At 39.8% G+C, this 72,089-nt stretch overlaps 1 long non-coding RNA gene and 2 pseudogenes across 1 annotated transcript; all 3 read left to right on the top strand.

Annotated features, from left to right (window-relative positions):
- Positions 1-30,507: 30,507 nt before the first annotated feature.
- LOC119002110 (uncharacterized) lies at positions 30,508-43,357 on the top strand. Its single transcript, XR_005069682.1, has 3 exons — positions 30,508-30,518; positions 38,664-38,668; positions 43,207-43,357. It is a non-coding gene; the product is annotated as an uncharacterized LOC119002110 (long non-coding RNA).
- A 2,678-nt stretch (positions 43,358-46,035) lies between these two features.
- On the top strand, positions 46,036-46,604 carry LOC119002106 (39S ribosomal protein L40, mitochondrial-like; annotated as a pseudogene).
- A 14,152-nt stretch (positions 46,605-60,756) lies between these two features.
- Positions 60,757-65,091, top strand: LOC119002105 (polypeptide N-acetylgalactosaminyltransferase 12-like; annotated as a pseudogene).
- Positions 65,092-72,089: the final 6,998 nt, after the last annotated feature.

Below are 72,089 nucleotides of genomic sequence, written 5' to 3'. Positions count from 1 at the left end.
ATGTCGCCAGAACCAACTGCTCCTAACCCCAGATCCAGCTATTTCCACTAGCACCCCTCTGCCTGCAACCTCTCCATTACAATCTGCTCCCTGAGATCCCTGATTCAAGCTACTGCCACCAATGGCTCTGCCCTCGATGTCACCCTTAGAAACTGCCTGTAACACCCGATTCCACTTATTCCCACGTGCACAAATCCCCTCAATGTCACAATAACACGTTTGTCCCCGGAATCCTAAATTCTAACTACTCCCACAGGTGCCCCTGCTTGCTACAGATGCCCCTGCTTGCTATGTAACCACTAAAATTCCTCCCTTAAACACCGGATTCCAGCTACGCTGACCAGGAACCCTGCTTTCTCAGTAACAACTAAAAACCGCTCCCTTATACCCAGATTCCAGCTACTTCTATCAGCGACCAAGCTTGGTATCTAACCACTAAACTCCTCCCTTAAGTCTCTGGTTCTACATACTACCACCAGCGCCCCTGCATGCTATGTAACCACTAAAAAAATTCTCCCTTAAATCCCAGACTCCAGCTATTCCTATCAGTACCCATACACGCTACCTAACCAATAAAGACTCTTCCCTTAAATCCAAGAGTCCACCTACTCTTATCAGCGCACCCGCGTGCTATGTAGCCACTAAAAACTGCTCCCTTATATCCAGATTCCAGCTAATCCCTCCTGTGACGCTGCGTGCTACATAGCCACTAAATACTGCTCCCTATATCCAGGTTCAGCTACTTCTATCAGCGCCCATGCATGCCAAATAACCACTCAAAACTGCTTCCTTCAATCCCAGAGTCCAACTATCCCACCAGCATGTCTGCCCCCCCCACTTTTAGAATGTATGGATAACCCCACATTCAAGTGCTTCCAGGAGCCCTTTTGCATTCAATGTCACTATTACAAAACGGTCCCTTACATTCCAGATTCCAGCTACTACCACCAGGGCCCCTGCGTGTATCCTCACCATATAAACCACTCCGTGGAATCCCTGATTCAAGCGACTCCCACCAGCGCATCAGATGCTGATGTCGCCAGAACCAACTGCTCCTAACCCCAGATCCGGCTATTCCCACTAGCACCCCTCTGCCTGCAACCTCTCCATTACAATCTGCTCCCTGAGATCCCTGATTCAAGCTACTCCCACCAATGGCTCTGCCTGAGATGTCACCCTTAGAAACTTCCTGTAACACCAGATTCCAGTTATTCCCATGTGCACAAATCCCCTCAATGTTACAATAACAAGCTTCTCCCCTAAATTCCGGNCCCACCACTGGCTCTCCCAGCTATGTCACCATCACAAATGCACCCCATAAATCCCATTTCCAGCTACTCACACCAGCCCTGCTGCCTGTAAAGTCACCATCACAAACTGACCTCTTCTATCCCTGATTCCAGCTCTTCCCTCCTGTGCCCCTGCCTGCAACATCACCATTAAAACCTGTTCCCTGCAGTCCTTGATTCCCGCAACTCCCAACAGTGCCTCTACCTGCGCTATCACCAATACAAACTGCTCGTAATCCTGGACTCCAGCTACTCCCTCCAGCAGCCCTGCATGAAATATCATGATTGCAAACCACTCCCTGTAGTCCCAGATTTTAGCTACTCCAACTAAGGCACCTGCACGCAAACTGACCATTAAACACCACCCTGTTAAATCCCAGATTCCAGCTACTCCCACCGTGGCCCCTGTGTGCAAAGTCAGCATTAGAATTTCTTTCTTCAACCCCCCATTCCAGCTATTTCTAATAGTGCCCCTGCCCCAAGGTCACCATGAGAAACTGCTTCCCTTAATTTCCCGTTTCTTGCTACTCGCATCAGCTGTCATGCTTACAAGATGACCACTATAAACTCTCCCTTAAATCCCCAAGTCCAGCTACTCCCACTAGAATCTCAGCCCCCCATGTCTGCAGTACAACCTGCTCCTAATCTTTGAACCAGCTATGTCTAGTGCACCTGCGTGAACGCAACCACCGCAAACTTATCCCTAAAACCCAGAGCACAGATACACCCACCACCATTAGAAACTATCCATAATACCAAATACAAAAGGTCCCAAAGGCCCATCTGCATGCAATGTCACCACTAAAAACTGCTTCCTTAAATCCAAGAGTCCAGCTACTCCCACTAGCGCCCTTGAAGGCCCATTAAAAATGAAAGCTCCTCCCTTGCAGCCTAGATTCCAAGGACACCCACAAGTGTCCCTGCGTGCTACGTACCCACTAAAAACTGCTCCCTTTTCTCCAGATTCCAGCTACTCCTATCAGCGACCAAGCTTGCTACCTAACCACTAAACTCCTCCCTTAAGTTCCGGATTCTAGCTACTACCACCAGCGCCCCTGCCCGCTATGTAACCACTAAGAAATGCTCCCTTAAATTGGTGATTCCAGCTTGTCTTATGAGCACCGAAGCCTGCTCCCTAAATAATAGAAACTCCTCCCTTTATTCCAAGAGTCCAGCGACTCCCACCAGTGCTCCTGCATGCTACGTAGCCACTAAAAACTGCTCCATTATAACCAGGTTTCAGCTACTCCTATCAGCGCTTAAGTGTGCTACCTAACCAATAAAAATTCCTCCCTTAATCCAAGAGTCCAACTACTCCCACCAGCGCACCTGCGTGCTACATACCCACTAAAAACTGCTCCCTCATATCCAGATTCCAGCTACTCCAACCAGCGACACTGCGTGCTACGTAGCCACTAAAAACTGCTCTCTTATATCCAGATTCCAGCTACTCCTATCAGTGACCAAGCTTGCCACCTAACCACTACACTCCTCCTTTAAGTCCTGGATTCTAGCTACTACCACCAGCGCCCCTGCCCGTTATGTAACCACTAAGAAATGCTCCCTTAAAACCCAGACTCCAGCTACTCCTATCAGAGCCCCTGCGTCCCACCTAACCAATAAAAACTCCTCCCTTAATCCAAGAATCCAGCACCTCCCACCAGCGCTCCTGCGTGCTACATAGCCACTAAAACTGCTCCTTCATATCCGGATTCCAACTACTCCCACCAGCGCACCTGCGTGCTACATACCCACGAAAAACTGCTTCCTCATATCCAGATTCCAGCTACTCCAATCAGCCACACTGCGTCCTACGTAGCCACTAAAAACTGCTCTCTTATATCCAGATTCCAGCTACTCCTATCAGCGACCAAGCTTGCTACCTAACCGCTAAACTTCTCCCTTAGGTTCTAGCTACTAGGACCAGCGCCCCTGCCCGCCATGTAACCACTAAGAAATGCTCCCTTAAATTGGTGATTCCAGCTTGCCTCATGAGCACCGAAGGCTGCTACATAACCAATAGAAACTCCTCCCTTTATTCCAAGAGTCCAGCGACTCCCACCAGTGCTCCTGCATGCTACGTAGCCACTAAAAACTGCTCCATTATAACCAGGTTTCAGCTACTCCTATCAGCGCTTAAGTGTGCTACCTAACCAATAAAAACTCCTCCCTTAATCCAAGAGACCACCTACTCCCACTAGCGCTCCTGCATGCGAGGTAACCACTAAAAACTGCTCCCATATATCCCAGGGTCCAGCAAATCCCACCAGCGACCCTGCGTACTCTGTATGTACTAAAAAACTGCTGTGTTGTATCCAGATTCCAGCTACTCCTGCCAGCTCCCATGTGTGCTACCTAACCACTAAAAACTGCTCCCTTATATCGCAGAGTACAGCTCATCCCACCAGTGACCCTGCGTGCTATGTAGCCACTAAAAACTGCTCGCTTATATACAGATTCAGCTACTCCTGAATCTGTGCAGGAGATTGCATGTATGCCAAGTAACCACTCAAAACTGCTTCCTTCAATCCCAGAGTCCAGCTATCCCACCAGCATGTCTGCCCCCGCCCCCCCACTTTTAGAATGTATGGATAACCCCACATTCAAGTGCTTCCAGGAGCCCTTTTGCATTCAGTGTCACTATTACAAAACGGTCCCTTACATTCCAGATTCCAGCTACTACCCTCAGGGCCCCTGCGTGTATCCTCACCATATAAACCACTCCGTGGAATCCCTGATTCAAGCTACTCCCACCAATGGCTCTGCCTGGGATGTCACCCTTAGAAACTTCCTGTAACACCAGATTCCAGTTATTCCCATGTGCACAAATCCCCTCAATGTTACAATAACAAGCTTCTCCCCTAAATTCCGGATCCAAAACTACTCCCGCAGGTGCCCCTACATGCTACCTAACCACTAAAACCCCTCCCTTAAATCCCGGATTCCAGCTACTCCCACCTGGGCCCCTGCATGCTAAGTAGGCACTAAAAAGTGCTCCCTTATATCCAGATTCCAGCTATTCCTATCAGCGACCAAGCTTGCTACCTAACCGCTAAACTTCTCCCTTAGGTTCTAGCTACTAGCACCAGGGCCCCTGCCCACCATGTAACCACTAAGAAATGCTCCCTTAAATCGCTGACTCCAACTTGCCTATGAGCACAGAAGCCTGCTACATAACCAATAGAAACTCCTCCCTTAAATCCAAGAATCCAGCAACTCCCACCAGCGCTCCTCTGTGCTACATAGCCTCTAAAACTGCTCCTTCATATCCGGATTCCAGCTACTCCTATCAGAGCCCTTGCCTGCTACTTAGCCACTAAAAACTGCTCCTTCATATCCGGATTCCATCTACTCCTATCAGAGATCTTGCCTGCTACTTAGCCAGTAAAAACTGCTGCTTCATATCCCGATTCCAGCTACTCCTATCAGAGCCCCTGCATCCCACCTAGCCAATAAAAACTCCTCCCTTAATCCAAGAGTACAACCACTCTCACCAGCGCACCTGCGTGCTACCTAGCCACTAAAAACCGCTCCTTCATATCCTGATTACCGGTAGTCCTATCAGCGGCCTTGCGTGCTACGTAGCCACTAAAAACTGCTCTCTTATATCCCAGAGTCCAGCTCCTCCCAACAGGGACCCTGCGTGCTACATAGCCCCTAAAAAGTGCTTTTTTATATCCAGATTTTAGCTACTCCTATCAGCGCCAAAGTGTGCTACCTAACCAATAAAAACTCCTCCCTTAATCCAAGAGACCACCTACTCCCACTAGCGCACCTGCATGGGAGTTAACCACTAAAAACTGCTCCCATATATCCCAGGTTCCAGCAAATCACACCAGCGACCCTGCGTACTCTGTATGTACTAAAAAACTGCTGTGTTGTATCCAGATTCCAGCTACTCCTGCCAGCTCCCATGTGTGCTACCTAACCACTAAAAACTGCTCCCATATATCCCAGGGTCCTGCAAATCCCACCAGTGACCCTGCGTACTCTGTATGTAGTAAAAAACTGCTGTGTTGTATCCAGATTCCAGCTACTCCTGCCAGCTCCCATGTGTGCTACCTAACCACCAAAAACTGCTCCCTTATATCGCAGAGTACAGCTAATTCCACCAGTGACCCTGCGTGCTATGTAGCCACTAAAAACTGCTCGCTTATATACAGATTCAGCTACTCCTGAATCTGTGCAGGAGATTGCAGGTATGCCAAGTAACCACTCAAAACTGCTTCCTTCAATCCCAGAGTCCAGCTATCCCACCAGCATGTGTGCCACCCCCCCTTTTAGGATGTATGGATAACCCCACATTCAAGTGCTTCCAGGAGCCCTTTTGCATTCAGTGTCACTGTTACAAAACGGTCCCTTACATTCCAGATTCCAGCTACTACCCTCAGGGCCCCTGCGTGTATCCTCACCATATAAACCACTCCGTGGAATCCCTGATTCAAGCGACTCCCACCAGCGCATCAGATGCTGATGTCGCCAGAACCAACTGCTCCTAACCCCAGATCCAGCTATTCCCACTAGCACCCCTCTGCCTGCAACCTTTCCATTCCAATCTGCTCCCTGAGATCCCTGATTCAAGCTACTCCCACCAATGGCTCTGCCTGAGATGTCACCCTTAGAAACTTCCTGTAACACCAGATTCCAGTTATTCCCATGTGCACAAATCCCCTCAATGTTACAATAAGAAGCTTCTCCCCTAAATTCCGGATCCAAATCTACTCCCGCAGGTGCCCCTACATGCTACCTAACCACTAGAACCCTTCCCTTAAATCCCGGATTCCAGCTACTCCCACCTGGGCCCCTGCATGCTAAGTAGGCACTAAAAAGTGCTCCCTTATATCCAGATTCCAGCTATTCCTATCAGTGACCAAGCTTGCCACCTAACCACTACACTCCTCCTTTAAGTCCTGGATTCTAGCTACTACCACCAGCGCCCCTGCCCGCTATGTAACCACTAAGAAATGCTCCCTTAAAACCCAGACTCCAGCTACTCCTATCAGAGCCCCTGCGTCCCACCTAACCAATAAAAACTCCTCCCTTAATCCAAGAGTCCAACTACTCCCACCAGCGCACCTGCGTGCTACATACCCACTAAAAACTGCTCCCTCATATCCAGATTCCAGCTACTCCAATCGGCGACACTGCGTGCTACGTAGCCACTAAAAACTGCTCTCTTATATCCAGATTCCAGCTACTCCTATCAGCGACCAAGCTTGCTACCTAACCGCTAAACTTCTCCCTTAGGTTCTAGCTACTAGGACCAGCGCCCCTGCCCGCCATGTAACCACTAAGAAATGCTCCCTTAAATCGCTGACTCCAACTTGCCTTATGAGCACCGAAGCCTGCTACATAACCAATAGAAACTCCTCCCTTAAATCCAAGAATCCAGCAACTCCCACCAGCGCTCCTCTGTGCTACATAGCCACTAAAAACTGCTCCTTCATATCCGGATTCCATCTACTCCTATCAGAGATCTTGCCTGCTACTTAGCCAGTAAAAACTGCTGCTTCATATCTGGATTCCAGCTACTCCTATCAGAGCCCCTGCATCCCACCTAACCAATAAAAACTCCTCCCTTAATCCAAGAGTACAACCACTCTCACCAGCGCACCTGCGTGCTACCTAGCCACTAAAAACCGCCCCTTCATATCCTGATTACTGGTAGTCCTATCAGCGGCCTTGCGTGCTACGTAGCCACTAAAAACTGCTCTCTTATATCCCAGAGTCCAGCTCCTCCCACCAGGGACCCTGCGTGCTACATAGCCCCTAAAAAGTGCTTTTTTATATCCAGATTTCAGTTACTCCTATCAGCGCCAAAGTGTGCTACCTAACCAATAAAAACTCCTCCCTTAATCCAAGAGACCACCTACTCCCACTAGCGCTCCTGCATGCGAGGTAACCACTAAAAACTGCTCCCATATATCCCAGGGTCCAGCAAATCCCACCAGCGACCCTGCGTACTCTGTATGTACTAAAAAACTGCTGTGTTGTATCCAGATTCCAGCTACTCCTGCCAGCTCCCATGTGTGCTACCTAGTCACTAAAAACTGCTCCCTTATATCGCAGAGTACAGCTAATCCCACCAGTGACCCTGCGTGCTATGTAGCCACTAAAAACTGCTCGCTTATATACAGATTCAGCTACTCCTGAATCTGTGCAGGAGATTGCATGTATGCCTAGTAACCACTCAAAACTGCTTCCTTCAATCCCAGAGTCCAGCTATCCCACCAGCATGTCTGCCCCCGCCCCCCCACTTTTAGGATGTATGGATAACCCCACATTCAAGTGCTTCCAGGAGCCCTTTTGCATTCAATGTCACTATTACAAAACGGTCCCTTACATTCCAGATTCCAGCTACTACCACCAGGGCCCCTGCGTGTATCCTCACCATATAAAGCACTCTGTGGAATCCCTGATTCAAGCTACTCCCACCAGCGCATCAGATGGTGATGTCGCCAGAACCAACTGCTCCTAAGCCCAGATCCAGCTATTCCCACTAGCACCCCTCTGCCTGCAACCTCTCCATTACAATCTGCTCCCTGAGATCCCTGATTCAAGCTACTTCCACCAATGGTTCTGCCCGAGATGTCACCCTAAGAAACTGCCTATAACACCAGATTCCACTTATTCTCACGTGCAACCCTCCCTTCAATTTCACAATAACAAGCTTCTCCCATAAATCCTGTATTGTAATTACTCCCACAGGTGCCTCTACATGCTACATAACCACTAAAACTACTCCCTTAAATTCCGGATTCCAACTACTCCCACCAGGGCCCCTGCCTTTCTAGCCACTAGAAACTGCTCCCTTATATCCAGATTCCAGCTACTCCTATCAGCGACCAAGCTTGCCACCTAACCACTACACTCCTCCTTTAAGTCCCGGATTGTAGCTACTACCACCAGCGCCCCTGCCCGCTATGTAACCACTAAGAAATGCTCCCTTAAATCCCAGACTCCAGCTACTCCTATGAGTGTCTAAGCATGCTACCTAATCAATAAAAACTCCTCCCTTAAATCTGAGTCCAGCTACTCCCAGCAGCGCTCCTGCATGCTATGTAGCCACTAAAAACTGCTCCCTTATATCCTAGATTCTAGCTACTCCCCACAGCGCCCCTTTGTGCTACTTAGCCACTAAAAACTGCTCCTTATATCCCAGAGTCCAGCTAATCCTGCCAGCGACCCTGAGTGCTATGTAGCCACTAAAAAGTGCTCCTTTATATCCAGATTCCAGGTAATCCCACCAGTGACCTTGCGTGCTATGTAGCCACTAAAAACTGCTTCGTAATATCCAGGTTCCAGCTACTCCTATCAGCGCCCAAGCTTGCTACCTGACCACTAAAACTGCTTCATTAAATCCCAGTGTCCAGCTATCCCACCAGCATCTCTGGCCCTTCCCTCACCATTAGAAAGTATGGGCAATCCCACATTCAATGCTCCCAGGAACGGTAGTGTTGTTTATTCTTTTAGTATTTAGAACTAATGTATGTATACATATTTTTTCATCTGAGATGTTGTTTTTGCCTTTTCAGGTTAGTTTTGGGGCTTTTTATATGTTCTACATCTCTAACCAGTTTAATCTGTCCTTTTATTTTTTTAAAAAATAAAATACTTTTATACCAGTGTGTATACACATTCTATCATGAAAGTACCACATGATCTCACCTTTAACAGGAACCTAAACAACAAAACAAATAAGCAAGCAAAATATGACCAAAGATACTGAAATTTAGAACAGGCCGACAGGGACCAGAGGGGAGAGGGGAGAGAATTTCAGAGGAAAAGTGGAAGGATTCACATAAACTAGTATAAAGGACACATGGAGAACAACTAAGGAGGGTGGAAATGGGAGGGAGGTGGGGAGCATGGGAGGGTTGGCTGGGATAGGAGTGGGGGACGGAAAACTATACTTGAACAATAATTAAATTAAAACTTTTTTAAAAAGAAAAAATACTGGTTTTTTTTTAGCTGTGCAGAAGGTTTTTATTTTGGTAAGATACCATTTGTTTCTTTTTTCCTTTATGTCCCTTGCTGTAGGGGACATATCAGTAAAAATGTTGCTTTGTGAAATATCTGAGGTTTTCCTGCCACTGTTCTCCTCTAGGACTTCCATGGTGTCACAGCTTATATTTAAGTCTTATCCACCTTGAATTTATTTTGATGTATGATGTAAGTTGGTACTCGAGTTTTATTTTTTTTTGCACATAACTGTCCAGTTCTCCCAACACCGTTTGTTGAAGAGGCTATTTTTACTCCATTTTATGTTACTGCCCCCTTTGTCGAATATTAATTGACTGTAGAGAGTTGAGTTTATTTCTGGGCTCTCTGTTCTGTTCCATTGGTCTATGTGCCTGTTTTTATGCCAGTACCAGGCTGTTTTGATTACAGTGGCTTTGTAATACAGTTTGATATCAGGTATTGTGATCCCTCCTACTTTGTTCTTCTTTCTCAAAATTGCAGCTGCTATTCAGGGTCATTTATGGTTGCATATAAATTTTTGAAGTGTTTGTTCTATGTCTGTGAAATATGCCATTGGTACTTTAATAGGTATTGCATTGAATCTGTAAATTGCTTTGGGGAATATGGACATTTTGATGATGTTAATTCTTCCAATCCATGAACATGGTATATGTCTCCATTTGTTTGTGTCTTCCTTCATTTCTCTCTTCAGTGTTGTGTAGTTTTCTGCATATAGGTCTTTTATCTCCTTGGATAGGTTTATTCCCAGATATTTTATTTTTGTTTTTGCTGTATCGAATGGGATGTTTTTCTTGATTTCTGCTTCTGCTGTTTCATTGTTGATGTACACAAATGCCTTTGATTTTGGGGTATTGACTTTGTATTTTCTGCGGTTTTGCCAAATTCATTTATTAGTTCAAGCAGTTTTCGGTAGAGGCTATAGGGTTTTCCATGTACACTATCATGTCATCTGCAAACAGTGCCAGTTTTGTTTCCTCCTTTTCGATTTGGATGCCTTTTATTTCCTTTTCTTGTCTGATTGCTGTAGCTAAAACTTCCAATACTACATTGAATAGAAGTGATGAAAGTGGACAACCTTGTCTTGTTCCTGATCTTAGTGGAAAAGCTCTTAGTTTTTGCTCATTGAGTTTGATGTTGGCTGTAGGTCTCTCATATAAGGCCTTTATTATATTGAGGAATGCTCCCTCTATTCCCATTTTTCTGAGTACCTTTATCATAAATGGGTGTTGTACCTTATCAAAAGCTTTTTCCACATCTATTGATATGACCATATGGTTTTTGTCTTTCTTTTGTTTATGGGGTGTATTACATTTATTGATTTGCGTATATTGAACCATCCTTGCATCCCTGGGATGAATCTCACTTGGTCATGGTGTATGATCTCTTTAATGGATTTTTTTCTTTAATGGATTTTTGGATGTGATTTGCCAATATTTTCTTGAGGACTTTAGTCAAGACTTCTATGTTCATCAGTGATATTGGCCTGTACTTTTCTTTCTTTGTTCTGTCTTTATCTGCTTTTGGAATTAGGATGATCCTGCCTACATAAAAAAGAGTTTGGGAGTCTTCCATCATTTTGGATTTGTTGGAATAGTCTGTGAAGAACAGGGGCTACATATTCCTTAAATACTTTGTAGAATTCTCCTGTGAAACCATCTGGTCCAGGGCTTTTGTGTGATGGGAGTTTTTTGATTACTGCTTCAATTACATCTGCTGTTATTGGCCTGTTCAGGTTTTCTGCTTCCTCTTCATTGAGTTTTGGAAGATTATATTTTTCTAGAAATTTGTCCATTTCACCTAGGTTTTCAAATTTCTTGGCATATAGTTCTTCATAGTAATTTCTTACAACCCCTTCTATTTCTGTGGTGTCAGTTGTAATCTCTCCTCTTTCATTTCTGATTGTGTTTATTTGTGTCCTCTCTCTTCTTTTCTTAATGAGCCTACTTAAAGGCTTGTCTATTTTATCTTTTCAAACAGCCAGCTCCTGGATTTATTGATCCTTAGAACTGTGCATTTAGTCTCTATGTTATTTAATTCTGCTCTGATCTTGGTTATTTCCTTCCTTCTACTTATTCTGCACTCTCTTTGTTGTTGTTCCTGGAGTTCTTGTAGTCGAAGGTTTGATTGTTCATTTGAAATGTTTCTATCTTCCTTAGGTAAGCCTGTATTGCTATGAACTTCCCTCTCAGGACTGCCTTCACTGTGTCCCATAAGTTTTGGGTTGTTCTGAGTTCATTTTCATTTGTTTCCAGAAACTTTTTGGTTTCTTCCTTAATTTCATTCTTGACCCATTCTTTGTTTAATAGCATGCTCTTCTATTTCCATGATTTGAGTGCTTGGGTTTTTTTCCTTTGGGGTTGGTTTCCAGTTTCAGTCCCTTTTGGTCAGAGAAAATGATTGGTATGATTTCAATTTTTTTGAATTTGTTGAGGGTTGTTATGTGTCCTATCATGTGGTCTATCTTTGAAACTGTTCCATGCACACTTGAAAAGAATGTGTATTTAGCTTCTTTGGGATGAAGAGCTCTATATATATCAATTAAGTCCATTTCATCTAGGGCATTGCTCAATTCCACAATATCTTTGTTGATATTTTGTTTGGAAGATCTGTCCATTTTTGACAGTGGGATGTTAAAATCCCCAGCTATAATTGTGTTGCTGTCAATATCTTTCTTGAAGTCCGCTAACATTTTCTTTATATATTTGGGTGCTACTATGTTGGGTGAATATATATTTACTAAGTTTATGTCTTCTTGGTGGATTCTTCCCTTGAGTATTATGAAGTGACCTTCTGGGTCTCTTTTTATGGGCCTTGATTTGTACTCTATTTTGTCTGATATGAGTATTGCTACCCCAGCTTCTTTTTCCTGGCTGTTTGCTTGGAAACTTTGTTTCCAGACCCTCACTTTTAGTCTGTGTAGTTCTTTTTTCCTGAGGTGAGTCTATTGTAGGCAGCAAATGTGTGGGTCATGCTTTTGTATCCATTCAGCTATCCTATGTCTTTTGATTGGAGCATTTAATCCATTTGCGTTTAAGGTTATTATTGATAGGTACTTATTCATTGTCATTTTTATACCTGTGCTCCTCATTGTCTCACTCTTTTCCTTCCTTTCCGTAAAGCAGACCTTTTAGTATTTCTTGCAGAGCTAGTTTGGTGGAGGCGTATTCTTCTAGACTTCTTTTGTCTTGGAAGCTCTTTATTTGGCCTTCTATCTTGATTGAGAGCCTTGCTGGATAAAGTAACCTTGGTTGAAAGCCTCTGGTTCTCACAAATTGGAAGATTTCTTGCCATTCTCTTCTTGCTTGGAGTGTTTCCATTGAGAAGTCAGCAGCTAACCTTATTGGGGCTCCCTTGTATGTTACTTCCATTTACTCCTTTGCTGCCTTTAAGATTCTCTCTTCATCTTGAAATTTTGCCATTTTAATGATGATGTGTTTTGAAGTAGGCCTCTTTGGGTTCCTCTTGATTGGGACTCTCTGTGTTTCCTAGATTTCTGTGACTTTTTCTTTCATCATATTAGGGAAGTTTCCCATCATTACTTTTTCAAGTAGGTTTTGTATCTGTTGCTCTTCTTCTCCTTCTGGTATTTCTTTTTTTTGGATATTATTATGTTACATATTGTCTTGTATTTCTTTTTTTAAAAAATATTTTATTTATTTATCTTTAGAGGGGAAGGGAAGGAGAGAGGGAGAGAAACATCAATGTTCGGTTGCCTCTGCCGAGGACACACAATGTATCATGTGTCCCCTGCCGGGAACCGGCCCGCAACCCAGGCATGTGCCCTGACTGGGAATTGAACCTCGATCCCCTGGTTCGCAGGCCCGTGCTCAATCCACTGAGCTACACCAGCCAGGGCTGTCTTGTATTTCTCTTAATCCCTCTTCATTCTTTCTGAACCTCTTTTCCTTTTCTTGCTCTTTCTGGGAGTTTTTTCCTACTTTGTCCTCCAACTCGCTGATCCGATCTTCTGCTTCATCAATCCTGCATATGATTCCTTCCACTGTGTTCTTCACTTCAGAAATTGTTTTCTTCATTTCGTCTTGGCCCTTGTTTATAGTTTCTATTTCCTTTTTTATGTTGATATACTTTGCAGTGAGTTCATTGTACCTCCCCTGTAGTTTCTGGTAGCTCATTGTGAGCTCTTTGAACTTGCTGATAACCAGTGCTTTAAATTCAATATCTGATAGTTGACTTGCCTCTATTTTATCTAGCATTCTTCTTGAGGTTTCTCCCTTTTCTTTCATCTGGGGATTGTTTCTTTGTCTTCCCATTGTTTGGGAGACTCTTCCTGTTAGCTTCAGCTTCTTAATTGATTTTTTCTTGCCCCCTGGGTTTATGGTGTGAACTTCTGTGGTAGAATACCTGTGAGATTTAGTGGTGTGGTCTCCTTGGTCTCCCAAGCTCACTGGTCTTTGGCTGTCTTTTAAGTTGTCTCTGTGTTTTGATTGTTTTGGGGTGTTTCTCTTGTTGGTCCTTCCCACCAGTTGGTTAACTGATGGTTACTCCATCCACCACCTCTTGTAGTTTGCTCTGCTGGTGAGGGCAGGCTCTTTTGAATGTAGTTCTTCTGTGTGTGCAAGGTTTTAAGGATTCCCTTATACTCCTGTTCAGTTGTTTGTACTGGGTAGTTTCTCCACTATTTACTTGTGTTTCCAGTTAGGTCTTGGATTGAGATTTGTATGGTTTCCACTCTCTCCTTCACCTTCTTCTGTTGTTATCTGTTGGTGGCTCCTTTTTTGCTGGCTTTCCTCTCCCAGTGGGTATCATGGTGTTCACCGCTTCCACGTACTTTTTGTTTGTGATCATTTGGAGGGGAAGGCAAAATGGTTTATGACAACAGGAGAATATTCTATGATATTTACTATGGCAGCCAGTAGAGAAGAGACAGGGGATCCTTTGGCTATGTATAGTGTTAACCATGGTCTTTAATCCAACTAGCCACTTTTAAGAAAGGATGGAAAGAAGATAAGACTCTTGCTGGGGAGGGAAGGATTGTCAGTTGGATCTAGAAATCATTGAGGTTGTGGGAGGTCAGATTCTGAGGTAAGGTGAGGGTAGAGGATAGTAAATAGGTGTAGTGTGTGAGAAAATATAACCACTGCGGTAATAGAGTGAGGAAAATTGTGATGTGGGCTAAGGTACAGGAGGGGTTTTGTGAAGTATTTACAATTGTATGGACAGCTATTATTTATAATAATATTAGAGCAACAATCATATGACAGACTCTATGTGATCTGGATAACAGGAATAGGGGGTATAGAACTTTGATTGGTGTGCTAAAGGAACCCAAGTGACGTGAAGGACAGTAAATTAGCAATACACTGTGGAAGTGAGAACAGGGGAAACCTATCAAATGGTACAATATAACCAGCCAAGCAATGAAGACTATACAGAAAGAAGAGGAATACAAAGATACTATTAAAATAATAGATGTGAGAATAATGAAAAATAATAATAATACAAATATGCAGTAAAGTAAGTTGTAATTTCTCTGCAATAGCAAAGTGAAATTTGTCTCACTGTCTCAACTGTTGGGATGCCCCCTCTGTGAGTCCAGCTCTGGTCCTTTCACAATTTCAAGTTTTTTGTCTCACTTGTGTGTGTAAAAAAAAAAAGGCAGGAGAAGGGGAGAAGAAGAGGTAAAATTGGAAAGAAAGGAAGGAGAAAAGAAGATAAAGAAGGAAAGAAGGAAAGAGAGGAAAAAGATATTGAAAAATAAAACAATAATAATTTTTTTAAAAAGTTACACACACACACACAAAGCCTCTTGTTTGTTTCAAACTGGCCAAGCAGGTTTTTCTGGTCTTGCTGGCTGTAGCAGGCTGAGGGGCAATTGGTGTGGCCTTTCTTGTGTACTCAGCCAGTCTTGCAAGCACTCCCCTAAGAGCTAGTCTGGCACCTCTCCTGGGTACCTCATGTGGGAGATCCAGGTCTTCTTCAGAGCACTGTTTCCCAGGGGGTTATCACTGTGGGCTGGGGTACGGGTGGGGATGGGTGCCAGCCAGGCTGCCTGGGTCCTGTGGGCTTGGGCAGGAACCCTCACCAGTACTGTGGGGAAATACAGAGACTTGTGCACATCCCTAGGATGCTGCCCAACTGGGTGGGGAGTAAGCCCAGTGGCTATCGCAGGAGAATCCCTCAAACAGTTTTATTTTTTGAGAAATTCCTCCTACTCAAGCCTGCCACTCAGTACATCCCAATTCTCCAGGCAGACCAGTGACTATCCGGGTTAGTGCTCATCACACTGCAGGACTCTCAACTCTCCCCAGCAGGCAACCACAGACTCCATGGGTGATCATGGCCCTTGTGTTTGGCTCTTTGTCCAGGTACCATTTTTTTTCACCAGATATTGGCGTTGCCACTCATTGTTAAAATTAAATCTTGCAAATATAACAGTGTCCCTCTCATTTGCAGAGAATGCATTCCAACCCCCTAGTGGATGCCTGAAACCACAGATAATACCAAACTCTATATATACACTACATATTTTCCTATACATACATAACTATGATAAAGTTTAATTTATAAAGTAGGCACAATAAGAGATTAACAATAATAACTAATAATAAAATAGAATCATAACAATATACTGTAACAAAAGTTACGTGAACATGATTTTTCAAAACATCTTATCATACTGTACTCTCCCTGCTTGTGATGATGTGAGATAACACAGTGCCCACATGGGATGATGAAGGGAGGTGAATGAGGTAGGTCTTCTGACAACACATTAGAAGGAGGATCATCTGCTTTGGATGATCCTGGGTCACGGAGCCATGAAGATGCCAATGGTTGGATGTCAGGAGCAGACCATGTTTGATGACTGGGGAAATTTAATATTTTCAGACCAGAGTTGACCACAGGTGACTGAAACTGCAGAAAGTTAAACAGCAAATAAGGGAGGACTATTGCTTCACCAATGATTATGGTCCATGATCAGCATTAATGTCAGCAACAATCCAGTATGTAACAAAGCTCATATCTGGGAGTTTGTTTGTAGAAAGGGAGCATCCCAACTCAGTAAAGTAAGACAGAGTAATTTGTTGTGCATGTCAAAATTCACATCAAAGACTGATGCAATACAATAAGAAATGAATGAAACCTGGAGGAAAAATTAATCAGGAGTTATCAGTTGCCTCCCCAAATCCTCATTGTGAGCTTTGCCAGAAAAATATGCTTGTGGGAGAGGAAATACTGATGAAAGTTTTACATGATCCTTATTCCAATATGTCTAGGATGTATCATGAACCCAGATATGTGAAAGTTAATCCAAAAATCGTTGCAGAAAAAAGACTCCATTGAGAAGAAGTGGAATGGCAAAATGATCTATTTGACAATGAAATGGAAAGAGTTGACCATATGAGGGAAGACTGATGACAGGATTACTTTGAGCTATCTCTATCTCTTTTATATGATTTTTTAAAAAATATTTTATTCATTATTTTTAGAGAGGGGTAAGGGGAGGAGAAAGAGAGGGAGAGAAACATTAATGTGTGGTTGCCTCTTGCACACTCCCAGCTGGGGACCCAGCCCACAACCCAGGCATGTGTCCTGACTGGGAATCGAACTGGTGACCATTTAGTTCTCAGGCTAGCACTCAATCCATTGAACCACACCAGCCAGGACTCTTTAATACAAAATTATATGTAGAGCCTCATCAAGTGTTTTACTTGTCTTAAATATATACATAGCAAAATTATACTTTTCTTTCTTGTTTTTCTGACCTGTTATCATAACATTTGTCCCATACCAATCCCATGCTCCACTGACTCTATACAATGAATATGGAACATTTCTGCAAAGGAGTTCTCATTAAACAGAAATTTAAAGTATAAGATTCTGAAATTAAGTAATGCAAAATAAAGTTCTCTTTTTCTGTGACTGAGTGACTTAGTTTATTAACTTCCCTGAAATCTTGAAATGTGATTTTGAAGTGCTTAGTTAAAAATAAATAAAATTGAAGAATAGAAAAAATGTGGAGAACTGAAGATCAGAAAATCTATGGTAAATTTATAAATATATTGGCAAATAAAAAATTGGGACAATTTTTTTTAAGCATCATGGTTCAAGATTTTGCAACTAGATTCATGTAAGGTAATTTTATCCTTGGTGAAAATCATGTGTTCACGCCTCCAACTAGCTTATTATGCCAGGGTTGGTGAAATGGCCTGTAGCTATACCATGGAATCACACAAGAATGTCAACAAATACAATAATTAAAAACTGACAGTGGGTTCCTATTTTCCCTCCTTATTTCTCTCCATTTTCTCCCTTCCCTCCTTCCTTTTTACCTCCATCTTCTCCCCTTCTTTACTTTATTTTTCCTTTTCTCCTTTCATATTCTAATTTCCACTTTGAATTACACAGTCTGGGCTAGTTAGCATCCCATAATTTGTGCAAGTAGTTTTTGGCAAACAAAAATTAACTACAAATCCAATTCCAATTTATTTTAGTGGAGTCTTGTCATTCCCTTATACCTTGACACTATTGAAGAACATGCCTTGATTGACCACTCTTTGATTGAATTCTGAGTGAAAAGCACATATATATATACAGTGGGGCTGTGCTCTAATGGTTCTGTATGTAACATGCTATGGGGATGACAAGAAAGGAGGCAACTGATCATACCTGGAGGAATTTTGGAGATTTCCTAACAGAGGTAACATTTGATATGGCATGAAATAGTAAGTAGGAATTTGCTATACAGAAAAGATGAGGAGGCAGGGTATTCCATGGAGAAGAGAGGTAGGGGGAAATATGTGGTTAATCCAGTCGATTAAAAACAAATTAGTTGATTTAGGAAATATTTTCTGAAATGTTACTTAAAATATGAATTTGTATAGTCAGGGTCTAATCCTACTTGGTCTCTGCTGGAGTTAAGTGAAACATATAAAGGTTCATGTTGACAGAACTATCAACTAATGGCAAACTTAGCCTGAAAGAGTAGAATACGCTGTTGACCACCACATAATGTTGTTCACACAGTGCTGCCAATGTCAGGGTGGCCTAGATCACTCTCAAGGGGATGAAGGAAGATCTTGAAAATGTTAGTGGATCATGATGACAAGGTGTTGGAGAAACATCCTGAAAATGGACATCCATAAATATATCATAAATATATATGCTCTATATATTTTATATATATTCTTCTCTAGAATTCTATTCACAGGACAGGTGTGTAGGTAAGGAAAGTGGAAGATAAAAGAATTATTCCTGTATTTTCTTTACATTAATGATGTGAAACATAAAAACTAACTTAGAAGTGATCCAAAATCACCTTAATGCAATGAGATTCTAATGTATTAAAGTTATAGAGTTTACAGCCTAAAATCATCTTAACATGATTTACTCCAGTCTCCTCACATCAAATACAGGAAATGTAGGTTAAATGAGGTCATAACTTACCCCCAATTCCTCAGTTATTGTAAAAATCCTACAATTAAAATATTAGTTTCTGGATTTCAAACACCATGTTCCTCCTTTGCTCTACTGTGTATATACCTCTATGACTACCTTTTGTTTAAAAACAATCATAGAGGGGCCATCAAAGATCATTTAGTACCTCAGTTCCTTGAGTGACTAGAACTATGTGTTTTGCACAGACTTTAAGCAATAGGCTATTAATTTTTAAGAAACTAACAAATAGTAAATTAGAGTATTATTCAAATGTCATCCCCAAATTATCATCTTTCTCTTTAAATAAATGAAAGTGATTTTCATTCTTCAATGGAGTTTTATATCTTGGTACAGACATTCTTTTATATTACAAAAAAACTCAATGGAAAATGGAAAGTAATTTGTCAGCAGCATATACATTCTAAAATAGATAAACTTCATTATTAAAAGAGTAGTATCATTCAAAGATGTTTATAAATGATCTCAACTGCCAAGCATTCATTTAATTCAAATTAATTATTACATGGTAGAAATCCCCTCTGTCCCATTCCTTGGGATTTTGGCTGTGAAAGATCAGCCTAGATATACTTCTGCAAAAAAAGAAGTAGAGTACTCAAAGATCTGGGGCCATCAGTTCCTAACAGTTTGTAAGTCAACTCACAAAAGTACCAGGAACAATTCTGCCCACACAATCAGTCATTCAGCAGGTAACTCCCAAGTTCATTTGAATTAGAGTTAGTCAACTACACATAGGCAGCAATTACTACATCATTCAAAAATCTCTACTGCACTATGACTGGTACTATGCATGCACTTTGTAAATTGGGCCCCAGACTCTACCAACTTACTTATCTTGGGTCACTCTATCTCTGAGAGAGGGTTTTGGAAACAAAGTGGGTTCCAGTTCCTGCTCTGGCACATGTTAGTGGAGCACCTTCTCTCTATTCCTCAGTTTCTTTATCTGCAAAATGGGACTAAGAATACCTAGTTCATATAGTTCTAAGGAAGGAAAAATGAAATAATACTTAGCAAATACTTAAATTAACTAGAGTGTAATGTGGGATTGGAAATGTTTAAGCACCAAGTATTATGATGATTCATTTTGATTAAAATAAAACTACGAACCAAATATTTTAATCATACTAATAAGAAAAATTTAGGGGAAACAATGTTTGACACAAGTGCTTTTGGGAAAGCAGGATACAGGTCTCCTTGTTAATCCTTATTAAAAAGATAACAGAGATTGCTGGAACTTTTTGCAAATCAATTATCATTAAGGCACAAGGTATAAATAGCACTAGCCATGTACAGATTTAACTTAATCTATACATATTTCTTATCTTGTCATTGTAAAATTGATTTGGGGCAAGTTTGTTGCAAATAGAAGAAATCTCTGGTAACATTCTGTTTCCATTCGCAGAGCTTTATTTTTATCTGTAGTGCAATGTAATCCTTAACCTCAAGACTATAATTACATGGGGCTTGTTGAATATGTATTCTATAAAAAATGTTATCTGTTGGAGTATTTATTACAGGAAAGTAGATTTACTCACCACAATTGTAAAGCACTAGCTAGCCTTCTGATGTTTAGCTCAATATATTTGTCCCTGCTAAATGTAGCAACACATCTACTATATATGTGACATAGATTTACATGTATATGAGAAAGCTTTTTAATTTAAAATTTCTTCTTGTGGGCTTGTTTTAAAAAATACACATGTGACTCTAATACAGTCATCTGTAAACAAAACACAGAGATTTATCCCTCTACAATAAATGTTAAATACAAAACCAGTGTTGACTCTTGCTACTAAGATAAGTACTTGCATTATTTATTCTCTCTTTGGACATTTGACAATTGATCTAAAATTTATAGAGCAATAAAAGTAGATTAATTTTGCCTTCTCTTAGGGGAAAACAAAGTTTGACATGCCAGGGCTCAAAACTGGGTTAACTTACCAGATAGCACCTGAGCTTTTGTCTTTATCTTTGTCCCTACCTGCCTATAATAATTGCCTACAAACACTGAGGGCCCCCCTTAGAATCTGGGGCCATGTCTACTCTTGCTATTTCCCTTATACTGTTGTCCCATCCAAACCCAAGATTATGGCTGGTGTCCAACACCTGCTGAGCATTCCCCCCAAATTTCACTCCCGCTTGTCTGTCTGCATCTTTGAAAAAAATCTTCCCCAAAATTCCTCAGGCACCTGCTTGTCAAAGGAATGACAACCAAACAGCGGCTTTGAGTGATATTGTACCTCAATTACATCCCACAGGGAATAAAATTAAATGTAAAATCCTGCAATTTGAGTCATGGACCTGGTGTTGCTTTTCCTTCTGAGTGTAAGCATCATCAGAGGTAAAGGCACTGAGAAAGAGGGCATCAGGTTAGTGATTGGTTAGCCTCAGGAACAGAAAGGTAAATGTAATGTAACTCAACTGGTGAACTTGCTATTTCCTCTCATCCTCAGGGCTGAAAATAGCCAGGGTTCAATTGTAACATGAATAAACTATAATTAAAGAGCAAATACAGTCTAGCAAGTATAACTCAATTCTGATATTATCTACCTGGAGACAGTGTCAGATCCTATAGGCTAAGGGTTTAGTCCTATAAGGATGCTCCCACCTTCACTTCAGACACCAGTCACAAGCCCAGGTTGTCATTTGTGCTTCTGAATGAACTGCTGTAGATGAGAGGTTCCAACGACCCCTCCTTGGGTTTCATTCATTTGCTAGAGTGGCTCACAGAACTCAAGAGAAACATTTCACCTAATAGATCACTGGTTTTATTATAAAAAGATATGACTCCAAAACAGCCAGATGGAAGAGATGCGCAGGGCAGAGTGTGTAAGAAGGGGTATGGAGCTTCCAGGCTCTCTCCAGGCCACCACTCTACCAGCATATCCATGTGTTCACCGAACTAGAAGCTCACCAAACCTGGTTCTTTTGGGTTTTATGGAGGCTTCATTACATAGGCATGACTGATTAACACATTGGTCATTGGTCATTTATTCAACCTCTAGCCATATCCCATCCCTGGAGGTTTGCAGGTGGGACTAAAAGTTACCACTCTCTAATTACATAATTGGTTTCCCAGGCAACCAGTCACCATATTTAGGTGCTTTCCAAAAGTCACCGTATTAATATAACAAGACTCCCTTCACATAGGAAATTCCAAGGGTTTAAGGAGTTCTGTGCCAGAAATAGGATGAAGATAAAATATATATTTATTTTTTTAAAGATTTTATTTATTTACCTTTAGAGGGGAAGGGAAGGAGAGAGGGAGAGAAATATCAATGTATGGTTGCCTCTGGTGTGTCCCCTGCCGGGAACTGGCCTGCAACCCAAGCATGTGCCCTGACTGGGAATTGAACCGCAATTGCCTGGTTTGCAGCAGGCCCGCACTCTATCCACTGAGCTACACCAGCCAGGGCAATATATATTTATTATAAATCACAATATCACAGGAATGATAGAGCATTTATATGACAGCTAAAGCTCTCATATCACAGGCATCCTGCTGTTTTCTTTAAAATACAAAAACAAAACCAAAACTTATGTAATAAGCTATGACCACTAAGAAAAGATAGCTAGATAGCTAGTAATATGGAAGGGAAGGCAAGATTAAGAGGTTGTTGAGGCCCAAGAGACTTCAGAAGTAGGATGACTCCATCAGTAGGAGACCATGAGGGTTTTCCTCACCTATGTTTCTTTGGACCCAATTAATTCCAAGAGGCAGACCACAGCTCTCCTCTAGACCAGAAAGCAAGAACAGAGATTTGTGTTTTGGAATCAAATCATTTTACATGCACTTTCCAAACAAAGACAACACTGCTGTTTTCTCAAGGTCATTTAAGACTGAGCAGTAACCAGTATTAAAATTTTTTTGGTTGAGGTAAGAAGAAGAAGCATCAAGTACTGAGGATGTAATTTCCCAGTGACAGAAGTTGAGAACATGCCTCTCCATGGAAGGAGTTGAACATAGCAGACGGATTACCTATGTGATGATAGTGGGCAGTGTTACATTGCCTATAATACACTTAACATTATACAGACACTTACACAGATGCATACACATATATTAGATGTGTATCATTTAAATAGTTCAAACATTAACTTGGGTCCCGATACACTAAAGAACAATGCACAGTCTAATAAGCATGGTCAGCTGGTACTCAAATAGGAAGTCCATCCTCAAGAGGTAACAACTGAAAGTGATTTTGTTCCTTATTTTTCAATCACCAAACTGGGCTTTGTGAATTAACATATGAAATATTTGAAATGAAATCTGGGCATGAAGTAGGCATGTTGAATAGAATGGTGATTTTTGCAAATGGACCCTTATAGAGAAATAAAAGGCAGTTAAGGTTTACAGATTGGCTGAGTCTAGTGTTACAAATACTGCCCACACCTGCACAAAGAGGTTTTAAGAATCTAATGAGGTTGGTAGATTTTACCCTTTGGAATGAAGCCCAAGCCTAAATTGATTTCTAAACAGTCGTGCATCCACTACTGGTTGAAAAATGTGGTTCTTAAACTTGGCTTCATATTAGACACACTTGAAATGTGACAAAAATTTGAAAATGCTGGAGCCACACCTTAGAACAATTAAATTAGATTCCCTGGGGGAGCAGTCCAGACATTAGTGGTTTTTAGAGCTCCCTAGGTGATTCCAATGTGCAGCCAAGGTTGAGAACCAGTAATCTGAGATGATATATAGTGGCAATTATTATACTGTTTGCAGATACCAGCCTCTGCAATGGGTTTGGATCTATGTAGAGTGACCTTTTCATGCAAGAAGGTAGTTAAAGTCCCTAAAGGGACAGAAATCTGGACTTCATGGAGCCCACAGAATAGGTTGTATGAACTGTTTCATGCCTACTTGATAGTGTTTGATTAATCTATATCTGTATATGGGGCAGTGTCTGTTCTAGGACAATTATTCTGACAGAAAAGTTTATGAGGAAGCAACTATCATCACCCGTATCCAACATTTTGGCAGCATTTTTTAAAATCAAAAATAAACCAAGGGTTGTGCAAGATCAAATTAGACTAAGATTGAAGTGGTTGCTAGGAATGTAATTTGTTACCCACCCAACTATGGGTTGTAATACTGACAGAGACTTAATTACTATATTCAGCAAAGGGTGGATGGGTGGATGGATAAATATATAGATAGAAAGATAGATAATATGAGACTTCACATTGGAACTAAGAACCCATGTTGGCTTTGGCTGAGCTGTATACTTTTAATTGATTTATTGCTTGACATGTATCCAAATCCTCTCTGGCTCAAATGTCTGTGTCCCTTCTGCTCTATAACACTCAGTTTATTGTAGACCACTGTGTATCTCTGTTTTCCAATCATTCTGAGGACTCCTAGAATCTCCAGACCCCTTTTAGCCATTTTTATATTCCTCTGAAGAAAAGAGGTCACTTTTGGATGCTTACCTACCCACCATGTTGAGGGCTATGTGTCACAATTTGTGATTCTAGAGTTCAGTGGCTTTGACATTTCTCCAGGGGCCTTTCACTAACACCTCTTTATGTTTGGGTCCCACAAAGGCTGTCTGGATTTTTATCACACATGATACCCTAGAACACGATCTTACAATACTTAAGCCAGTCTAACTCCCTTGATCACCTCTGCCAAATGTTTCACTTTCCTCAAATACATGGGTCATCTTCCCAGAGGCAAGACAGTGTTCTCACATCCTCATATGATCCTAAACTCATTTCATTTACTTAAATGCCAGGTTTTCACAACCAATTATTCTATGAGTTTATAAAACACACTCAGAAACTCAATTAACTTCTGTAGTCCCAGCTGAGTTAGCCCTCCCCTGACTTAAGAAATACCACTAACCCAATGGATAGAGTACCCAAGATTGTCAAAAATAATGGAAGAAAGAAAAGCCTTGATTATTACCAAAATATTGCTTCCTGTCACACCTGTAACAAAGACCTGTGGTTAATTAGATGGCTGGGCTTGGGATAATATTTTATCAGGATATCTGTATTCACTTTTGCTTAAAGTGCCTTCTTGTGAGAAAACTGAAGATCGGACACACTAAGTGACACATCAGAGGTCGCACTGCTAATTAAGAGCAAGTCTGGAACCATAAAAGTACAGTGCTTTTCTGTTGCTGGAAGCTCTAAACTTAGGCTGGAGAAATGGAAAGGAGCTTCTAGCTAGTTCAGTGTCACTGATACACAAACATGACTGTGCATTAGAATCAACCACAGAGCTTTGGAAAAATATATATGACTTTCCCACAACAGGTACAGATTCAAGATGTCTGGGTAGATTCAATAGATAATTTCTATGCTTATAAAATAGACAAAGCTGAAGAGCAGGTGTAATGCACATCCAATCTGCCTCAAATGTGACCTTCTCTGGGCCTCCTTCCAGTAGCTCTGTCCTGGTTTCTCTCAGCACCCCAAGGCCATCTGGGAGGCAGTTGGGTTGGCATCAGCTCTGAGAGGCACGACTTGAGGCAGTGTTCTTCACACTTTTGTGGGCTTCAGCATCATCTAGGATTCTTATTAAAAATGCAATTATCAGGTGCCACTTCCAAGTTTCATGAACTGCTTTATGGACACTTGATAATAGGCAATTAGTAAGTGAATATATGCTAGGATTTGATCCAAAGCCTGCTTTTATTATCACCTGAAAATTAGGCTTTGGAGCCTATTCAACTCTTACCCATATCAAACCTTTGGCTGCTTTTGTTGTGTATCTACCAAAAAGAACCTAATAGAGGTGCATGACCAAGTTGATTTAGGTCATAGGGCTTATTAACCCAAGTCAGTTTGAATTTTCCGTTCTTTGGAGGCTACAAACAGTCCGTCTCCTGGTCCTGGCTTTGGAACATAGCCTGGTAGGCAGTGGGAAGTGAACATATTTTTCTACTGGGGGAGTTGGCAGGGTGGCATGTAAAAACATTTCCCAAAGTATTTCTGAGCCTGCTCATAGAAATACTGACAGTCTTCCAAACCTATAAAAAGAGCTGTGATGTTTACTAAGTGTTGAGTTTGAAGACACTGAATTTGTTGATTGATAAATTCCCACTTGGAGAACAGAGAATGCCTGCCAAGCACATTCTGCCACTCAATAATTTCCAGGGAACACAGATGGCAAAAGTATTTGGACTTAAAAGCTCTGGTGACTTAGAGGATTTGTTGGCAGTTTAATTACTTTGCAGGTAAAACAAGGGACAGATGTATCACACTGAGTCCAGCAGCAGGGTGAACCTATGTCTTAGCCCAAACCATCATTCCTTGGCTCCTTTCATGAATTCCCCAGAAATGCAGAGACAAAAGTCCACAAATCTGTGTGCTGAGTTCTATGTATGCCCTGTGCTGCCAGACAAGGCAGGTAAGAACTGGTAGGAGAAATGCCCCTGTCAGAATCATTATTAGGGCAGCCTCTTACCAATAGATTGACATCCCAATGGGAGAAAAACCTGAGAGAGGGGGAAGAAACATAATAGGAGAAATATGATGCAAAATTAAAGGTGATCTTGGCAAGATGTTTGGGAAATCCTATTTCAGCCAAGAGCAGCCTACCCCCTGGTTTGCTTTGCTGTGTGCTTCAGTTCCAGGAATGCCTAAAAATAGTGAAGTCAGAAACCATAAATGTGACACCTGAGGAGCACTGAAAGGAACTGAAACAGAAAACTAGAAAAACTTCCTTATGGAAAAAATATGGTCCTCTTTGTAACTGGTTTTATTCACTGAAGTGATAGGGATGTAACCGCCTTTTTTATATATTACCCTAACTGCACTCCAAAAACTTTGAATAGAGACATGGTTGGATATTTATTGTAGTAGTCCCAGCACACAGCATAACATTTACACATGGTAAGTGTTTAGTACATGTTTGTTGAATGAATGACCATAGGGAAAATACTTTTGTTAAAGTGGAAGTGGACACTGAGGCAGAAGATGAGATACAAATTCTATGGGCATATGTAAAAACACTCATATTTCTAAAATCATGTCCCTTTGTTTCCTTCCTTCCTCCTTCCGTTATTAATTTCCTGCTCATCCCTTTGCTTGCCACACTTCTTTCTTTCCACTGTCCTCTTTATTTCCTTCCTCCTTTCCTCCCTTGGTTACTTCCTTTTTTCCTTCTCTCCTTATTTCTCTTCCTTCCTTCACTTCCTTCCTTTCTTCTTCCTCCCTTCTTCTGAAATTGAGTACTGAGGTTAAAAGGTGCTAGATGATATTTCCAAGTTCCTCCATTAAGGTGATGGCAGAGCTGAGACCAAGACAATTTATTTTGTCACCCACTCCAGGTGTCTTTTTTGCTATATCACACATACTTTCCCTAGTTTAGATTTATATACAATCCAAGAGAGGCAAGCCATCACCACAACACTGAATAAAAGTCCTCATTACTCTCCATGCAGTACTCTGAAATTATTACAGTTTAGGAAATTACTGGCACTTCACACCCTGCTGTAATGCAGGCATAGGAAATGCTTGACTGTGGTGGTCATCGATAGGACAAATGTGAGAGCTAGGAAACAGATTTCGTTAATAAGTTTGTGCTCAAAAGTCCAATATACGTGGATTATCAATGCAATAAGTGTTTCCTAAAATTGCTCTGAATTTCAATCACTGTCTTGGGTTTTGTCACACTTCAACTCAGCACCCAAATTAAAATGAAAATATGAAAAATCTGTCAGTTTATATTTGTTTGAAGATACAATTCCACAAATGTGCATGCAGTTATTTTCAACTAAAGCCATCTGTTATTTTGTATCATGTAGACATATTCACGATTGTAATTTTGTTTTTTGTGTTGGGCAAGTGAATATTTCAGGAGGCAGAAGACTTGCAGACCCATAGGGCTTTGACAGCCTCTCAGTAACCTAGACATGAGTTACTGAGTCTGAGTCCTACCTACTAATATTAAAACTAATAATAAATGCTATTAGGCTATTTCCCAGAGGATTATAAATGCAAGTTAAATGATATTCAATGCACAGAGAAAGCTTTCCAAGGATTAGAGTTTTATATTTTAAGTGAAGTGGAATGCTAATATTTATTGAGGGTATAGGAAGCACTAGGAGGCATTGACCAACTTTATTTTCCCTCATGCATATTCTTACTTTTCCCTAGAACTAATGAGCCCTGACTATCTCTGCTCAGAAATAATGAATAGTCACATCTGAAGTTCTGCTAAAATTTTGTTCTACTGTTGGTTTTTTTTCTCTTGCATTTATACCTTCCATTTAATTCACTTTCTTATATATACTTAGCTTATTAGAAATTGTGCTTTAGAGAATCAGTTTTAATTTTTTATTAGTTTACCTTTAGCAATAACTGTGACTTGGTGCAATTTTATTTAAAGGATTGGAAGGGAAGAATTATAGGCTGGGAAGGTAATTTGGAGGCCACTAGCTTGTGAATCAGTTAAGTCCTTGGTAAGTGATAATCAAGAAAGACATATTTATAAACAAGAAACATACTACTGTTTTTGGTCTGACTCTGAATTATCTATAAGTTTTATTGGCTTTTCTAAAACATGATAAGTGAGATTAAAAATTTCTAAGCACTGGACTTTATAAAAGTTATATCTAATGAAAATATCTGGTCAATGACCCTTTGTATTTTCTCCCATCTGAGAGGCAGTGCTAAAAATGCAAAAATAACCAAAAAGAGTGAAAGCAAAATGAGCAGTACAGAAAAGTAGTTGAAGAAAATTTATTAACATAAATCTGCCTTAGAAATAATTCTTTTTTACTTACAATAAAGGGCACATAGCAAAGTTGAATCTTGAGTATTAGAAGAGATAAAATTTCACTAGTCATTGTGCACCACAGGAAAGCTGAATGAGACATAAGTGAGGGGTGGGTGAAACCAGTTTATAGGGTTTTTGCTGGTTTTTTAGGGGCATTCAACATGAAGTTATCCTGGGGGGAGCTACTGTGTCATAAATTTCTAGATCTAATTGGGTTTGGAAAATTAGCCCTGAACACATATGGGGGTTTCCTTTGACTACACAGATCTAAGACTTGTTAATACACAGGGTCTGGCATAAATAATGCTCCTATTTCATTATAAAACCTTTTATTACAAAATTATAGGCATGTCATACTGTAACAACAATATCACACTCAAGGTCACCACATGGTATGTTAGGTGAAATGTTCAAATTAAAAATATAGATTATTACATCCATGTTATTACCAGACTAACCACACTCAAACAGGCATTACTTCTACCTGGCCTTATAATTTAATCAAGCCTTTCCTAATGGGCATTCAGGATTACTTCAAAAGTAGAACTATAATCCCATGCAGAAAACAGTAGAAACCCATTTCTTTTTAAATTGTACACTTATAAGATTTAAATCAACTTCGTGTTAAATATTCTTCCTCCCCAAAAGTCTAAGAACTTCTGAAAAGGTTTTATATGTGTGATCATATTGTGTTATTTAATGCTTTATTACTTGTGAGTCTTTTGGTTTTTCTATGATGTTAAGCAATAAAATTCATGTTAACTAACTAAATTAAACCACTCACCTCCTGGATATTTTTTTCTTTTCGTGACTTTTATCTGTGACTAGAAAGGCATTGTTAGACCACCTTCCTAAACTCTCTTAGTTTTCTCTTTTTAAATATATTTTATTGATTATACCATTATCGTTGTTGTTCTATTTTTGGTTTATTTTTATTTTTATTTTTTTAATTTTTTTAAAATTTAATTCTTATTCAAGTACAGTTTTCTGTTTTATATTCCCTGCCCTGCACCCCCCCCCCCAGTGCTCCCCACCTCCCTCCCATTTCATCTCCCCACCTTAATTACTGTCCATGTGTCCTTTATACTTATTCATATGAGTCCCTCCCCTTTTCCCCTATGATTCTCTCGCCTCTCCTCTCTGGACCCTGTCAGCCTGCTCCATATTTGAGTGTCATTGGTCATATTTTGCTTGCTTGTTTGTTTTGTTCTTTGGATTCCTGTTAAAGGTGAGATCATATGGTATTTGTCTTTCACCGCCTGGTTTATTTCACTCAATATAATTTTCTCTAGTTCCATCCATGATGTTGTAAAAGGTAGGAGCTCCTTCTTCCTTTCTGCAGCATAGAATTCCATTGTGTAAATGTACCATAGCTTTTTGATCCAGTCATTTACCAATGGACATCTAGGTGGCCTCCAACTCTTGGCTATCGTGAATTGCGCTGCTATGAACATTGGGGTGCATAGGTTCTTTTGGATTGGTGTTTCAGGGTTCTTAGGATATACTCCTAATAGTGGAAATGCTAGGTCAAAAGGCACGTTCATTTTTAGTTTTCTTAGAAAGTTCCATGCTGTTTTCCACAGTGGTTGTACCAGTCTGCAATCCCACCAACAGTGAACTAGGGTCCCCTTTTCCCCACAACCTCTCCAGCACTTGTTGTTTGTTTCTTTGTTTATCATAGCCATTCTGACTGGTGTAAAGTGGTATCTCATTGTGGTTTTAATTTGCATCTCTCTGATAGCTAGTGATATTGAGCATCTTTTCACGTGTCTCTGGATATTCTGCATGTCCTCCTTGGAGAAATGTCTGTTCAAGTCCTTTGCCCATTTTTTAATTGGGTTGCTCATCTTCCTTGAGTGGAGTTGAGTGAGTTATTTGTATATTTTGGAGATTAAACCTTTGTCTAAGATATCATTGGCAAATATGTTTTCCCAAACAGTTGCTTCTCTTTTAATCTTGATACTGTTTTCCTTAGCCATGCAGAAGCTTTTAATTTTGATGAGATCCCATTTGTTTATTCTTTCCTTTATGTCCCTTGCTCTAGGGGACATATCCGTAAAAATCTTGCTGCGTGGAATATCTGAGATTTTTCTGCCAATGTTCTCCTCTAGGACTTTAATGGTTTCATGGCTTAAATTTAAGTCTTTTATCCACCTTGAATTTATTTTGGTGTATGATGTAAGTTGGTGCTCGAGTTTCATTATTTTGCAGGTAGCTGTCCAGTTCTCCCAACACCATTTGTTGAAGAGGCTATCTTTACCCCATTTTATGTTATTGCCCACTTTGTCGAATATTAATTGACTGTAGAGATTTGGGTTTATTTCTGGGCTCTCTGTTCTGTTCCATTGGTCTATGTGCCTGTTTTTATGCCAGTACCAGGCTGCTTTGATTACAGTGGCCCTGTAATACAGTTTGATATCAGGTATTGTGATCCCTCCTACTTTGTTCTTCTTTCTCAAAATTGCAGCAGCTATTCGGGGTCTTTTATGGTTCCATATAAATTTTTGAAGTGTTTGTTCTATGTCTGTGAAATATGCCATTGGTAATTTAATAGGTACTGCATTGAATCTATAAATTGCTTTGGGTAGTATGGACATTTTGATGATGTTAATTCTTCCAATCCATGAACACGGTATATGTTTCCATTTGTTTGTGTCTTCCTTGATTTCTTTCTTCAGTGTTGTGTAGTTTTCTGCATACAGGTCTTTTACCTCCTTGGTTAGGTTTATTCCCACATACTTTATTTTTTCTTTTTGCTATATCGAATGGGATTTTTTTCTTGATTTCTGCTTCTGCTGTTTCATTGTTGGTATACAAAAGTGCCTTTGATTTCTGGATATTGACTTTGAATCCGGCTGTTTTGCCAAATTCATTTATTAGTTTGAGCAGTTTTGGGGTAGAGACTATAGGCTTTTCCATGTACACTATCATGTCATCTGCAAACAGTGCCAGTTTTGTTTCCTCCTTTCCCATTTGGATGCCTTTTATTTCCTTTTCTTCTCTGATTGCTGTGCCTAGAACTTCTAATACTATATTGAATAGAAGTGGTGATAGTGGGAAAACTTGTCTTGTTCCTGATCTTACTGGAAAAGCTTTTAGTTTTTGCTCATTGAGTATGATGTTGGCTGTAGGTCTTTCATATATGGCTTTATTATATTGAGGAATGCTCCCTCTAATCCCATTTTTCTGAGTACCTTTATCATTAATGGGTGTTGTACCTTATCAAAAGCTTTTTCTGCATCTATTGATATGATCATGTGGTTTTTGTCTTTGCTTTTGTTTATGTGGTGTATTACATTTACTGATTTACGGATATTGAACCATCCCTGCATCCCTGGGATGAATCCCACTTGGTCGGGGTGTGTGATCTTTTTGATGTATTGTTGGATGCGATTTGCCAATATTTTATTGAGGATTTTAGCATCTATGTTCATCAGAGATATTGGCCTGAAGTTTTCTTTCTTTGTTGTGTCTCTATCTGGCTTTGGAATTAGGATGATGCTGGCTTCATAAACAGCGTTGGGGAGTTTTCCTTCCTTTTGGATTTTTTGGAATAGTCTGTGAAGAATAGGTGTTAACTCTTCCTTAAAAGCTTTGTAGAATTCTCCTGTGAAACCATCTGGTCCAGGGCTTTTGTGTGATGGGAGTTTTTTGATTACTTCTTCAATTTCATTTGTTTTTATTGGCCTGTTCAGGTTTTCTGCTTCTTTTTCATTGAGATTTAGATTATATTTTTCTAGAAATTTGTCCATTCCACCTAGGTTTTTAAATTTCTTGGCATACAATTCTGCATAGTAGTTTCTTGCAATCCTTTCTATTTCTGTGATATCAGTTGTAATATCTCCTCTTTCATTCCTGATGTGTTTTTTTTGGGTCCTCTCTCTTCTTCTCTTGATGAGCCTATTTCAAAATTTGTCTATTTTGTTTCTCTTTTCAAAAACCAATGCCTGGATTCATTGATTATTAGAATTGTGCTTTTAGTCTCTATGTCATTTAATTCTGCTCTTATCTTGGTTATTTCCTTCCTTCTACTTGCTCTGGGCTGTCTTTGTTGTTGTTCCTCGAGTTCTTGGAGGTATCGGGTTAGGTTGTTTTTTGAAATGTTTCTATCTTCTTTAGGTAGGCCTGTATTGCTATGAACTTCCCTCTCAGGACTGCCTTGGCCGTGTCCCATAAGTTTTGGGTTGTGGTGAGTTCATTTTCATTTGTTTCCAGAAGCTTTTTGATTTCTTTCCTAATTTCAATATGACCCTTTCATTGTTTAATAGCATGGCATTCAATCTCCATGCTTTTGGGTGTTTTGAGTTTTTTCCTTTGGGGTTGGTTTCCAATTTCAGTCTCTTGTGATCAGAGAAGATGCTTAGTATGATTTCTATTTTCCTGAAGTCGTTGAGACTTGTTTTGTGTCCTATCATGTGATCTATCTTTGAAAATGTTCCATGTGCATTTGAAAAGAATGTGTATTTAGCTTCTTTGGGATGGAGGGCTCTATATATATCAATTAGGTCCATTTATTCTAGAGTGTCGTTTAATGCTGCTATATCTTTGTTGATATTTTGTTTTGAAGATCTGTCCATTTTTGACAGTGGGGTGTTAAAATCCCCTACTATAATTGTGTTGCTGTCAATATCTTTCTTGAGGTCCTCTAGGATTTTCTTTATATATTTGGGTGCTCCTGTGTTGGGTGCATATATATTTACTAAGTTTATGTCTTCTTGGTGGATTCTTCCCTTGAGTATTATGAAGTGACCTTCTGGGTCTCTCTTTATAGCCCTTTTTTTGAAGTCTATTTTGTCTGATATGAGAATTGCTACCCCGGCTTTTTTTTCTTTTCCATTCGCTTGGAAAAATTGTTTCCATCCTTTTACTTTCAGTCGGTGGTGGCCTGTTGACCTGAGGTGGGTCTCTTGTAGGCAGCATGTGTGTGGGTCATGCTTCCTTAACCATTCAGCTATTCTATGTCTTTTAACTGGTGCATTTAATCCATTTACGTTTAAGGTTATTATTGAAAGGTACTTATTCATTGCCATTTGTGTACCTGTGTTCCTCTCTGTCTCTCTCTTTTCCTTCCTTTCCGTACAGCAGCCCTTTTAGTAATTCTTGTAGAGCTGGTTTTGTGGAGGCGTATTCTTTTAGAGTTCTTTTGTCTTGGAAGCTCTTTATTTGGCCTTCTATCTTTTTTTTTTTTTTAATTTTATTTTATTTTTATTTTTTTTTTTAATTTTTTTATTTAATTATTTTTCAAGTACAGTTTTCTGTCTATTACTCCCATCCCGTCCCACCCCCCATCCTCCCCCCTCCCTCCCATTTCCACCCTTCTCAGTTGTTGTCCATGTATCCTTTATATAGGTTCCTCTAAATCCCTCCCTTATTTCCCCTGAAATTCCCTCCCCTCTCCCCTCCGGTCACTGTCAGCCTGTTCTCTATTTCAGTGTCTTTGGTTATATTTTGCTTGCTTGTTTGCTTTGTTGTTTAGCTTCCTGTTAGAGGTGAGATCATATGGTATTTGTCCTTCAACACCTGGCTTATTTCACTCAGCATAATGCTTTCCAGTTCAGAAAGAAGGAGCTCCTACCTTTTGCAACAACATGGATGGAACTGGAAAGCATTATGCTGAGTGAAATTTGGCCTTCTATCTTGATTGAGAGCCTTGCTGGATAAAGTAGCGTTGGTTGTAGGCCTCTGTTTCTCATGACTTGGAATATTTCCTGCCATTCTCTTCTTGCTTGGAATGTTTCTGTTGAGAAATCAGTAGCCAAACTTTTTGGGGCCCCCTTGTATGTTACTTCCTTTTTCTCCCTTGCTGCCTTTAGGATTCTCTCTTTGTCTTGGAGTTTTGCCATTTTAATGATGATGTGTCTGGCAGTAGGCCTCTTTGGGTTCCACCTGATTGGGACTCTCTGTGATTCCTGGATTCGTGTGACTTTCTCTCTCCTCAACTTAGGAAAATTTTCCATTATTACTCTTTCAAGTAGGTTTTCTATCCCTTGTTTCTCTTCTTCTCCTTCTGGTATTCCTATTATTTGGATATTATTACGTTTCATATTGTCTTGAATTTCACTTAGACTATCCTCATTTTTTCTGATTATCTTTTTCATTACTAGCTCCATCTGGGAGATTCTTTCTACCCTGTCCTCTAGCTCGCTTATGCGGTCTTCCGCCTCATTGATCCTACTCTTCATACCTTCTACTGTGTTCTTCAGTTCAGAAATTGTATTCTTCATTTCCTCTTGGCCTTTGTGGATGGTTTCTGTTTCCTTTTTCATGCTGGTATAGTTTGCGGAGAGTTCATTGTAGCTCCCCTGTAGTTTCTGGTAGCTTGTTGTAAGCTCTTTGAATTTCCTGATAACCAGTGCTTTGAATTCCATATCTGATAGTTGACTTGCCTCTATTTCATCTAACATTCTTTCTGAGACTTCCTCCTTTTCTTTCATTTGGGGATTGTTTCTTTGTCTTCCCATTGTTTGTGATGCTCTTCTTGTTGGCCTCAGTTTCTTAAATTGATCTGTTCTGGTACCCTGAGTTTATGGTGTGAACCTCTGTGGTAGGATACCTGTGAAATTCAGTGGTGCAGTCTCCTGTAGGTATCTTGGTGTTCTCCTCTTCCACTACTCCTCTGGTTGGTTTCCAGCTAGTCAGACCTTTTCTTCTGGTCTCACTAGCTGCAGCAGCCTGAGGGGCTGTTTGTTTGGCTTTTCTCATGCCTCGGTAAGCTCAGCTGGTCTCGCCAGTACCCCCCCAAGATCCAGACTGGCGCCGCTCTCCCTCGCCCTACTGAGAGCAGATTTTCTCCCAGGTTTTCCAGCCCTGGTCTGGCTTGAGGGCATGCGCTCACAGCCAGGCTTTCCTGTTCTTGTAGGCTTGGGTGCGGACCTTTCCCTGTGTTGTGGCTGAACACACAGGGCAACTCACAATTCTCCCAAACCAACAGCAACAGCCTGACTCCCTGTGTTTCCCTGTCTGTGCCTGCTGAGTAGGGATGAAGCTGGTGACTGGCTCTCTTCCAGGGGCCCAGCCAGCAGCCCGAGACTCCCTGAGACTGTTCGAGAGCCGGTGCAGGTCCCTGAGCCCCAGGGATCGGCCAGGGCAGTCTCAGTTCCCCAAGCCGAGAGTTGGCGCATACCCTGCGCCGCAGGAAAGCAGGGGCGACAGGCGGTTCCACAAGTCGAGGCTGGCGCAGCTCCGCGTGGGCTGGGAGGCACGGGCAACCCACAGCCATCCAAGCCAAAGGCCACGGCTTGACTCCCGGTGCCTCCCAGTCTGTGCAGGCTGAGCAGGGATGGAGCTGGTCTGTGCTGGGTGAGTAGGGATGGAGCTTGCAACTGACTCACTTCTAGAGGTCTTGCCAGCTGCCCGAGACTCCCTGAGACTGTTCAAGGGTCGGCACAGGCCCCTCGAAGCAGGGAATGCTCGGGCCAGGGAATGCTCAGGCAACTCTCAGTTCTCCCAAGCCAGTAACCTGACTGCATGGGTTATCAGAGCTTTCTGGTTTGCTTCCGAATGCTCACTCCTCTCTCTGCCACTACTGGCAGACCGATCTCTTATGGTGTTTTCCAATCTGTGCCCTGCCAGATTGGGTGGGGGGTGCTGGTGACCAGTTCTCTCCCAGAGTCGGTGTTGCCCACCCTTGGCTCTCAGAGACCGGGGCTGCCCGCCAGGGCCCTGGTGCAGCCTGGCAGGGGTCCTGCCACCGCCTCTGCGCTGCTCCCTCGTACCTTGTTGATCTGTGGTCATCTCCTCTCCTCAACCTCTGGTCATTCAGTGTCCATTACACTCTCTGGGGTCCTGCCTTCTTATATGCTGGGTCCCCATTGGGCATCTACTGCGTTCTTCCACAGATCAGCCAGGTCCTTCTCTGGTGTGTGGAGAGAAGCGAAATCCTTTGTCCTACTCTGCCGCCATCTTCCTCCCTCCCCCTATAGTTGTTGTTCTATTCCACCCCTTCATTCTCCTTCACCCTGCACACCCCCTCCCCCACCATTCCCCCCCTTTAGTTTATGACCACGTGTCTCAAGTTCATCAGATTCTATATTTCCCCTACTATTCTTACCCTCCCCCTATCTATTTTCTACCTACTGTCTATGCTATTTTCTGTACCTTCTCCCCGCTTCTCCTCCTCCCACTCCCCTGTTGCTAACCCTCCATGTGTTCTCCATTTCTGTGGCTCCGCTCCTGATCTAGCTGTCCTCTTAGTTTGCTTTTGTTTTAGGTGTGGTTGTTAATAACTGAGTTTGCTGTCCTTTCACTGTTCATATTTTTCATCTTTTTCTTATATAAGTCCCTTTAACATTTCATATAATAAGGGCTTGGTGATGATGAACTCCTCAAATTTGACCTTATCTGAGAAGCACTTTATCTGTCCTTGCATTCTAAATGAAAACTTTGCTGGATAAAGCATTCTTGGATGTAGGTCTTTGAATTTCCTGACTTGGAATACTTCTTTCCAGCCCCTTCTTGCCTGTAAGGTCTCTTATTTGGTAAATTGGGGAAGGGAAGTGGTATTCAGACTCCTTATTGATACAGCTGTGAGAATTTCAATATATACCATGTATCAAACACATAGTAAGCATTTAAAAAAGATTAGCTATTATAATAATTACTCAGTATATAAAACTCACTTCTCTTATCCCAGTGACTTGATCCTTATAAAACATGAATGGAAATTTAAGAGTGATGTCAGGAAGATGGCAGAATAGAAACCTCAGACCTCATTCTTCACAGAGACACCAACTTAACAACAATATATAGTTCAGAAAGGCTTTATGAGGACTCCACAAACCAGTTAGGATGACTCAGTACCCCAGGAAAAGGCAAAGCTAAGAATAGCCACACTGAAATTGGTAAGAAAACTTGCTACATTTCACTCATGATAGCCCTTCCTCCAAGCCAGCACAGCTTGGTGTGATTGAAAGAAACTGATCAACTCAGAGCTTCCCTTTTGGGACAAGAAGAGAAGACTGGAATTTACAACAAATGTTCCAGTTTTTCAGGGGTCTGCCTGAGGGAATGGATTCTGTCATACCTGACCCAGTGCTTGTGGAGAACCAGCTGACTTTTGAAACCTGGGAGCTGCTGAGAACAAAAAAGAGCTTGGTGGCATGTTGTAGCACCAAAGAACCTAGATAACTGAAATAGACATCAGAGGGAAGAAGACATTACAAACTCCTCAAAAAGTAACTGGAAAATCTGTATAGTTAGGAAATTACATGCACAGGCACAAAAAAGACACACCTCAGAAAATGTTTGAGAGGCTCCTAGAATCCGTATCCAAGTTGATTGGTGAAAGTCTTCTGTACAAAGCCTGTCCAGAAATACTGGAAGCAAGACATAACAAGGTATATAAAGATAGGAAAATATGGCTCAATCAAAGAAACAACACATCTCCAGAAACTGACCTTGAAGAAATACAGATCTATGAATTAATTGACAAAGAATTAAAAATAATCATCTTATAGAAGCTCAATGAGCTTCTATCAAAAATTCAATTTAAAAAATCCAGAAAATAATGTGTCAGTGAGGATGCAGAGAAATCAGAACACTTGTACACTGTTTGTGGGAATGTAAAATGGTGCAGCTTCTATGGAAAACAGTATGGAGGCTCTTCAAAATATTAAAAACAGAATTACCATATGGTCTAGGAATATATCCCCAAAATTTGAAAACAGTATTTCTAAGATATATTGGCAGACTCGTGTTCATTGCAGCATTATTCTCAATAGTCAAGAGGTGGAAACAATCTAAATATCCACCCCAGAAGAATGGATAAAGGAAATTTGGCATATACATACAACAAAATATTATTCACCCTTAAAAAGAGGTACAAATCCTGTTACATGCTATAATATGGATGAACCTTGAGGCCATTATGCTAGCTTAAACATGCCAGTTATGAAAGGAGAATTACTACATGATTCCACTTATATGTGGTATCTAAACTAGTCAAACTCAGAAACAGAAAGTGGAATGGCAGTTGCCAGGAGCCATGGGGATGAGGAAAAGAGGAGTTGCCTTTTGATGGGTACTGAGGTTCAATTTTGCAAGATGAAAATTTTTTACAGATCTATTGCACAGCAATATGCTTATAGTTAACACGTCTGTACTTTACTCTTTTTTTAAGTTTTTTTAATTTTATAATTTTTTATTTAATTCTTGTTCAAGTATAGCTTTCTGTCTTGTATTCCCCACCCTGCCCACGCCCCGCCCCATGCTCCCCTCCTCCCTCCCATTTCCGCCCCCACCCTTAGTTATTGTCCATGTGTCCTTTATACTTGTTCATGTGAGTCCATCCCCTTTTCCCCTATGATTCTCTCCCCTCTCCCCTCTGGACCCTGTCAGCCTGTTCTGTATTTGAGTGTCATTGGTCATATTTTGCTTGATTGTTTGTTTTGTTGTTTAGATTCCTGTTAATGGTGAGATCATATGGTATTTGTCTTTCAACTCCTGGCTTATTTCACTCAGCATAATGCTATCCAGTTTGTACTTTACTCTTAAAAATGGTTAAGATTTTAAATTTTTATGTGTTTTTAACATAATACAAAAAAGATTTCATGCTAGGGTAAGCCCTAAAATAACTATTTATACTTCATCTATTCTCCTCTATTCCTATGCCAGCAGTTGATCACAATTTCTGTCTCTCTTACTGTTTCTCCTCCTTGAACTAACCATTGTGTCCATTTCCTGTCATTTGAATTTCTCATTCACTGTCAACTATCTGCCAATAATAGTTTTCAAATTCCTTTAATAAATCCTTATAACAAAAGCATAAATCTCTGGAAATTCAATCAATGGATGTTGCAAACCACAATTGTTTCTATGTGCTAGATCAACCTGTAACTATGATTAGCTCTTTGAGTAACCTATTGTCAGGGAGGAAAAATAATTTTACTTCTACTTACTAGGATCTTGGGTGAAGCCCCTCTTCATAACAAAAGTCAGATTAACAGGAGAAAAACAAAAGTTTATTAACATGTATACTTCCTATATACATGGGAAGTACCCAGGAAAACTGAGTGACTCCCCAACATGCCCCAAATCTTCACCTTAAATACCATGTTTAGCTAAAGACAAAAGATGTTGGGTTGGGTGGAGCCACTTATGGGAAGTTATCAAGCAAAGCACAGTAAACAAGCATAAGTTTTTTATGCAGATTAAAGTCCAGGCCTTCTCCACTGATAAGAGTTTCTAGATTTGTGAAAAAGATTTTATTTATTATTTTTAGAAATAGGGAAAGGGGAGAAAAAGAGAGAGAAAAACATCAATATGTGAGAGAAATGTCAGTCAGTTGCCTCTTGCATGCCCCCAATAAGGATCTGGCCCAAAACCCAAGGGTGTGCCCTGACTGGAAAATTTTTTAAGTCCTTAGCTGAGGACATGCTTATTGATTTTAGAGAGAGAAAGGGAGGCAGAGATAAGGAGAGAAACATCAATGCTACAGAGAAACATTGATCAGTTACCTTTTGGAGGCATCCTGACAAGGGGCCAAACCTGCATCCTTGGCATGTGCCCTGACTGAGAATTAAACTGGTGGTGACCTTTTGGTTTGTGGGATGATGCTCCAACCAACTGAGCCACACCAGCCAGGGCAGAGTTTGTAGATTTTAATTATCCTCCTCTTACTGGTAGGGAGCTTCTCCTATGTCTGTTGTTTCTTTAAAGCAACCAGCCCAAAATAATCATTATGCCAAAGAGGCAAATATCGGAGTGGTATATATTGCTCTCCTTCAGTATAAACCCAATTCTAAAACTAGGAAAGGTATAGTGAAATACACCTCTAAATTAGTAAAGGAAAAGTATATTACACTAAAGGTATTCCAAACAGGCCTCCCCAGAATCTGCTACTTTGGCATGTGGATTATTGTGACCTGAAGGTAATCAGGGCCCTAAGGTATCAGGAGAAACTTCCGCCTGTCCCTTAGCTACCTACAAGAATCTAAATTGGAGTCCTTTCCCATAATAAGAGTTATTAACACAGCAAACTTTCTATGATTTATCTATATGGGCAGCTAGGCAAACTTCTAATTACTGAACATCTGCTCTTCTGAAGGTCCTGCCAATTTCCCTAATCTGCTCTGAAGCCCAAGGTATTTTAGGTCATTCTTTCACTCAAAACACCATACTGTTGCTCTGTAGGTGAGGTGTTTATAATCCACCACCAGCTTCTTTCAAGATGTTTTTATTTGCTTTTGCTTTTATGCAGTTTTGATGTGATGTGGATAGGTGTGGCTTCTTGGTTATTGTTTTCTTTTGTTTTTGGTATTTATCCTGATTTGCCTTCTCTGAGTTTCTAAAATCTGTGTTTTGGTGTCTGTCAATAACTTTGGGAAATTCCAGGCCATGAATACTTCAAACATTTCTTTTGTTGTATTCTTTCTCTTCTGCTTCTGATATTGCAATTACACATAATTTATACCCTTTGATATTGTACCTGTATTCTTGGATGTTCTATTATGCTCATTATTTCTGCTCTTTTCATATAAGTTTGAGAAGTATACAATATCTACTGATAAGCCATTGAAGGGTTGCTTCATTTTTGATATTGCACTTTTTAAATTTCTAGCATATACTTTTGATTCTTAGCATTTCTAACACTTTGCTTACTCTACCCACTTATACTTTCATATTGCCATTTTTCCCACTAGACCCTTTAAATCACTAATCATAGATATTTTAAATTTCCCTCTTAATAATTCCAACATCTGTATCATGTCTAAATCTGGTTCTGATACTTGTTTTTTTCCTCCATTGGGCTGTTTTCCCTTGCCTTTTGGCATGCCTTTTAATTTGTGTTGAAAGCTGGATATGTTATATTAGGTAATAAACACTGAGGTAAACAGGTATTTAGTGTGCATATTTATGTTAATCTTTCTAAGAGTTTGCCAGTATTTAATGTTTGGTGTAGCTATACATGCCAGAGAGTTCAAACTCCTCTAGTGTCCCTGGTTTTTTTTTTCCTCCTCTTAAGTTTCCCAAAGTATTCTTCAGCTCTTTCAACTCTCATCTAATGCTACAATACTGGAGTCCTGTAGGTGACAAGGTAAAATATGAGAATGAGAACATATTCTACAATTTTCTGATTAAATCTCAGTTTTTTAGTGGCCCTGTATATTGTGGTCTCCACAAGAATTTCTCCAGTGCTACATAGCCTCTCCTACTCCAATTCCACATTGCCTCCCCCAGCTACAATATCACAGTCTATTTTCTTGAAGTCCTGAATCTTGTTGACTATGTCCCCAACCCCCTTCTATAAAACAGGAAGACTAGAGGGGACTGGAATGTGAGAATTTTGTGATGGAGAAGGCTCAGAACATATTTCACAATGGTTACTCTTCCATTTTCCTTGCCAGAACAGTAAAGGAATCTTCCTTAGGTTTCATTATGAGAGTCTGGCAAGGTTCCTGGAGATAAAGCCCAGAAAACTATAGAGACCTTCCTAAGACTGTCGCCATCTAAGAATTTCTCACTCTCATGCTAATCTACACCCAGTCTCCAACTATGCATTAGAGTTACTTTTTACATGTTCATATTGGTTAATGGTTCCATCAGCATCTACTCCAGGTAAACAGATTTTAGCTGTGTCTCTCTGGATGTGCTTGTCTCTTCTGATTGGGGGCGGGAGGATAGCAATTTGCCCTGTGACCTTAGTTCTCTGATGGGTCTGAGAAAAAAGTCAATAATTTTCAGTTTTTCAATCTTATTTTTACAAGGATGGGAGCAATGACTTCCAAGTTCTTTTTGTGTTTAAGGTGAAACTAGAAGTACAAAAATTTCTATGCATAGATTAGGTTACTTATAGACATTTAGTTCAAATATAAAATTTATTCTAGTTTATTTAGAAAATTAATGTTCAAAGTTAAAATATTTTTCAGAAGAAAGTTTTATGTCTGATAAGAATGTACACAGCAAAGCTGAAATAAAAACAAGTTTGCACTAAATGTATGCCAGTATAATTGCACCTGGGTAAACTTGGTTCCCAACAGTTATACACCTCAGACTGTGTATGAAAGATACACTACCAGAAACAAGATGCACAAGAGTAAAAATGCAAAACTCAGGGAGCTGACCTTCATTTGGTGATAGACCAGAGAATAAAGAATATGACATATGTAGTAAAGAAATATGAGTGTGGTATTATGGAAAGGATGAGGTGATCCTCAATATAAAAGTATAATTTCAGAGTTAGTTTTCCATATATTCATTTAGATTTCTGTTCTGAGCTCTTTGAAATGCACTCAGTAATAGAGTTTGTTCTCTGGAGACCATGTGACTTTGGAGAATGCCAGGGACATGTGTCAGGAAGTGTTCTGCACACAAATTGCATTAGCATCAGTGTTAATCCCCATTTCCCCTGTTGGCTTACTGAAAAATACCTCTAATATTGGCATTTTTCTATGTTATCTTCTTTTTGAAGGACTTCAGGGTCCACTTTTGACAAGAATACACATATTTAATTCTCAAGAAAAGTACATAGAAATATCACAACCTTAAACAGTAAAAAACAAAAACAGTATAATTACATCCTTGAACAACAAAATGTGACAGTCTCAGAAAGCAGAGATAGGCACTCTATGAAGAATAATAGAATCACTGGACTGGCACCAGGATATGTATTGTCTAGCAATCTTCAGAGATTAGCATTGATTAAATCAGAAGGCCAAGTGATGCCAAGATATAAAACAATCTCTGTACAATTCTTTAAAATATGTATCAAATTTTTGGCTTCCAAATTTTTTTCTCAATTATTTCCTTTTGCTGTTACATTGTGCTTCTGATTTCTTTCTTTTTAAAAAGTTTAAAAATATTTTTATTGATTATGCTATTACAATTGTGCCATTTCCCCCCTTCACTACCCTCTACCTTGCACACCCCATCTCACATACATTCCCCACCTTTAGTTCATGTCTATGTGTCATACATATAAGTTGTTTGGCTTCTAAATTTCCTATACCTCCCCCTGTCTATTTTCTGCCTACCATTTATGGTACTTATTCTCTGTACCTTTTCCCCCTTTCTCCCCTTCCCACTCCCCTGTTGATAACACTCCATGTGATCTCCATTTCTGTGGTTCTGTTCCTGTTCTACTTGTTTTCTTAGTTTGTCTTTGTTTTTGTTTTTGTTTTAGGTGTGGTTGTTAATAACTGTGAGTTGGTTGTCATTTTACTGTTCATATTTTTGATCTTCTTTTTCTTAGATAAATCCCTTTAACATTTCATATAATAAGGGCTTGGTGATGATGAACTCCTTGAACTTGACCTTATCTGAGAAGCACTTTATCTGTCCTTCCATTCTAAATGAAAGCTTTGCTGAATAGAGCAATCTTGGTTGTAGGCCCTTGCCTACATTTTAATGACTTGGAATACTTCTTTCCAGCCCCTTCTTGCCTGCAAGGTCTCTTTTGAGAAATCAGCTGACAGTCTGATGGGAAGTCCTTTGTAGGTGACTGTCCCCTTAGCTCTTGCTGCTTCTAGAATTCTCTCCTTCATTTTAATCTTGGCTAATGTAATTATGATGTGCCTTGGTGTGTTCCTCCTTGAGTCCAACTTCTTTGGTACTCCCTGAGCTTCCTGGACTTCCTGGAAGTCTATTTCCTTTGCCAGATTGGGAATGTTCTCCTTTATTATTTGTTCGAATAACTTTTCCACTTGTTGCTCTTCCTCTTCCCCTTCTAGTACTCCTATAATTTGGATGTTGGAACATTTAAAGATGTCTTGGAAGTTCCTAAGCCTCTCCTCATTTTTTTGAATTCTTGTTTCTCTGCTGGCTGTGCATCTCCACCCCTCCTACCAGTCTGGATGAATGTTTCTTCTTTAACTCCTTGGCTGTTGGACTTCCATACAGTTTGATTTTCTATCAGTTCTGGTTGTTTTTTATTTTTAAATTGTTGTTGTCCTTTTGGTTGTGCGAGGAGGAACAGTGTGTCTACCTATACCTCCAATCTTGGCCAGAAGTCCTGCTCCTGATTTCTGCTTGGATTGATATGTGAATCTCTTCTGCATTTTGACAGTACATGCAGATGACATGCTTACACAAAAAATGCTACACTTCTAAGCTATCTTTTGGGTCATGTAATAAAACTCCTTTTTCCTATGCCTCTATGACTTTAATTTTTCTCTTCTCACACTCTCACCTCACAGACAATATGTGCCTCACTTACACACCACATCAGAGATGGTGATTTTTTAAAATCAGTTAATAGTAGTACCTCTTGCTTTTTATACTCTCTGAAAGGCTGAGAAAGACTACAGCTTAAAAAGAAAAGACTGAAGTACTTCCACAATTTCAAGTGGCATTACAACATCTTACTTTTATTCTTTAGTGGACCAGCATGTGTTCTTTTTTTGCTAGACCAAAGAAAGCTCTGTGCCCAAGTGGATGACTTATCAGAGTCATCTTCAGAGACAGCAGTGGTGTTTCTCTGTTTACGCTGAAGTCTGCTGCTGAATAAGCTGTGTCCCCTTCCTGCCCTCTCTTTTACTGCCTTCCCACAAATGCTGTGGAAATTTTAAAGGATACATGGCTCTTATAATTCACAGCAGAGTGCATTCCTCTCCTATATGTTTGCAATCTCAAATAGCCTTTAAAATGTCTCTGTACTTCTGGCTTCCCCTTTCTAAATGCTACAACATGAAACATGAATGACGTCCAAGGCAGGCCCTTAGCCTTGCCTCACAAGCACTAGCCAGTCAGCCAGTGTAGTTAAAGTAGTCCTGATGCTGGCTTTTGTGTTATTTGTTGTCCAAAGCTGACACACCTGAGCTCAGTCTTGTCATCTATAAGCACACTGGACACAGGGACACAGTAAAAGACTAGAAAATAAATATTTACTTGTCCATTGCAGAGAGGCATATTTCTCCCTTATTAAAGGAATGTGCTTAGTAATCATGAAAATGAATCCCTGTAGTTCTAGTTCTTTGGGCTTTCTCATTTATCCCATATATAAGACAAGTTAAACATCATGATATGTCTTCCACTGATGAGTGAGTGCAAGTCTCCCAGACAAAATCAGAGCAGACTGGCAGAAGCCCCCCACTGTGCCTGGTGTAGTTAGGAATGAGCCAAGCTCTGCCGTGGACTCACTCCTATTCTGTGGAGATCGGACTGGCTAATCTCTGTGCATACATATTCCCCCTCAATCCATCAGGACATATTTTAAATAGACTTGAAGGATGCTTAGGAACCAACATTAGCCTAAAGCCTTAGGATATGCTGTTTCCACCTGAGTGATTTTGTTATTAAAAAGTTTTTGGTAGAGAGAGCACATGAAAAAAGCAGAAGCTGAATCTACCAAATGTTCACTGGTTGTTCTAATACTTCCATGTGAGAGTAAAATAATGAATTTATGGAGTATTAGTATATGAGTACATACTGCTTGAAAAATCCATTTAGTTTTTTTGGAGGCCACAAAAATGAGAGGGCTGCTTATTACTTTCATTTAGCATTCATGGATCCTGTAAAACATGGTTTCCAATTCCCTAGGCATCACAAACACAATATTAAAATAACTTGGACTGTAGCATGGAGCATTGTAGGCTAGACTGCTGAGGTTTGTGCCCAGAAGCAGCCAGTTGACTGCCTTAGGGGCCAAGACCACCACGGTGCTGAGGGCTACTATATGCTCTGTGCTCACCATGCTGACATCTGGGAACATGGCAAACACAAATTAGAGACGTGTACCAGTGAGCTTGTTGTTTTTTTGGGGGACCTTATTCCCATGAGAGATGTACCTGTGCAAAAAAAGAAGACAGATCCTTAAAAAGACCCAGCTGCAAAGGACCCTTTGAAAAAGAGGATCAGATGACTAGAAAGGCTAGCCAGGATTTAATTCCCATTGAAGATTTTATTATGCCTGTGAGGTTCTTGTATAAAGTGGCTTCAGGTATTGCTTTCCTTTGAGGAGGTTGAGCAGAGAGCTTTACTTCTGAAGAGCTTTGCTTCTGTACACTCAGTGAGAGCATGAGATGGAGAGGGAAGTCTTCAAGTGCATGCTTGAGGCCCAGCAGGAAGCTCTGCAGGAGCTGCAACTTCCATCCCAGGAGCTCCATGTGGAAGCCATCAAGCAGGACCCCAGTCTATTCCCCTTTGTGAGAGAAGGGCTGGATTACACACTACTGCTCTCCAACTACCATCCCCCCAAAGGCAGGTACCACAGATCCACCAAGGTGTATACACAGGTGGAGTTCAAGGGGTAGAGCTGCAGGTAGCTGTGGGAACACATTGCCCACAAGAGCCAGAATGACCAGAGCTCAAGCCTGCTTGTCACAGAATTGTGTATCCTGAGAATAAATGTAAGTTTAACCAAGAAAAAGAATTTCTATAACATATGCTTAAGAAAGACATAGTCAACTAGGAATTGACATATATTTGTCATGGCAAGTTGTAGATGACAGTTTTATATGCAAGTTCATGCCCTGGGATGGTTGATTTCAAGTGCTTTTACTCATATAAAATTACATATTTGGCTCTTCCCCACCTCATTCCCCATTCTTAAGCTTATGTTATTTAAATCTGAATTTAAAAAAATCAAAATAAGTAAAGACATTATGTTCAGTAAGCACTGTATAGAAACATAGGCATCAGGAGAATTTGAGGCTTGATCTGTGCCCACAGTGTTACAAATGAAGCATTTAGGTGATTCCAGACATATCAAATTCAAAAACTGTACATCTAGTACTCAGTGATTAGAAGCTCTGGTATTTTCTTGGCCCAAATTCTTCACACCATTTTCTCCATGTTCCACTTGGCTTTGCATAAGTAGAACCAATCCAAATTTCTGAAAGATATTTATTTGTCCCAAAGTATATCCTCCATAGTTACTGCTTCCACTATGACTGTTGGCAGGCATAAGGGCTACGATGGTTGATTGGGGCCATATTGTTAAAGACAGGTTGGCAAAGGGGGATATAAGTGATGGGACAGTCAGTGAATAGGATGCTGCTCTCCTGTTGGAGGTGGGTTGAACTCAGACTTAATTGAGGGCTTTAGAAAGGAGAGGTGATCCCCAGAGAACTGACCAGCTTGACTTTTGGTGACATGAAGGAGATAAAGGATGATATTTTTTAAATGTCACCATACTTATACTTCTAGCCAAGATATTAATGAGGACTGAATTTACCTGTTCACATAAAACAACTTAAAAAAGTGGTCAAAACTGGTTTTCAAGGTATCATGCAATGAGAGACAGTAATTGTTGAAATTTGTAAAACAAATTGAACAACCTAACTATTGATGAGATAGATGGGGTAAATGTGATTAAAAAGTGGCAACACTTTTTATATCTCCCAATTTCAAAAGTCGGGAGATAGGACAGGTCATGTGCCATGAAAGCAAGGAAGCTCTCAGACAAGCCAAGACTGTAAAAACAGATGAAGGGTGGATGCTTTAGTTTGCATTTTTCTTTTAATTTTTGTTTTTGTTTTTGTTCTGTATTGGAGATATGCTCCAAGTTTACAGGTGTGTAGGAGTGTTTGGCCACAATGCAATTTGTGGCCAAAGATCAGTAAATCAGGACAAGGAAAGATAATTTTCAAAACATCATACATGGATCAGTGGCGGCTTTACTTTAAAGGGAGCTCAGATCAAAAGAGTTGAAAGTTAAGACTGAACCATTTTCCCTACAAAGTTATTAAGATGTATTCAATTTTCTCTTATAGTAGTTCTTTATAGCCCAAAGTGTTGTAGAGGAGTGGCCATTGACCACTGAGTTGAGGTAGTAAATATCTCAACCTGAATCCCACTATCTCTTTCATCTTTAAAGTAGAGTTGAAAAGCAGATGTCTAAGAACAGTTCCCATTTGTCTGTGTTTGGGACATTTTCTCACTATTCTCAGTGACTCGAAGAAATTTCACAAGCTTGGGATTTTCACAAGCTCTTTATTTGCAGAATAAATTTCACATTATTTAAATACTCATGAAAATAAAAAGAAAACTTTAGTTTCAGCATAAACATATAGGCACTCCTTCTCACTAAATTCTCTCCCAGCTCTATGACATTCATTTGTTCACTTATACCTGGGATTTCTGCCAAGTATAAGTGAAATAAGACATGTGTATGACTAAGACTTACTTTCATAGCTTCAAAAAACTTTCAGCTAGATACTTAAGAAACTTAATATCTTCCTTCCATAAAAGTCACTGTAATTCATGGAGATAGCAATGTCAAGGAATTTGAATTTCTTGTGGTTGCAGAGTTACAATCAGTATTTTACAGTTAGGGGATCTATTAAGAACTCCATCAGTTCTCTCTTGAGTTTGCCTGAAGAGTAACTTGATTTCTTTGACCTGCTTTCATACCTTTTGCCTATGGTGTTCTCCTATAGGGTTTTATATTAGCTCTCCCAGTGGAAAATACAAAAGACTTTCATAAATTAGGGCTTGACATTTAAAATGTTCATTGCTTGTCTGATATATGGTTTGCAGATATTTTCTCCCATCCTGTACATTACCTTTTTCATTTTGTTGATTGTTTCATCGTACAGAAGCTTTTTAGTTTGATGTCATCCCACTTATTGATTTTTGCTCTTGGTGCCTGAGCTTTTGGTGTCATGTCCAGAAAATTCATTGCTAAGAGCAATGTCAAGGAGTTTTTCCCTATGTTTTCTTCTAGGAGTTTTATGGTTTTAGGTCTTGAATTTAAGTCTCTAACCTGTTTTGAGTTAATTTTTGCATATTGTGTAAGATGAAGGTCTAATTTCATTATTTTGCATGGCAATAATCTGTTTGCCCAACATTATTAATTGAAGAGCCTATCTTTTCTCCATTATGTATTTTTGGTGCACTTGACAAAGCAAGTACTGTATAATCTCACTTATACATGATGGGTTTGCTAGGGGCTGGGAGGTAGGGAAAATGGAGAGATGTTGGCCAAAGGATAAAGATTTTCAATGATAACATGAATAAATTCTGGGGACCTAACGTACAGCATAGTGACTACAGTTCCTAATATGATACTGTGTATTTGAAATTTGCTAAGAGACTAGATCATAGGTGTTCTCACCACACACAAGAAGTAGTAACTCTATGAGGTGATGGATGCATTAATCAGTTGATTGTGGTAATACTTTCACAATTTATATACATATCAAACCATTACATTGTATACCTTATATATATGCAATTTTTATTTGTAAATTATACCTCAGATTATATATACCTATAATCTGGGGGGAAATGAGATAAAATGAACATTCGTAGCTTCATAAAATTCCCACTTGGCAATGAAATCCAAGACTGCTTTGTCACTATCTATGCAATGTATTTGAGTTTTAAATTTTGCCCCAACATACACTGTCAAAACTTAGATAATTTGGCTTTCTTTTGAATATGTTACCAGCAGAATATTAATTCTTGGATGACTTAGCTCAAAGTTCAATTCTAGAAGAGCTTCAGGAAACACCCACACACTCCTATGACAGATTGTAATGAGAAACAAAAATATATTATTCCTATAACCCCCAAGCTTCAAGCACTGCTTTGAGCCTGCAGGGAAGAATGGCAGTGAAACAAATGCTATTGTAAATCTTCCATCATGTGAATTCCATATTGCTTCTTTACCAGGCCTGCAAACTCTCATCTGACAGCCCTAACATCAGTCAGTATATTGCATTTCCTGATATTTATTAGGTATTTAAAATATTTGTATGGCAAAATTAATCAGTATAAAAATTCAGAAAATCTAAAAAATCGTTAAGACTAAAATAACCTGTAGTTCTATACTCTAAAGAGAATTTCAATTATGTCTTGTTTTTGCTATGTTATTTTGACCATCTTTTCATATCCTTAAACATTCTATAAAGTCCATTTTAATGGTTGTAAAGTGTTTTACCATTTTCAGGTGATACATTATTTAATTCCATCTCTATCTCCAGAAATATGTTTTAACATTTTTAATATTGTAATATGGTGCATGTGTTGGAACTAATCCTTTGACTTATGGTAGATATATGCTTTATTTATGAGTTTATCCCTTTGATTGTCTGATATCTTTGTCTTGGCTCGCTGACACACTTCATCATTCTCCTGCAAACAATGAATAGTAAAGGGTGATTTCATGACCTAAGTAAATCAATCCAAGGCATTTTCTGGTTTGATAGAGAGATGGTAGGAGAATAAGAAATGCTCTTTTACCTCTAGAGTTACTAAAGCAGAGACCATGGGAATCTGCAGCTGCGGGGGTCATATTTTTTTTCTTTGAGAGGAAACCTGTTTGAAGAATAAAGTCAAGTGAAACTGGCAAAGAGGAATGATAGATGAAGTCTAGGGGAGTCTAGGGATTTACTGGTTCTAACTACCTGACCTTGGGCCCTGGGTGTTGCAACTCTCTCTTCAATTATATGAAGTTTAGAATTCTTTCTAGTGTTAAGGGAAGTCATATTTCTACTTTTTGCTTAACTTATTTTGATTTGAGCAACCATAACTTACAAATGAAAAATAAGGTTTGTTTATGTTGGCATCCATGAGTTCCTTTTGAGGACCACATTAAAGAAGCAGAATTTATGGCTCAAAAAATACTAACATTTCAAAGCTCTTGATAGGTATTGCAAAATTGAATTCCAGAAAATTAACATCAATTTCTACTCCACTAGTGATGAATGTATGCCACAGATAAGTTTCTGAAAAATCTCCAAATGATGCATCTGTGAGTTTGAGGCCATTTATAATTCTCAATTTTCATTTTTATACTCCACCAATAATCATAGAGCAGCTGCTACAGTGTGCCAATAATTGTCCATGAATTAGAGTACAAAGATGAAGAATACATAGGCCTAATTTAAAGGAGATCACATTCAGTGAACAAAGTAGAAGAGTTCCCATCCAAATATTAATGATATGATCAGTGATGTAACAGTAACATGCTTGAAAAGTGAGCAAACAGGAGACCATCAGCACCTGGACTAACTATGCGGGATTCATTAAATATATACAATCTTAAGAGTTTTCCACAAGAAGGAATAAGAACTATGAAGCAGGAATGTCCATAAAAAGGATCTAAGAAAGCCTCAGGACCCCTAACAGAATTGAAGGAAGGTATTGCTCTCCCCAAGACAGTCGGTAAACACTGGAAGAGGTGACTGCTTCTTCAAATGAGAAGTTGGCAATGCAAGACTTCAAGGAAGATGAAAAATCAAGGAAACAAAATACCACAAAAGGTACACAACAAACTGATCCCATAGAAATGGAGATCCATCATTTGCCCAATAAATAATTCAAAATGTCTGTTTTAACAAAGTTCAGTGAGCTACAAGAAAACACAGAAAGACAATTCAATGAAATCAGAAAAACAGCACATGAACAAAATGAGTTTAACAGAGATAGATATCATAAAAAAATAATAACTTTAACAGAAACTCTGGAGCTAAAGATTATAATGAAGAAATAAACAAATGCAATAGGGAGCATCAATGTCAGAAAGAATCAAGCAGAATAAACACTCTTTGAAGCAGAATAGAGAGCATTTGAAATTATATAGTCACAGAAGAAAAAGAAAAAAGAATGAAAAAGGGTGAAAAGCCTATATGAACTATGAATTATTTATTAAGAGAGATAATCTAGAAGTATCATTAAGAGAAACTATCTAAGGTTATTGTTAAGAGAACATCTATACACTATTAGAGTTCCAGAAGGAGAAGAAACTGTAAAAGCCAACAGAAAGTTTATTTAAATAAATAATGGCTGATAACACCCCAAATTTAGAGAGAGATTTGAATATCCAATTTCATGATATTCATAAATCTCCCCAAAATATCAACACAAAATGTTCTTCTATATGAAACATCATTTTTAAAAAATGTCTAAAATCAAAGACAAGCAGGACATCTTAAAAGTAGCAAGAGAGGAAAAAAGTCCTTACATCCAAGGGGACCTTCAGAAGGCTACCTGCATATTTTTTTTAACAGAAATCTTGCAAGCCAGGAGGGAGTGGAATAATTTAATACCAAAAGAAAAAAACCCCTGCAAACCAAGAATATTTTATCTGGCAAAGTTGTCCTTCAGAAGTGAAAAACAGACTTTCCCAAATAAACAAAAGTCAAGGGAGTTCATCACCACCACATTTGTCTTACAAGAAATGCTGAAAGGAACTATTTCTGCAGATGATATGATCTTATAGATGGAAAATCCTAAAGACTCCAGCAGAAAACTGATAGAATTAATAAATGTGAAAAGCACGTTTCTTTCTGGAAAACTTCTTGAAGACCCTATATTTATAAATCTGATGGATCTTACAATAACTTTTTATTTAGGAAAAAATGTTTTCCTATGCATGTTATGCACTATCTGCATATTTAACAATATCATTCTCTTTAGTTTGCCCTGTTTTCATCATTTCTCTAATCACACCATCATTTTCTTTGAGAAGCTTCATTTTCTATTCATAATGATGAGTCACACAAGGGTGGCAAGAATACCTCTTGGGGCTCCATTTGTGCTTTCTCGAGTCCCTGTACCATAAATCAGGATTCTGACTGGAGAAAGTCTCTTCTCGCCTGACTGCATGCTGAACGCAGTCTCAGACAACCCATGTAATAGGAACACTCTTGACAACTCAGCCCATCCCGGATGGCCCCTTCCTTCTAAGCCCAGGTCTGCAATCACGTAGCTTCTTGGAGACCCTCTCTTTTCCTAGAATGTAATGATGGCATTGAAGAATGTTTCTCTCTCACTTCATTCTTGCTACCTTCTTGTAGGAGTTTATGGGAATCTACACAGCAAATTGCCCTAGAAGGCTGTAAGACCCTCTCTTTTTATGATCCTTCATATGTTCTAACATTTAGGAATAAAGATTGGTACTTGTCCTGGTAGTTAGGATATCCCAAGAGGAGCAGATAGCCTGCATTTACTTGAATAATGGGCTTGCTGGAGAGGTTTCACACCTGTTTGCAAGTCACAAAACATGTCTTTAATTTGCTTTGTTTTTTTGTTCTTGTTAAATAGAATGAGAAATGACTACCAAACTATTCATGGTCATTACAGTCCTTAGGAAAGGGGTATTCTATTAGTAATATTTCTTTTTTAAAAAGATTTGATTTATTCATTTTTAGAGAAAGGGGAAGGGAGGGAGAAAGAGATGGAGAGAAACATCAATGTGCAGTTGTCTTTTGTGTGTCCTTTACTGAAGACCTGGATGGCAACCCAAGCATGTGCCCTGACTCAAAATCAAACTAGCTACCCTTTGGTTCACAAGCCAGAACTCAATCCATTGAGCCACACCACCCAGGACCCATTAGTAATATTTCCATGGGTATATGAATAAGCAATGACAATTTATCAAGAAAAAATGTGTACTATTCTAATAATGATTACTATTTTCATTCATGCCGACTTGTCACACAATTCTCAATTACGGTGTTTATGCACATTTTCAGATAAAATTTTAAACTGCTTTAATAAAATCTTCATTCTGGGTTTTATTCACCCAAGTTGCTTAGCAAAGTTGTGTGTGTGTTCACATACATTTATATGGTATATTTAGTATATGTATACTAAATATACCATATATATATACACATTTTATGTATATATCTTATTTTATATATTTTATAATAAATACATTACATGTATACATAGTTTGTATAGCTTATAATATACATATGTGTATTATACCTCATGTAGATCTTATAATTAATATTTTATATTGGAAATGGTTCCCATTTTAACAGACTAAATTATTATTAATTTCATATATTAATAGTTATATTTATACTAAATTCATTTTTCATACTTGATGTGATTCTTATGTGTATTTACATGCATGCATGCTAAATAGATTACATGTATGCTAAGTAGATTACATGTATATATTATAGATCTACTATATATTTATATTATATATATGCTAAATATATCACATAAATATATCTCATATGCCTGACATGTATGCTTATCTTATATAGCTTGTAGGATATATATATATATATATATATATGCATATAGTATATCTCAGACATATCTTATATTTAATATTTTCATACTTGGTGTAATTCTTATTTTAACAGACTTAATTTTGTCCTTTTGGAAGTAAAAGCCAAATTAAAAGGTTTAGAATCTTAAAGAGACACCCTTTCAAATATTAATGATGCTATGAATTCCTAAGCTATGTGCTAACCAAAACTTTATTAAAATGCTGTGAAAAATACTGGATGGGAACAAAAGTGAGGACTCTAGTTTGTAGAGAGTGAACCACGGGCTCACTCTTGGAACAGTCAGGTGAGTCTATCCCTCATTATCCCCTCCCACCTCCCTTCTGGTTACTGTCAGATTGTTCTTAATTTCAATGTCTCTGGTTATATTACACTTGCTTTTTTCTTTTGTCCACTGCTAATTTTATTTTATTTACTTATTTCTTATAAAATATTTTATTTATGTATTTATTTTTAGAGAGCAGGAAGTAGACCAATGTCATTTTGAGAATTCTCCCTGGGGCAGGATGCAAACCCTCCCTCTACATGTTCTGAGGCTGTAAATGGGGCTCATGTCACCACGACTGGAGAACAGCGGCTGACTCCTTCAGTGTGGCAGACACAGCCTGTGAAGCAGGGGGAGGTGGCACTCTTCCATCTAGGCAGGTATGATTTGCTCACATCATGAAAGGTAAAGGGGCAAACCCCAGAAGGCTCCCTCATGAATTTCACAGGCTGGCCTCTTTACCATGGTTGTTTGTTGGACCTGCCAACCGAAATAAGTGGTGAGAAATGAAATCAGCTATACAGCAAGAGGCTAGAATGTCAGCTTAATTGCTGCTTTGTCAAGTGTGATTGCATTTCAATGCAGTAGAAGTAATTCCAGAGGGGAACACAGAACTGTGGAAACTAGTTTGGATGTAAGATTAGGCTTCAAGTCATGCCCCAAAAGGCTCAAGCTGAAATGACCTCCTTCAATCTCTGTGCCATGGCCTGGGGAGAAGCTGCTGTGGCCTGTGGGAAAGCCACCTGGGCTTTGGCATACTGTCTGTTCATTTGCATGGTCCCAGTTGTGGTTGTCAACTTGTCATGTTCAGCTGTAATGACCTCATTTCTACCTTGTTCTCCAACCAGCATCTCATGCCATGTGAGTCTGCTTCCTATTGCACATCCTCATCGACCTCTTGGTGATTCCAATCCCCAGGCTGCTATGTTGAACACACTCAGAGCACCAGAGTTCACTCTCAATGCTTTCAAAGTGGATTCTCACTGCCTCTCCCTCCTCATTCTAATGGCTTCTCATCTGTGCTAATATGGTCTACTTAAGACCTAAACTGCATTCCACAGTATACACATTCTAGCCCCTTTCATTAAATATTTAATATTTAAGTATCAAAAGTGAATGATCTTTGTCCGAATTTTCCCCCTTTGGTAAGAGGTAGGAGGATCAATATATAGGGAAGCCAGGCAAAACAACAAAACAAATATTTTCACACACCTCATTTTCCTAAATGGATTATTAAATGTATATTTAATAATGTATGTCACATAATTTTCCTTAAGTAAAACAGAGAGAGAGAGAGAGAGAGAGAGGGAGAGAGAGAGAGAGAGAGAGAGAGAGAATCCAAATGTTATCCACTGCTCATTTGTAAATTTTTTCAGGTGAATATAAAGTATTTTATTTTATTATTTTTTTTAATTTTAATTTATTTATGTATCTTTAGAGGGGAAAGAGAGAGGGAGAGAAACATCAATGTATGGTTGCCTTTCGTGCGTCCCCTGCTGGGAGCTGGCCTGCAGGGAACCAGCCTGCAACCCAGGCATGTGCCCTGACTGGGAATCAAACAGCGATCCACTGGTTCACAGGCCTGTGCTCAATCCACTGAGCTAGACCAGCCAGGGCTAAAGTATTTTATTTTAAAAAATTATTTTATTCTTGTTCTATTACAGTTGTCTACATTTACTCCCCCTCCACTGTGCCCCACCCCAGCCAAACCCACCTCCCTCCCCTGCTTCTCTCCACCCTTGGTTTTTGTCCATGTGTCCTTTTTACTCGTTCCTAAAAACCCTGCTCCAAATTATCCCCTCCCATCTCCCTTCTGGTTACTGTCAGATAGTTCTTAATTTCAATGTCTCTGGTATTATGGTGCTTGCTTTTTTCTTTTATCCATTGCTAATTTTATTTTATTTATTTATTTTTTAGAGAGAGGGGAAGGGAAGGAGGAAGAGTGGGAGAGAAACATCAATGTGTGGTTGCCTCTCATGTGTCCCCTACTGGGGACTTGGCCTGCAACCCAGGCATGTGCCCTGACTGGGAATCAAACCAGCAACCCTTTGCTTCACAGGCCTGTGCTCAATCCACTGAGCTACACCAGCCAGGGCTGTCCACTGTTAATTTTAGATGAGAGGATTAGGTTGGAAAGAATCTCACTGCAGGAAACTGGCAAAGGGAAAAAACAAATAAAGAAGCCTAATATTATTGTTCAACAGAGACGACAAATGATGAAAATAGAGTTTAAGCTTGTTTTCAAAGCAATTATAGAGGCACTTTGATACATTTTTATAATTCAATTAGTTAATATTTTTATAATCAAAATTTTGAAAGTTACCATAAGTGCATTTTTAAAACAAAAGAACCCATGGAATGGCAAAATCTCCCCAGAATAGACAGGGGAAAAGGGGAGTCAATAAATTCATGGCAATACATTCTTTACTATGAAACCTTGATTTCTGTCCCTTTTTGTTACTTTCTGCATAGTATCCTCTATTGCCTCATAACATCATAAGCATTACACCCAAGCCATCTAAGCAGGCACACTTTCCCAATATGATTTTGAAACTTTTTATTGGTCATGCTAAATTAATTTTAGCCTACAATACAGAGTACATGTTCTTATGTCTCAGAAATGTATTTGTTCATCTTTAGGTGTTTCTAGGAATAAATTACTTTGCTGCATAATGCAACATAATTTCACACCTCATTGTGTTCTTTATACTGATTGAATTTGTCTGCTAAGAGAGAGGTTTGGAAAGTTAACACCTTCAAATCTCCAAACCCAGTGAATTCATATTACCCATCAAACAGACATGGTGTGACCCACAGAATTGACAAGGGAAAACTTGGGCCAACTGCTGAAAAGAAATAGCATTTTAAATACTTAAATAAGCATTTAATAAGTATTTAAATAGCATATTAAATGGGCCTCCATCATTAAGGAATAAGATGATTCCTCTTTTAATTTAAGCTAACAGTTTTAAGTGGGATAGTAGAAAATATAATTTTCTTATAATTTTTGAAATATTGTCACTTTCACAATTTACTTAATTCATGTCCTATAAATATATAATGTAGCTAAAGTGTCTAAATCTTCCATTATTTCTCAATAAAATATTGAACTGTAACTATCAATATTTACAGAAATAGAAATGTTATATCTTTAGAGAAGTTATGAACAGCTCAGTTTTGTGGGAAAATAAGCAGAGCAAGCTAAAGTTAATGCGATGTTATTTTGTTTGCTAATGCAGATAAATCTGCCCCTAATAAAAGCCAGGGGTCTGCTGCAAAATGCAGTTACACAGAAAAGCTGATTCTCATGTAAGTGCTATGACTTCAGCTCATCGGGGAAGCATAGATAATTGAAATCTTTAAATCATTTCCTTGCTTTATTTCTGATATTAATTTCTACCTTTTTCCAAAGTAAATATTGTACCATACCTATTGTGTTGTAACTTTAAGTGATAAATCTAATGGTAAAAAGAGGCACTTGGATTTACTTTTTTTTTTTTTTTTAGAATTGGCAAAGTGTTCCATCACTTATTTCCAAAATAATTATTGAGCGTCTGGTGCATGTGCTACCAGGTTAGAACTGTGGGAAGACTTTCGCATCCTGAACCCGAACAGAACTTACAGCCCAGCTGCTGTGTGTTTATGCATTTCTCTAGTCCAAGGGCAACAGCCACCACACTGTCCTGTAACTAACTAACAGCTGCCTCCATAGCAGAGGGGTGACCTGTGGCTGTGGCACAGGACTTTCTTGTTTCAAAGACTTCTCATTGGGTAAAATGAGACATCTCATTGGGGGTGAACCTGCCAATGCTGCCAGCACCTCTATCCCCAGAAACAAATCTCAGTGGACTGAGCACTGGCCTGCAAACCAAAGGGTCACCTGTTCAATTCCCAGTCAGGGCACATGACTGAGTTGCAAACCAGGTTCCCAGTAGGGGGCATGCGAGAGGCAATTGATCTATGTATCTCTCACACATCAATGTTTCTCTCCCTCTCTTTCTCCCTTCATTCCCCCTAAAAATAAATAAAATCTTTAAAAAATAATTTATAAAGAGAATCTCCATTCCTAAGGTGTCTTTCTCTCTGTTCCTGGAAGAGAAGAATGACTAAAATTCTAGAAAGTGTTATCTATTGAGAAGGCAAGGACTTAAATATGCACAACAACCATATCCTTATTTACTCTGCTTCTCCTAGTAAACTCCCATAAGTGACTCCCAACCCTAACATTGTTTTTCTTTAGCTGGAGATGGTATTTAAGTTGGAGGCTTGGGCCGTTTCGGGAATTACTCAGTTTTTCTGACTTTCTCCCATGTATACAGGAGCTATACATGTGATTAAACTTTTGTTTAGTTTTTTTCCTCTTAATATGTCTTTTTATTACAGAGGGCTCTCAGCCAAAAACATAGAATGGTAGAGAAAAAATTGTTTCCCTCCCCGACAAAGCTATCTTTAGTAATCCACTTGCATGTTTAAAAACGAATGGATGGGATTTTGTCCCATTTTACAAACTTAGAAGGAAATCCATATCTGACTGTGAACCATTCTCTAATTTTAAAACTGCCATTTAGTTGGTTAGGTCATTTGGAATTGAATCTCACAAGTTTTCTAACTGTTAAAGTGCACAAGTTTACATAACATTCAAGCACCAGATGCTTCACAGCAATATATGGTTGTCCAAGTGGAATTTGCAGAAAAACACACAGTACGTTAGTAAATGATTCACACCTCTAACACGCACAGGCCTATAAATATTTTAATTCATTGTTTTCTGGCTTTGGATATTACATTTTTAGCATCGACCCTTTTAATTGTGCTTCAAAAAAAGTTTGTATGTTGGAGACAGAGTTCCAACTATTTTTTAAAGTGTTGAAAACAGATGAAATGGTATTACATTGAACCATAAGAAATTGCCACTTGCCAAGTCAAAACCATTCTAATATAGGTACATCCTACTTTGGAATCTCTCAGGAGAATCTCAGGACAGAGTCTACTTCTAGAAAGCACAGTTTGTATTGGGTCCACATGTTTTTTCCGGTAGATAAGAGACACATTTTTCATTTATACCCATAACTTTATTGATTTCGATACTTTGAGTATGTCAGCTGTTTCTTCTGTGGTAGATTGTTGATTGTTCTCAATTAGTGCCTTGATTTGATCTCTATCAACTTCAACTGGTCTGCTAGATCAGGGAGCATTGTCCAGTGAGAAGTCTCTGGCATGAAACTTCGTAAACCACTTTTGTCATATTCATCAGTCACAGCACCTTCTCCATACACTGTGCAAGTCTTTTTTTATATTTCAGTTGCATTTTTACCTTTCTTGAAATAATAAAGCATAATATGCCAAAAATGTTGCAGATTTTCTTCTGTCTTCAATATCAAAATGGCTACACAAAAATTCACCAATTTTCATGTTTTTTTAATGTACACTGATATGACAGCTGTCACAATACAATCTAACAAAATTGTTTCAAATGGAGTTAAAGACAACTAAGTACTATGAGAGTCATCTTACAGGAAAAAAAAACCAATCTTTTTGGCCAATCCAATACATTTGGGCGTTTTCGTGAAGTATCTCTGTTGATTATTTTTTTAAAAGGCATATGAGCAAGTCCAGTGGTATTTACACTGATTTACAGCTGCGTGACTGCCCTTATGTTAGCTTTTTCAAGCTACTGAAGTCTGCTGATGTTTGATTTTTCTATCATTTTAAAGGTATTATCATTATTTATTCTTATTTCCATTGAGTGACATATCCTAATTATAACACTCAAGTTGCCCAGGGAGCTTGTTAAATGCAGATTCCTGGAACAATTCCCAGACATACTGGGGCCTGTGCTTTAGTCATCTTGAGATGCTATAACAAAATACTATAGACGAGGTGGCTTAAACAACAGATGTTTATTTCTCACATTTCTGGAGGCTGGGAAATCCAAGATTCAGGTCCTGGCAGATCAAGTGTCTGGTAAGATCCCACTTCCTAGCTTCAAATGTCCTCATGTCCTCTCTCTGTCTCTCTTCCCCCCACCCCCTTCTTATAAGGGCACTAATTGTGTGATGAAGACACCATCCTCATGACCTAATTCCTAATGTAGACCAAGTTACCTCTGGGGCTGCAATACCACCTCCTGGCACTACACTCAGCACAAGTGGTGGACTCAGCATGGTGGCTCTTCTCACTGGAGCTCCAGCACTGTGGGAGGAACTACTGGGGCTGTCAGGCTTGGCTAGGAGCCAGTGCCACAAGGCAGGGAGCATCATGGGGCCAAGGTGGACCAACAGGGATTCCCCCAACTCACACACTGCATGCTCCAGCTGGCACAAGCTGGTCCTGCTGCAGCCACCTGTGCTGCTGACACTCTGGGTACACAGGGCGGGGCACTGAGGCTGCAGCTGGAGGGTAAGGGGCTGTAGCTTGCAAGAGGAAAATGTATGGCTGCATCAGATAATTTCTATTTTCTACTATGGCTGCATCAGATAATATCTACTTTCTTTTAGTGACTGCATCTTGCTGCAATACCACCTGCCAGAAGGTGGGAACCCACTGTTATAAAATTGCTTTGAAACACTGTGCATCACTTATGGAGCTTATGGTATCCCATTTCCATGGTGATGCAACTGCCCTGTGTCCTATCAGGATTTGTTTATAGATCCTTTGTGGCATTGGCCCTGGGTAGTTGATGCAAACCCAGCATGATAAGGAATATGAATGCTTCCTGCTCTTAATTCCTGCAGCAAAGCCTATTGGGTTACTCTTGCCTAGTTGGAGAGAAAGTTTTCAAAGACCAAAAAATACATTTATGATCATTTGCACAGGATATCTGTTATAGCATTTTGTGATGAAGCCTGGTCAACTCTCCCTTGGCCAGTTTACAATGTCTTCTACATGTTCCCAGACATCCTGCTAGAAGTTATTCTTGTAGATGACTACAGTGATGGAGAGCACCCAAAGGGGTGCCTGGCCAATGAACTGTGGGGGCTGCCCAAGGTGTGCCCTGCTAACAAGAGGGAGGGCCTGGTGCCAGCCTGGCTACTAGGGGCTTCTGCAGCAAAGTGCCATATCCTGACCTCTGTGGATTGCCACTGTGAGTGCACAAGGAGTAGTTGGAGCCACCGCTGCAAAGGATCCATAAAGAGGACTCAGCAGTGGTGTGCCTCGTGATTGGTGTAAACAATTGTGTCAAGGTAAGAAACATTCAAACCTATAGAGAACTTTGATGAGTTTATTTGAGCCAAATTGATGACAATTGCCAAGAAACAATATCTCAACAGATTGAGAAATGCTCTGCAAAATGTCAGTTTTGTACCTTACTTTATATGTTATAATCACATTTTTACAGAACAGAGGTCCAAGGGGGGCAATATTTGGTCCACCCAAGGATGCCCAAAACTTACAGAACAACAGTCCCACCCCCACCACAAGGACAGTATACTAATACCATCCTGACCACCTACTGGGCTCGTCTGTCTGCCACCAGAGGAAAGACATCCTTCAATGTAAGAGACTTGTGAAAAGGAAAGGAATGGGTTATTTAAAGCTATAGACTTAAAGTAGTGACCATTAAAATATCAAAGTCTTTTAGGATAACCACAGAAGCCCACAGTGCTTCCTTATCCCCTTGCCCTAATTTGGGGTACTGTCTGTAACTCTGGAAAAGAAGCACACATCCATGTTTCAGGTCACTGGCACCATCAGCTGTGTCACTGTTCAAGCAGGATCTAATCTAAAACCATGTGGCACCTTCTCATGGTCTACTGGCAAGAGTTCTTTGTACCCATGTTTCCAGGCAAAGTCTCTCCTGCTTCCCAGGCCACGTGGCCAAGGGAGCACCCCAAAGCTGCATGGGCCTCTTCTACCAAAGCTGCAGGGCTCTGCAGTCTGGCCAAAACTGCGTTGTTCTTTGCTCTACCAGAGCTGTGGGGAGGGGAGGGTCGCCACTCTGGTAAAGCCAAGTGGTGATTCCCTGCTACCCCCAGCTGCAGGGGTCCCCATTCTGTCCAAAAGTGTGTGACTCTCTCTCTCTGCACTGCCATAGCCTAGTGGTTCCCTCTCCTTCTCACATGGCTGTGGAGGTCCCCACTCTGGCAAAGCTATGTGGTACTCCCCCTTCTTCTTACATGGCTGCCATGTCTGGGTTTTAAATCCCTGCGCCAGTCCTCCTTTGCAGTCCCATTTCCGACTCCTACAATCAGCTACACTTGCCAGCATTCCTGTGTTATTCCAAGTTTACTGGGTTGCCATTGTGAGTCTGGGTAGGCGTGGCCCCATGGTGTGGAGCCAATAATCTGCAAGCTCCCACGCAGGAGCTGTAACTCAAGGGACCTGCCCCTAGTTATGTCTTGGGTGGAAGTCACTTCCATCCCTATGGATCAGAGCATGGCCACAGCTATTTAACATATCTATGCAGTTAAAGGTTATAGATATGTTAAATGACCATGCCAGAGGTTAGCTGCAAAGCTGTTGCTATGCAAAACAGCTCTCAATGGCCCTTCTCCATTTGTCCCTTCCCCCTGTCGGGGAAGGGGGGGAGTACATCTTAATATTTCCTGGACATCCTGAGCTCTGGACCCCATTCCAAATTCTTTTCTGGGGCCCCCCTCTTGGCTGTGTCCTGTTACAGCAGGGGGTGGTGGTAAAGCGGTAAGGACATCTTATATGTCTTTCTAATATTCCCTGGACACCCTGAGTTCTGGACACCCATTCCAAATCCCTTTTTGGGGCCCCACTCTTGGCTGCACCCTGTTTCAACATGAGAGGACGTAAAAGGGTTACATGAAATTCATTGGTAATAGATTAGGGAGGGGGTTTGATATAGAGGGGAAGCCTCTGGGGATTGGATGAAAAGTAAAATAATAGACACAAACTTCTTTTACACAGGTGAGTACAGGATAGTTAGTCAACAATTAACACAATAATAATAACAATGAGGGGATTTGTGGTCTCTGCTCTAGTGTGTTTGTTGTTCCTGGGGAAAAGGGAAGTAACCTTGACATTTCAAAGGCTTGTTTATTAGGTATGTTACCCTAGGTGCAAAAAGAAAATAGACAGGCTTAATTAAAGTAAAGATGGACTTTTGTGAGGAAAGAATCCAGGCTAGGACAGGAGTACTGGCCATAAACTGCTTTTAGTTAAATAGATTTTCATCTCAGACCATCCTTTGTGGTTACTTTTCATCTCTGAGTTTGCAAGGCTACTGCCATGCAAACCTCCTCAGAACTTGGCAGGTCAGCATGTGGCCCCCTTCTCTGTCCACAACTGGAACACCTTTGAGTACCTGGATTACTCCAGGGAACCCCAGATTGGAGATTTCCCCTGGAGGCTGGTGTTCCTGTGGCAGATGGTTCCGAGACGGAGTGGCTGCAGATGTGGTTCCCCATCGATGTCATCAGATCTCCAACAATGGCTGGTGGCCTTTTTGCTGTAAGAAATATTTTGAATATCTGGGGTCTTATGATACAGGAATGGAAGTTTGGGGCAGAGAAAAATGTGAATTCTCCTTCAGGATTGGGCAGTGCAGTGGGACCCTGGGACACACCCCTGTGCTCAAGTTGGGCCATACTTTCCCCTAGTAAGCTCCCTACTGCAAAAAGGCTCAGGCTAAGAGTGTCCGTGCAGATGAGGTGTGGGTGGACGAATTTAAAGGGCTGTATTATCACTCCATTCTCTGTGCGCCAGATGAGAGTGGGAGTAAAGGCTTTCAGTTCTCAGACGCAGCATCTAACATTTTGCTATTATTGTAGCCCAAACCTGTAGCTCCTCTGGAGATGGTAAATCGTTACCTACTCTCTTTGAGCAGAACATAAATTTCATGTGTTTTTTTTGTTGTTGTTCCAGGTAAATTGATTATTTTGAAAGGAGGCAAGCTTTAAGAAAAAAGTTTTTATCTGATATGTAATAAAATAAAACTTAATAATGACATATGAAAAGGAGCTTTACTAACATCTCAATCCCCATGCCCACTTGGAACCATTTGGGGATGTGACAGAGAAGAAGCTCTGTGCCAAGCTTCAGTGAAAGGACTTCAAGTGGTTTTTGGAGATCATGTATCCAGAACTGCATGTACCTGAAGACAGTCCTGGCTTCATCAGGATGCTCCACAGCAAAAAAACTAAAAGATTACTGCTTTGATGATAACCTTCCCAACAAACACAAACTCACTGGATACCAGGTCCTCCTGTACCTCTGTCACGGGATGAGTCAGAACCAGTTTTTTTGAGTACATGTTCCAGTATGAAATTCACTATAACATCCACCATCCAGAGGCCTGCATAGCTGTGGAGGCAGTAACAGATACCCTCATTGTACATCTCTGTGAGGAACTGGCCCCCAGAGCACCAGAAGTTTATCCTGTAGGAGGGTGGTTCTTTATTTCATGTGTAATCTAAGAATCATGTTCAGGCTGAGAGGAAGGCATTCAGCAACAGATTCATACCACTCTTATGAGATTGTACCAACTTGGAACATCAGAAATGGTTCTTTTAAAAACATATGACATAAAATGTCACAAAGTGTCACTGTACTGTACCAAAGAGACCAGCATAGGAGGTGGGGAGCCACTGCACTTAGCCCAACATGGACTTAGGCTAAGTACACCGACAGACTCACCAAACACTTGGCTGCTCCATTTTTATAAGAAAACCACTGTGCAACTTTTGAAAGTGATGTGGGATATGGTAAGAATGTGAATAAGCTTTGTACTGATTTTAAAAACTTTAAAGTTGTTTCCAAATATCCTATTTTCAAAGGGTAATCATAAAATGTTAACTGTTGGTAGTCAGGAAATTGAAAACCTTTAAATATTTTCCTGTCAAGATGTCTATTCTACTATTGTGTGCCTTTTATTCCCAACAAAAAGTAAATGTTTTATTTTGATATGTGCTAGTATTTGCAGATAAGATGTTTGTATGTGTTGAAATCATACTCATGTAATGTACTTTGCATCAATTGATAATGCTTCAAATATTGTTTTAGATTTTTCTCACTGTGGACAGATGGGCAGTGGGAACATTGTACTAATTCTTTCACGTCATTGAGATAATCTAGATTTGTTTAATAAAGAATGCTATTTGATTTTTAAAAAAAAACAGAATTACCTCCCAAAGACTCTCTCTTCAAATGCCACATATAAATTTGGGTAGATACAAACACTCAACCTACAACAGGGTGAGAACAAGGAATTGCACTTTTGAACTAATTTCCTGAGTGACAATTAAATCCATCTTTTTTGAGACCATGTTACATACTTTTTACATATCTTCCAATTTAAAATTTAGAGCAATTATATGTGATACATTTTATAACCGGTATTTTAAAAAGGAGGACTGAGAATTCAGCAGTATTAAAGAATTTTCCAAGGTCTGACAGCTACAAACTTCAGACTGATTTCAAATATGTGATTTCTCCGCCATGTTTCAAGCCCTTTGTATGCCTATTAGTTTTTATCCTTTAGGATCCTTTTGTACATCAGTCTAAGTAAAAAAACCCGCAGCTTTACTGTATTAAGGCTATAAAAATATTGGCTATCTGAAAAGAGCAGCTGCATTCTGGGAAAAAAAATAGACGTGATTGGTAATTCTAAGCATTAGTCAAAAGTACTATAGTAAGAAATCATCCAAAGAACATAAAGAACTATTTGAAAAATCTATTCTTCATCATGATAATTTGTCAGGCATTGGCCGAGGATAGATATGCTGGGAACTGCTCTGCCTGGTTTCAGGAGCTGTAACTACCCCCCATGGCTAAGGCTGAGTGAACGACCTTAGGACCACAAGCCACTAAGGAGACAAAGTTTATCTCCCTGGCAGGAGCACTGCTTCTGCTACTTTTTTCATAACTGAACCCCAATGCTTGATGGGTTAACCAATGGTGGGTAAGATCCCCCAAGGGGGGAATCACCTAAGACAGGAATGATCACATGGAGGCCCCAGGAAGGACTTGGGGGGCTACGGAGAAAGGGGGTGATGGACCTTCACCCCTTGGCTTTGACAAAGCCTGACTCCCCTGAATCTGAGAGAAATCTCTGAAAATTCCTTGGCTATCTGCCTCCTCTGGCTGACTTAGGCCTGAAACAATGACAGAGGGCAGTGCAGCCCTGTGCTGGAAAGGGCGGGTTTCCCAGGTGATCAGGCCTGAGAAAGGATATGTGAAATCCTGTGAAGCCTGCTTTGTTAAGAATGCTCTTAGTTAAATGATAAAGGCCTGAGCAGGAAATGAGTGTTTCCCAAAGTTTTTAGCTGATAGACCCTGACTCAGAAGAAGCCCTAATAGTTCTTTGTATGCTATCTATCATTTGATCCTTACTGTCTGACAATGATTAATAAGCATACCTGTATTCCTGGGCAAATTAAACCCAATAAAAGCCTGTCTAGGCAAGGGTCAGTGTACTCTTCCCTTTAGAGAGTGGTCAAGCCACTCCGAAGTGCTCCCCCCTTGAGCGAGTAGCTGTGCAGTCCCTTTTCCTCCACAGGACTCAGTAGTCTGTGTGAATTTGTCTCGTATCTCATCCATGACGCCATGGGCACTGCAGGCCAGTGCACGAGTTGTAGAAAGAATGGAGTTCTGAGGCAGGATGGAAAGAAGTTAGGGAAAGATCCCAACAAGTGGAGAGAAGTAGAAGCCCATATCCTCTTAGCAGGGCCCCCGCCTCAGGACATGATCAAAGGGAAACAGTTAAGGGGAGAAAATGCCTGAGGTACTTGTGGAAGTCACAACAAGGCTCCCTCACTATCAGAAGGCCTGACTCAAAATTTGGCGCCATAAAGCTTGGAGATAACTGCCCCCCCACCACCACCACCATTCACATACACTTAGAAACACATGTTGGGTTGGCCAAAAAGTTCTTTTTATTCTTTTCTATAAGATGGCTCTAGTGGCACTTAGTTATATTTAACTTCATTCAAAACAATTTTGTTAGATTGTATTGTGACAGCTGTTATATCAGTGTGCATTTAAAAAACTTACCAAAATTGCTGAATTTTTGTGTAGCCATTTTAATATTGAAGTTAGAAGAAAATATGCAACATTTTTTGCATATTATACTTTATTAGTTTAAGAAAGGTAAGAATGCAATTGAAATGCAGAATAAGATTTGTAGACTGTATGGAGAAGGTGCTGTGACTAAATGTGTCAAAAGTGGTTTGCAAAGTTTCATGCTAGAGATTTTTTGCTGGATGATGCTCCATGGTGGAGTAGACCAGTTGAAGTTGATAGCAATCAGATTGAAACATTAATTGAGAACAATCAACATTATCACATGGAGGAGATAGCTAACATACTCAAAATATCCAAATCAATAAACTTATGGTAAAAATGAAAAACGTGTTTTTTATTTTATAGAAAAAAAAATACAGACTTTTTGCCCAACCCAATAAAATCCCAAGAACTAACTGACTATGGGGGAAACTCATTCTGCTGTTGGCTCCTATCCACTCGTGGGCATGCTTTTTGCTTCTTTCGCAGCAGCACCTGCACCCCTACCTCTTTCTTTTTCTCTACCTGAGTAAAACTTGATTTGTTGTCCTTGAAATTTTTCCTGGGAGAGTCAAGGACCTGGAGAACACCTGGAATTCAAAACATCCCATTTCCTGTGGAGCAGGGCTAGCCCAAGGAAACTGTCTGGTAATACTTCCCCTGTTTACAAAGGCTGAAGTAACCTGAACCTGGGTTTAATGACCTGTAGTTTAGTAGAATCTCATTCATAAACAAGGCATGAAACACATTTGCTTCTGTAAGTCAAAGGGTCATGGTATGATCTTTTGCCATTGAGCCCTTCCCTTCCTCAGATGCCAGGGCACTGGTGACCACATCTTCCAGGGGCCTGGGAAACATCCTGCCATAAATCCCCCAGTGAGGCCAGCTGCTGCTCAGCAAGCCTTTTACTTCACCTACTGAGCTAGAAAACCTTTGTTGTCCTTCAATTGCACTTCATGTGAAGGCTCATTTTTTTTCCCTCGGGATTTTAAATACCATCATGGGAGGGAGTGCTTATTTTCAGCTTCTCTGAAAACAAATGTTCTTATTGATGACACACAACAGCTGCAGGGTAAAACCTGTGGGATCCAGTACACTGAGAAATAAGCAGCATACCAGACAAAATAGATTCAGCATAAATAAAATATCTTGGGGAAAATGTATGTCTGTTGTGAAATAGTCCCATGAGATTTCAATAAATTGTGTAACACAAATCTCAATTTATTAGTTTGTCAATGGCAAATATGCTCTAATATTGAATTAGGTTAAGGTGTTTCCTGGATACTTAATATAGCTCATAACAACCATGAAATAGAAATTTAGTGTACTGAAGGGGCAAAAGAGAATCTCCAAGAAAAAATAGTTATTAGAAATAAAATTTTGAATTTTGAAGGTTTAAAACATCATTATTGACATATACAAAACACTCTACCCAACAGCAGAATATATATTTTTCTCAAGTACACCAGGAATATTCTCCAGGACAGACAATATCAAAGGCCAAAAAGCTAAAATTTTAAAAGATTGAAATTATACAAAACACTTTTCTGATCACAATTAAGTGAAACAAGAAATTATCAACAGGAGAAAAAGTGGAATATTCACAAGTATGTGGAACTTAAACAACAACAAATGAGTCAAACAGAAATAAGAGAAATTGCAAAATAGAGACCAATGAAAATGCAAACAAAACATACCAAAAATTATGAAATGCAGTGAAGCAGTTTTAAAAGGAAAATTCATAGCTGCAAACAGATAATAAAAGATAGACCCCAAACATACTTCTAAATAACACTTGGGTCAAACAAGAAATCTCAACAAAATGAAGAATATTTTGAACAAAATGAAAATGAAAATACAAAATTTGTGGGATGCCAAGAAAGCAATACTTAGAGGGACATTTATAGCATTGAATTTATGTATTAAAAGTGAAGAAAGATATCAAATCAATAATTTGAGTTTCCATTTTAGGACACTAAAAATGGAATAGCAGATTAAATCTAAAGTAATCAGAAGAAAATAAATAAAACCTAGAGCAGAAGTCAATGAAATTTAGTAGAAGAAATTAATAGAAAAAATCAATGAAACCCAAAATTGAACATTGAAAAAGACTGTTGTGCTAAGTAAGCCAGCCAGAGAAAGACACACACCATATGATCTCATTTATATGTGGAATGTAAGGAACAAAGTGAGCTGAGGAACAAAATAGAGACAGAGGTGTGGATTTGTGGGACTGACTGGTGGCTGTCAGAGGGGAGAGAGAAGTGGGGAGGGGGGAGACTGGGTGGAAGAAGGTGAAAGAACTAGTCAAAGAACATATATACATAACCCATAGGCACAGACAACAGTGTGGTGATAGCCCAGAGGGAAGTGGGGATGAGGGATGGGTGGAGGTAGGCGAAGGAGGGGGAAAGGAGGATATCTGTAATAGTGTCAATGATAAAAAAATATCAATAAAATTGGTAAGTTTCTAGCCAGAGTAACTAAGAAAAAAAGAGAGGACACAGAGATGAGAGGAGGGACTGCATATCCCATGGACATTAAAAGAATAATAATAAAAGAATACTATGAACAATTCCTTGCCAGTTAATGTGAAACCTAGATGAAGTGCACTAATTCAATGAAAGACATACCCTGGCTGGTGTAGCTCAGTGGATTGAGCACAGGCCTGCAAACTACACGATCTCGGTTCGATTCCCAGTCAGGGCATATGTCTGGGTTGCAGGCCAGTTCCCGGCAGAGGACTCGTGAGAGGCAACCATACATTGATATTTCTCTCCCTCTCTCCTTCCCTTCCCCGCTAAAGACAAATAAATGAAATCTTTTTAAAAAGACAGTTTAAAAAAAAAGACACAATCTGCCAAAACTCACACCAGAAAAAAATGACAAATTGAATAAGCCTACATCAGCTTTAAAAATTGAATCACTAATACCTTTAACCTTTGTCCTTCACCTCCACAAAGAGGTTCCATGGTACAATTTAGGAGGGATTGAGCAAAAAAGAGAGAGAGGGAAAAAAAACCCTCATGGGCAGGCCCTGCTGGTTTGGCTCAGTTTGTTGGGCATTGGCCCACAAAGCGAAAGGAAGCCAGTTTGATTCCTGATCAGGGCACATGCCTGGGTTGTGGGTTCAGTTCCTGATTGGGGCATGTACAAGAGGCAACTGATCAATGTGTGTCTCTTGCATTGATGTTTCTCTCCCTCCCTTTTTCCCTCCCTACCCCTTACTCAAAAGTAAATAAATAAAATAAAATAAAACCCTCATGGACACAGAAAACAGTGTGGTGATTGTGGCAGTGTGGAGGGGTGGTGGCGGGAGGAGGTTACAGCAGGGATAAATGGTGATGGAAGGAGACTTGACTTCGGTGATGAACACACAGTACAGTGTAAAGACTGTGTTGTAGAAATGTGCACCTGAAACCTGTATAAACTTTGTTAACCAGTGTCACCCCAATAAGTCCAATAAAAAATGGAAAAAAATGTCTGTGATGGTCTACCACAGTACAGACAGGAAGATGGGTATCTACGTGGGGCTAGTTAGAAATCCAGTACACTGTTTTAGCTTTAAGGGAAATTGAGTCTGATATTTGCATACATTCCTGGTTTAATGCTCTTAGGGAACTAGTTAGATAGAAATTTAATAAAGGTTGCAGGGCAAAAAAACAAAACCCAAACCAAAAAACCTCTGAATGCCAAAGAATGTTTTAATCTTGAGAGAGCATCCAGCACAAATAGAAAGCAACACTAATTTAGAACCATCCCACCACAGAAAAAATGCAGATAGTCCTTGAGCATCATTTATAACAGAACACAACTACTTTTATTTATCCAGGGTGATTTTATCCTATTAACAGTGGATCTTGTGAAGTGAACATTCCATCTATGTGGTGTTCCCTATTATTAGAAAAGCTCCTGGTTCATCGACTCTTCTAAGAAGATGGGAGATTGCATAGAAATCTTTAATGTACAGAGCATTTTAGAAGCCCAAATGGCAGTGGAATTAGTTTAGCCTGCAGTGTTGTATGCCACCATTACTATGCAAGAGAGACATTTTCAAGATGGATACTTAATTGGTAACAGTATGATTCCTCAAGTTAATATCTCGAGCAAAGCAGAATTAATAACCCCGCTGGCAACAACCATCTTTTCTGCACACTAGGCAAACATCAGAGTTTAAATAAATGCCATTTGAATGTTTTGGATCTCCTGTTTATTTTGGAATGGCATGATCCTCTTTGACTCTTGAAATGATCATTTCATTTTCTACCCCTGACTGTCATTGATCATACCCATCATGCCTTCTAGCTCAGAAAGACATAATGGCATCAGGGGCTGTCAAATCCATTATAAAATTGAGTAATGAGGCTTCAAAACCAACTGTAAAAAGTTTACTTCTCTCTACCCCCATCCTTGCATCATCTCTTTTATCAGCCTGCCTTAATTGTTCAACTGCCACTTTTTGCGTTAAAGTACTATGTCAGAGACAGCCCTGTGAGAATGAATAACATAGAGACTGACATAAAGCA

This window comes from Sturnira hondurensis, unplaced genomic scaffold (assembly GCF_014824575.4).
Source record: "Sturnira hondurensis isolate 20B ecotype Veracruz unplaced genomic scaffold, ASM1482457v3 Scaffold0017416, whole genome shotgun sequence".
Taxonomy (NCBI): domain Eukaryota; kingdom Metazoa; phylum Chordata; class Mammalia; order Chiroptera; family Phyllostomidae; genus Sturnira; species Sturnira hondurensis.
This window is presented reverse-complemented; position numbering and strand designations above follow the sequence as displayed.